We start from the raw sequence: 60,948 nt of genomic DNA on the forward strand, positions 1-60,948 counted from the left end.
GTACGACTCCACTCCGCGCGCAGCCACAGCAAGGGAAGCAAGAGGGGGGCGCCCGGCACTGGAACAATCAATGCCGCCGTCCCCCACCCGCGCCAACCCAGCAAATAGCTACCCGCAGAGTCCAGAGCCCCACACCTACATCAGTCTCTCCCACAATCAAATTACAATATCAATCACCCCACTCACCTTCCAACATCCGTGGAGACAATGGAACAGAACGGTCCATGTGCAACACCACAGGAGCCGTCTCCCACAGTCCAGTCTCAGTGGAGACAATGGAAGGCAGGAAGGCACAGGTGAGACACTGGAGGAGCAAGCTCCTGCAATCCTTCCACAAACCAATTACAACAAAAGCCCAAATCCTTTATTTCTGTTTGGGGGGATCACAACGGCCAAATTTTACAAATGACAAACCACAAGACGCAGGTCTTGGAACCACATTGACGACCGCCAACCGCAAATGCCGGGTCAAGGACTGTTCTTTGCAACTCTTGTAGTCAATTTTATTGCCCTTTTGAACTGGGCAGGTAAGAGTGTTTGCGAGAAGAGTTTGAGCACTTCCTAATGATTCCCCCTAACCAAAGACCATTTATGACAGGGGCTATGCCATTTATTGCCTCCTGTTTCAAAGGAGATTCTCTGGTCTCGGTCGGATCTGGGCTGGGGGAATAGATGTTAAGTCCTGTAGCAAATGGTTCCTTTGATCAGTCAAACAAATGTTGATTAGCCAGGGGAGCGCATAAGTGCCCTTCCAAACACATACACCACTTCCTAATAGCTTCTTTAGTCATTTTTCAATCATCTTCCAATTGTTCACAGCAAAAGTTTGAAAAGCTTGAGAACACATTAATTTAATGGTATGACGCCAAATGTATTAGAGAACCCATATGTCGTAAAGTGTTGTATTTTTACTATCTTTCACCATCTGTCCTACTCACTCCCCCCTTCTGAGGCTTGGCATCGCCCATGCCTCACACCTTGACAAACCTTTTTGGGAGAACGTGTTCTTTACCACATACGAGTCCATCATTTAATGTGACTTTCTTTCCAAAACGCTTCTCAATTTCCCAGTTCACACATCTTCTGCACGTGTTACTGGTTCTCCAGTTTTTTCTCCAGTTAATTATCAATCCAAAAGCAACCTTTATTTTTCTTTTGTTTGTTTTTGTTTTTTTCCCTTTCTTAGCATTTAACTTACTCAAAATCACTCTTCCTTCAAAGTCGCTCAAGTAATTTTCCATAGTAGTCCCCAACAACTTCAACCACTCAACCTGTATTATCCTTTCAGTCAGGCATTCAGTCATCAATGCTCATTTGCATCTGACACACAGGCTCCAAAAAGGAGTCTTTCTATCACATCGGTCCCAATTCATCCAAGCTCACCACACAACATTCACGTACCATTTTCAACTCAAGGTTCCTGATAGAACAATCCATCAATCCAAAAATAACTCAACACAAAAAAAACTGCTGGCAAATTAATCAGAATTTTTTTTCTTTGTTTTTAAATTTGAAGAACTCAATCTCTCAGATTCAGCTCGCGTATAGAAGTTTGTATAATCTTATAACACAACCAGTCAATTATTTCTACTAAATGTCAGTGTCTTAAATTCACAATTTTGATTCTTCCAATTCCTGAAAGCATGTTCTGTCGTTTCTTACTTAACATGCACTAGTGTGGATCAGTTTCTGCTCGCAAACAGATTTCTCTCTTTTCCTCTCATTCTTATCTTTCAAAATTGTTTCTGTTCTGCGGTGCAAATTGGATAGACCACAGTCTAGCAAACTTCTTTATACTAAAAGTTTAGCCAATTTTCATCATTTAACACACATGCACAGCTCTCGCGCGCAAGGTAGATCCCAGCACCAATGATTCGTCACAGGCTGGCCATTTCCTGTGGTCGATCATGAGCTAGTTCCTCCCACGCACGCGAGGACAGCACATTCTAATTTTTGATTTATCTTCTAGAAGCAAGTTGCATTTATTTACCACTTGATTTGCAAATTTTAACTTTAGTGCGCACACAATTTGATTTCTGGTCATTTGTCATTGGGCATACAACAGCATTGTCATACTTCTTGTATGGACAGGAGCTCTAATAATCTAAAAAATGTTCAAATAATCTGACAATGACATGTTCTGCTGTCATATGGATATCTGTTACTTCTTTCTCTGTATGAGCATGAGGGGTCAAAGGAAGCTGGAGGAAGCTTGTCATGCTGTAAATGTGACTTTTCCTCTGCCCCTTCCCCCACCCCTTGATTGGTTTTGTCTTGCAAAACGAGACACTCTTGCAAAGTGATCTCGTCTCCCACAGTTCCAACAGTTGTCAGAATCTGATGGGGGTTTCGAATTATATGGTGGCCGGCGACCTTGTCGGCCTCTACGTCTTCCTCTGGCCCGCTGGGACCCATGGAAGAAGACTGTTGTATCTTCATCTAGGTCATCATCATCATCGTTGCCTAGATGAAATACATCAGAACTTTTGCCTCTTTTGATCACTTTTTCAGCATGTCTGGCCCATTGCATAGTTGTTGTCACACTTGCAACATCTACTTCCACCAAATGTTTCCTCACCCAGTTGCCGATCTCAGGGCGGAAATTAGTAAGGAGCGCATTTTTAAGCTGTTGCTGATCAGCACTCTCAGCTGCATCATTGAATGGGATGCCATTATGCACCCTGAATTCTTTTTCAAACCTTAAGCGAAAATCGTCAGTATCTTCCCCAGGCTTCTGTTTAATTCCTGCCAAATGACCATAATTCGCTCGTCTTCGAAATATAGTTCTCACTCTTTGCACAAGATCATTCCATTGTGCTGCAAACTCCCCTATCAATTGATTTCCCTCAACGGGATAGGGAAAGGGCCCTTGATTATTTCTACCCGTATAATGACCTCTAACCTTTGCCCAGTCTTTTCCCAAAGAAGACATTGCAGCTTCTCCTGCCTCATGCCCATTCAGTCTATAGGAATGTATGATTCAAGCCATGTCTTCTGCCCATTTATCTGGGTCTTCAGCAACAGCGGTAACCCCTTCAACTGCTTTTCTTGCCTCTTGCCTCGTCCATGGCCGAAAAACATACGTATGTGGAGGTTGGCCTTCCCCTACAATAGGGTTTGGCACCTGTATCATTGGGCACACATCAACATTGTCCAAATTTTGGGAAAACCTAGCAGCAGTGGTCAAACTTCTTGTTGTACAGGACTTCTAGTAATGTGACCCTGACTTTTTTTTTCTGTTATATGGGGGAGGGTGCAGGTCTGTTAAACCTGGATACAAGTTTTGCATACGAGCGGAAGATCCCTCTTGCTCCGCTTGAGCTGCATTTCCAGCTGCGGCTGGAGCCGTGGCCGGGACAGTGCGCCTGCGCACTGTGGCCTCATTGTCTTCCGGCCTGACAAACATAGACGCAGCCTCATCACTTTTCAACTTTCTATCTTTTGTCTTTTGGATTTGTTCTCTTCTCTCTTGTGAAGCATTCAGCCACATTCTAGCACAAATCAGTTCTTTCTCTTTACTTTTCTTTTTCAGTCCCTTTGACTTCCTATTCACACTCTCCTCCAAAACATCAACGACTATCTTCCAGACTTCAACTTTCAACTTCCCTTCTACTCCATACTTTTTCTTCCACTTTGGCATGTATTGCATACAATTAAGAAATTTACCTGCCATGTACTTCTCATCTCCTTCAAGAGCTAGGGATTTACCGGTTTTGTTTCCCATCTTAATTTGGTATGTTAGGTTTATACAATTTTTATTTCTTTTTTCTTTTCTTTGAGGATCCTCAATGCAGGTTTAAATTGACCTTCCACCAAATTCTCTTTGCAGTCAATTTATCCTACCAGTCTCACTCTCAACCACACAACTTTCATGCAAACAACTTGGAAAAACGGACCAAAAAAAAAAAAAGGATCTACGCTCTTCTTCAATTAGGAAAAAGAAACTATGTTTTTTTCTTAGTCCGTTCCTTCCACTGGGACTAGAATCCCAGCTGTTTAATAGCTTGGAAAAACCAAAGCCGTATCTCATAGTCCGGACAAACCAAAGCCGTATCTCATAGCGAGGACGAACCAAAGCTGTATCTTCAACCGATTCAACCCATTCCAACTTTCAACTGTTCATCATTTTTCTACCTATTCCACAACTTCCCACTTACCAAAAACTTCACATCTTTTATTTTGAAATTCAACCAAAATTCTCTCAAATTCCGTTTTTGTACTCTAATTTCTACATTTTTCAACCGATTCAACCCATTCCAACTTTCAACTGTTCATCATTTTTCTACCCATTCCACAACTTCCCAAATACTTCACATCTTTTATTTTGAAATTCACACCCAATTCCTTTTTCCCTTCTCATTTCTACATTTTTCAACCGATTCAACCCATTCCAACTTTCAACTGTTCATCATTTTTCTACCTATTCCACAACTTCCCACTTACCAAAAACTTCACATCTTTTATTTTGAAATTCACACCCAATTCCCTTTTCCCTTCTCATTTCTACATTTTTCAACCGATTCAACCCATTCCAACTTTCAACTGTTCATCATTTTTCTACCTATTCCACAACTTCCCACTTAGCAAAAACTTCACATCTTTTATTTTGAAATTCACACTCAATTTCCTTTTCCCTTCTCATTTCTACATTTTTCAACCGATTCAACCCATTCCAACTTTCAACTGTTCATCATTTTTCTACCCATTCCACAACTTCCCACTTACCAAAAACTTCACATCTTTTATTTTGAAATTCACACCCAATTCCCTTTTCCCTTCTCATTTCTACATTTTTCAACCGATTCAACCCATTCCAACTTTCAACTGTTCATCATTTTTCTACCTATTCCACAAATTCCCACTTACCAAAAACTTCACATCTTTTATTTTGAAATTCACACCCAATTCCCTTTTCCCTTCTCATTTCTACATTTTTCAACCGATTCAACCCATTCCAACTTTCAACTGTTCATCATTTTTCTACCTTTTCCACAACTTCCCACTTACCAAAAACTTCACATCTTTTATTTTGAAATTCACACTCAATTCCCTTTTCCCTTCTCCTTTCTACATTTTTCAACCGATTCAACCCATTCCAACTTTCAACTGTTCATCATTTTTGTTAGGGTGGTGTTCACTCTAACTTATTTTGCAAGGACCACACTGGAGACAAGTTAGTCGTTTTAGACACCTGCAGGCGGAGAGTTCACTCGTCGCTGTGCTCTCAGCGATCGTCGAATGAAATCTCTCTCAGGCCTCGTCAGGCGCTTATTTATTGAGAGAAACAAAGTGGGGTTTGCAAGTGGGGGTTTGGGAATACACAGGTTGGGCTGGAGACGCCCCCCCTGCTGATCAAGGCATAGCAGGGGGCCTTTTACGACTTTCTGTAAACAAAGCACCTTTGATTGCTTCCTCTGAGTTTAGTCAATCAGTGGTAAACTAATTTGTCTAGACAGGACAAACTACTTAACTTATTACAGGTTACATTCCAACATAATCATACGATGAAGATATTCTGCAAACCCTAACAATTTTTCTACCTATTCCACAACTTCCCACTTACCAAAAACTTCACATCTTTTATTTTGAAATTCACACCCAATTCCCTTTTCCCTTCTCATTTCTACATTTTTCAACCGATTCAACCCATTCCAACTTTCAACTGTTCATCATTTTTCTACCTATTCCACAACTTCCCACTTACCAAAAACTTCACATCTTTTATTTTGAAATTCACACCCAATTCGCTTTTCCCTTCTCATTTCTACATTTTTCAACCGATTCAACCCATTCCAACTTTCAACTGTTCATCATTTTTCGACCTATTCCACAACTTCCCAAAACCTTCACATCTTTTATTTTGAAATTCACACCCAATTCCTTTTTCCCTTCTCATTTCTACATTTTTCAACCGATTCAACCCATTCCAACTTTCAACTGTTCATCATTTTTCTACCTATTCCACAACTTCCCACTTACCAAAAACTTCACATCTTTTATTTTGAAATTCACCACAAATTCTCCAAATATTCTACATTTCTCAAGTAATTCAACACGTTTCAACATCGTTCGGCAGCATTCCCCGAAGAAGTTATTCATACATTTCGCCTTCACACGCAATTTCTCCAGAAATTGCAAAATTCTAGTTCATAATAACAGTGTCATATTTTATGAGAATCACTGATAGCAGTTTTTTAGTGAATTATTATTTTTTTAATGCTGTTAATAAATGCATTTGTTTTCAAAAAAATTGTTTGGAATATCCATGCTTTACTACCTACTAAAGGCCAAGATCTTTTATGCAATGACCTTTACAGATCGCTTATATGACTTCACACAACGCCTACGTCCATCTGCTCCTTGTCCGGCCCTCCGGTCCAAATTTAGAACCCAGTTCGGCCCGCGAGTCAAAAAGTTTGCCCACCCCTGGTCTAATAGTAACAACATTTAATGATTAATATCCATAAAGACAAAATCTTAATAACCGTCACTAGAATATGCACAAATCTGACTTAAATGTTACCTTATTTTTCACGTCTGTCCTTCTCACTTCTCCAATGGTTGTACACTTTGTCCAGGTTGATGGCTTAGTCTGCTTCTTGCTTTGACTTTATGTGCATCACTTGGTCCAAATGTGTCACTTCAAGACGATTTCTGGATTTTGTTTTGATATGATTCATTAAACTAAATCCTCTTTCACAGTTGGCATCGCTGCATGTTTTGCAGAGTAGACCTTTCTCACTTGAAAAAGAAAAAATCTCACCCAATTTCACCGCTTTTTCTTCAATTTGCACATACTCCGACAGCCATTCCATCTTAGAAGAACTGCATTTCTTTTTTACTGTGGCTTGGTGAGTGGATGTATCGCTGCCTGTTCGTTTCGCTAGGATGCGGTTTGTATTAGCATCAATTAACCTGCTAGCTAACCTGCACGGCGCATATAGGCAGGGCCCAGACGCAAGCACCGTCAATGCCATGATTGGCTTTGTACCGTAGTGAACCGTATCGTACTGAGTGGGAAACAAAAAAAAACAATATTATTGGGCGAATTAATCAGATTAGGTCTAATATTAATATATTATAATTTATATAATATATTATAATAATATATCATAATCTAATATTAACACGTTATGTTGATGTTTATGCGCTGGATAGATTTTCTTGTGCGCTGAGAATGTGCGGGCAGTGCACGATTGCGCACGCGCGCAGCTTAGAGGGAACATCGGTGGAAACCATCTCTCACTTTAATGTAGTCAGGCTGGTGTGCTTCAGTGAGCTTCAAGCCTCTCAAAACGTCATCTGCTTCGTCTCTGATACAGTATATCAAGCAAGGTATTAATCTGATTTTCTTTGGAGCTTGCTGTTAAATTGCTTGCCTGACGGAATCTCTCATATCTCCTTATCCATTTTGTCCACTCGTGCGGCTTGGAAAAATAAAAGGGCTCTGGTGGTTGAATGCTAAATGTAGCGCGGGGTATGTTAGCCATCATTCTAGCTCCTTCCCCATTCCGCTCGTCTTCTCCGTCACTCATTTGTTCTTCCTCACCCGTCCCGTCCTTTTCCTCCGCGGTGGACGTTTCTCCGTGTGGGTTACTGTTTCACAGCACTTCTGACACCATGTTGTGTTTATACGGAGTAGAGATGAACGCTAATGCAACTTCTTTATTCAGCAACGTTTTATTCCCACCCCACTCGTGTCTCACATAGCAGTACCATGCCCCTGGCGCACCACAGTGCCACCAACTGTCAACATTATGCGAGATCTCCAATAACACGCTATACAATATTATAGTTTCAACATACGATAATACCACAAATTGTGTGCAGTAAGTTGGTGGCTATGTGCGTGCAGTGAATGAATTATATATATTAATTGAGAAAAACTGCAGCATAGGCAATTTAAATCGCTTTTAGGGGAGCATGAATTATTCACAAAAATTCACTATTTGTGGTTGGGTTTAATCCCTCATAAACTCCGAAGTCCACTTTAGAAGAGATGTTCGATTTTGTATTATGGTTTTTAAATGACTACTGAGCCTAAGCTAATTGGCATTAATACAGACTTCCGTTTTTCTAAACCACTCTGTTTTATCATATTCTTGCAGCATTTCCAACGGAATTCCTGGCTCTGCCTGACTGTGGCCCGATGTTGATCCCTCATGAAGTCCAGAGTCCACTTTAGAAAAGATGTTCAACAATTTTGAGATGTATTAGTATGGTTTATAAATTACTACTGAGCCTAAGCAAATTGCCATTAATACAGAGGACAGTTTTTTTCTAAATCATTATCTGTTTATCATATTCTTGCAGAATTTCCTCCTGAATTCCTGGCTCTAGCCTCACTATGGCTCGATGTTCTACAAAGCTTCAGCTGTACTTCATGGGTTTAAGATATGCAGTTATTTCCTCTCATTTTCCACAAATTTTACCAAAGTCACGTGCACCTGTTTTAAACTCTTACTCCACTGACATTAAGGTGCGACCCTACTTCCAGTACATTAAACACAAGATTATATCCCCTCCCAGTCCACCATACAACCATGTATGTCAGATAGGGGACCCGGTGTTACGATCAAAAGCTGTAACAATTGACCCTGCAGCTATTAAAGGACCTGAGGTCCAGAAAGTAATAAATACAATGGTCAAAGTTATGCGTAAAGTTGAGTGTGTTGGAATTAGCGCTCCTCAGATCGGTGTGCCACTTAGAATCCTTGCCTTGGAGTACTCTCAGAAGTTGTTGGATGACAGTTCCCCAGTGTCAAGAAAAGTTCGTGGACTCTCTGTCCAGCCATTGAGAATCTTTGTCAACCCCCAAATGAGGGTACTGGATTGGCATATAGTGCTCTTTCAAGAAGCCTGTGAGAGCATTTGTGGCTTTTCTGCCACTGTTCCACGTTATCTGTCTGTGGAAGTATCAGGTACTCTATTTTAGATCTGTATGTTGTCAATCTAAAAAGCAAAAACTGAGAACACGGATTCTTGTGTTTACTTACCACTAGGTCTGAATGAGAAAGGAGAAGATACAACTTGGCAGGTCAGCGGTTGGCCTGCTCGAATCCTCCAGCATGAAATGGACCACTTGGATGGAGTGCTTTACATTGATCACATGGATAGCAAAACCTTCATCAATGTCAACTGGCAGACATACAATCAATAGAAGAGACTTGATCGAGCCACCAAGTGTTTGAGGGTTATTCCGTGCCAAAGCTTATTTTGATTTTAATGCAACTTGGTGTAATTGTTGATAGTCATGGTTCAACACCGAATCTCAAAATTAAGGCGGTTAGAGCAAGGGTTGGGGGGGTTACGACCTGCCGAATTTGGATATTTCTGGCCAAAAGGTGTGTGGTACCCAACCTTTAAACCTGTATTACTTGAGGAAGTACTGGGAAAACTGTCACGAAACAGGTATCATTAGAAAGGGAATTCAAAAAAAGATTCAAAATGTGTGTTTTTCTGCAATTGTTGCGTATTTTAGTAACTTGACCTTTTCATCAATAATTTGACCTTGAAAAGACCTTGTGGATCATGTGAACTTGACGAATCTTTTCATGAAATTTATTATCTTACTTGTTCTCTAAAATGTGAAGTTTCACCATTTAGCAACAATAAGCAATCAAAAGTATCCATCCCTCATCCCTCAATATATTTTAGGTATTTTGTACACGTAAATACTTGTAATATGATCATCAATCCACATCTTTGTTTCATTTTACGTCTGCTTTGATTGAGAGGAAAGTGTATGAAATGTAGAATTGCTCCTCCCATCTGTGGTCTCTTCTTAAGGTTTCTCATTACCCCTAGTAGGAGTTTTGAGTTTTCCCTTGCCCTCCTGGGAGTTTAAGATCAGGGGATCTTTGAGAATATTTGTCAATTTTTGCACATCCTGAGTGTTGTTAGTCACCTAAATGTTGAACAGAGGCTGAGATGTACCGAAGTCAAATTCCTTGTTTGGCATGCTCAAACATGGCCAATGTTAATTCTCAGGTCTCAACTGCTAATCATGTTAACAGGATTAGGCTTTTGACTTCTTGACTCATCTCCTACCACCGAAGGACTGTTGGAATAGACTCTAGCCCGCCCACGAGAATAAGCGGTTCGGAAGATGAATGAATAAATGAATTTACTGTTTTTACTGTCTTTGTAGTGTTTTGTTGCTTCTGCAGCAGTTTGGAAGATTAAAGAATGATTAAATGTATTGGATTGGATTATTTCTGTTAAAAATTACATGTTGGAAACAATGTTTTTGAGAACGTGTGAGATTGCATTTCAAGAAAAAGTCACGTGATTCACAAGATCAATGTCAAGTCACATTACTAATCAAAGGGTCAGCTCAAAAAATCAAGGTTGAATGGTTGGCGGCTTTGCCCCTTTGTGACAAAAAAATTAAAATGGTTGGGCCGAGCTCCCTTCTCCGATTGACTGAGTACTTATTGTCAACTTTGATGCGCATGCAGCAATCTGTCAGGCGCTTGCTGGAGCTTTGCAATAGAAAAGTTCAGATATTTTTCTGGAAACTGAGGTATATCCTCTCTCTCACACACACACATCATATATATATATATATATATATATATATATATATATATATATATATACGTGTATATATATATATATATACATATATATACACACACACACATACACAGATATCTATACAGATATATACAGATATACATACAGTGGAGCCTTGGTTTTCGAACATCCCGGTTCTCGAACAAATCGGTATTCGAACAAAAAATTCGAGGTTTTTTTGCTTCGGATGTCGGACGAAATTCGGTTGTCGAACCTCGCGAGATGAGTCGAAAGGACCCGCATGCCAACTGACTCCGTTCGTTATTACATTCTCGTTACTCTGAGAATTGCATAAACTCTAATCATGCCTCCAAAGGAAGCAAGTGGGAGCAGTAAAGCCATCCTAAAACACAAAGACGCTCCTAAAGCAACGCGACAGTGAGCGCCCGGCGCGATCGGAACAAATTAAGCTTCCTGCGCACTGAGGTCCACTTAAATTTTGGAAAGAACGTCAGGACTTTAAAAATATTTTCTAAATTTCAGCGACGGCTCTGTCACAATAATGTGACCAGCGCGTTTTTTTCCATTATTTGTAATGGGAAAACATGATTCGGAACTCGAACGATTCACTTCTCGATCAGCCTTCTGGAACGGCTTGTGGTCGAAAACTGAGGCTCCACTGTATATATATCTATATCTCTCTATATATAGATAGATATCTATATATACACACACAGAGAGAGACATACGTATATAGACATTACAATAACTTACTAGAATGTGTAGAGCAGTGGTTCCCAAAGTGGGCGGTACCGCCCCCCTGGGGGCGGTGGAAAGATCTGGGGTGGCGGTGAGGAAGAAAGGGGCGGTAGGGGGGCGGCAGTCCGAAGTCAGAAGTTTGAACGTTTGTTTGTTTTTGGTTACAAAAAAAGATCTCTGACTGCTATCAAGTGCTATGGAACAAGGTCAAGATGTACCTTATTGCCTTCCCAACATCATATTTAGTAGAACGGGGCTTCAGTGCAGTCGCCTTGCTTCTTTCCAAGCAAAGAAACCGACTGAAAATTACTGACCGCGGGGATCTACGACTTCTTCTTAGTGGGTTCCAGCCTGATGTTGAGAAGCTTATGTCCCTGCACCAAGCACATCCATCCCATTAATATTAAGTGTGAGACAATGAAGGTTACTGGTGGAATGTTTATTTACCATTCTATGTTGCTGAAACAGTTAAAACTGCTAAAAAATAAAATAAATTGGTTTACTAAATTGGGTTTTATTTGTGAAATACACATTTGTGTTTAACCTTTCTCTTTTCAAATTGCAGCATACCAAATATCAAGAAAGAGGTGTTTGTTTCCATATGTGTCTGTGTGGGGGGGGGGGGCGCTAGGAATTCACTGGGGAGCCAAGGGGGCGCCAGACTGCAAAAGTTTGGGAACCATTGGTGTAGAACAGTGCTTCTCAAATAGTGGGGCACGCCCCCCTTGGGGGGCGCGTGTGACCTTGGGGAACAGACTTTTTTTTGGCAGTACTAGAATAAAGTGTAATTGCGCATTTTCACAGCAGGGGGCAGTGGCGCTCTCATTGTTACTTCTGTGACGTTTGCGACAGTGCAACATTTTACGACTTACAAGACAAGTTAGGATAGTCACGGTGGGGAGGGGGGGGCGCGAATAGTTTTCTTCTTGCTAGGGGGGGGCGTAACAGAAAATAATTGAGGAGCACTGGTGTAGAGCCTGTGGGGTAGACAGTCTTACCAGTGCCGATTTAGAGAATCTATCTACTGCAATTTCACATTAGATTGCTGGTTTGAAATGTAGTTTCATTATTAGTTTTATAAACTTTTATTTTAAAACTTGTCTGGAGTTTGAGTGTTTTATTCCTTGTTTTTACTTTTGCGCATGAAAACTGAAAAATCAAACATTTGTTTAACTGATTTATACGACAAATTCAAAAAAGTTTGTTTCATGTCGATGTATGTCAGTGCTTCTCAAATAGTGGGGCGCGCCCCTTGCTATTCCTGGGGGGGCGCGTGTGACCCTGGGGAACAGGCTTTTTTTTTGGCAGTACTAGAATAAAGTGTAATTGCGCGTTTACTACAGCAGGGGGCAGTGGCGCTCTCATTGTTACTTCTGTCACGTTTGCGACAGTGCAACATTTTACGACTTACAAGACAAGTTAGGATAGTCACGGTGGGGAGGGGGGGCGCGAATAGTTTTCTTCTTGCTAGGGGGGGGCGTAACAGAAAATAATTGAGAAGCACTGATGTATGTAGTGGTTTTCTTAGCAAAAAATATCTCAAGTGAATAAAATATTTTTGAAAGTTTATAACTGTACATTTAACTTACGACATTTAACATATGACATTTAACTGCCTACATTTAAAAAGGAAAACTTATTTTTGACAAGAGGTTATGCCTTATGCATTTACAATTCATATGTGAATTCAAAACTAATGTAAATAATGGCATTGCCTTTGCAGATGTCAGCAGCTCGCTTTCAAAAATCGCCATGGCTAACAAGATCAAAGAGTAAGTATAGATCACAGATTTGAAATTTTCTGATGGCATGGCAAAGATGTAATTTCCCTTTTTACCGATGTTGTAATTTGTGACTCCAGATTTGGCTCAAGGAGTGGCACGTGAAAAGGTAGGATTTTATCTTCTGATGTCATTAAAATGTGCACCTAACTTTGTTTTGCGCTCAACAGGCCTTGGAACTGCAAGGCAAATCACTTCAAAAGGTAAAATTGTGTTGTGTTATGTTATGTTATTAACAGCGGTTAATGGGTGAATTGTCAAATTAGACATCTTCTTTTTCCCTTTCCCTCTTTTTCAGACTCCAAGCCTGGAGTAAGAGGAGCATCCGTATTAAAAACTGACCGGACTCCACAAGGTACAGATTGATTTTTGATTTATTCTTGATTGTAGAAGTAATCACAATCGCCTTGCATTATCTTTGGAAATTGATCTGTTATTGGTGGTTTGTATATGAGTATGCTGAGCTACTGTCGCGCACATGCAAAAAGTGTATGTTGTAATTGCAATCTTCAATATGGAACTTGCATTTATGACATTTATGACATTGACTTTCACACTCCGGAAACCATGGCGGATGTCGAAGTGCAAAATAAAACCCAGATTTACCCTGTACATTTTCATCATTTGGATAACAACTTGTACAACAAGCAATTTTATCAGTACTATTTTAAGATAACGTCATTGGATATGTACAACAGCCAAATTAATTTTCACCACATTCAAAGGCACAGACAGAATGCCACCATTTTTTTTTTTTCAAACAAGGCTGTCATGCTGCCGGGTTTTGTGGATTGTTTTGTTTTGCCCTGTCCTTCGTCTCATCACTTCCTGTTTTATTTTGTACATCACATTTCAGATTGTGGGTCCTTCCTCTGCACGGCCGCCCACTTGACCTCCCTGCTTGCTAACTACGTACACCTGTGTTGTCCGCCCTGATTGTCTGCACCTGTGTCCTCCCCCTTCTGTGTGTGTATTTAGCCTGCGTTTTCCCCTTGTCTTATGCCAGTGCGTCTTGCTTGTCATGATCACCAGCGATTCCGTAGTCACAGATATTCCCTGTGAACGCCCAGATAGGAGAGACTTTTTGCCCAAGCTCTGTGTTTTGTTCGTGAGATTTTGCCTTCGTTTTTTCCCTCAGTTTGAGGCACCTTTTGTTTGCTGTTCTCAGCCTTTTTCCCTCGTGTTGATGCGCTTTTGGTTTTGCCCCTTTTTCCCTCATCTTGAGGCGCTTTTTGTTCCTGCTGCTGTCTTCCGTGGAGGAAATAAATTCCTTTGTTTGAACTCTGCATTCGAGTCCTCTCCCTGCTCTGAGCCTGACAGAACGCACTGGCCAGACATGGACTCGGCAGAGTCGGAGCAGCTGGCCGCCACAGTCCGCTCCCAGGCGTCGCAGCTAGCCCAACACCAGAAGCAGGTAGATGCCCTGGGAGTTGGAGTTCAAGAGATTATGAAGACACAGGAAGACTTCAGAGCGGTGGTGGCCACCCAGGTGGGAACACTGAGCCGGCAAATGCGAGACGTTCTCACGCTTCTGACCGCGGGACCAGCAGCGACGCCCAGTCCACCAGCTGCTTCCCCGGTAGATCGTCCGGCTCCCGCTCCCATGGCGATGGGGGTCAGACTGGCTCCCCCTGAACGATACGCTGGAGAACCCGGGCTCAGCAAAGCCTTCATCACAGAGTGCGAGATGCAGTTTGAGCGGTCCCCAGGCGATTTCCCCACGGAACGCTCCCGGGTGGCGTACATTATCTCGTACCTGACGGGAAGGGCCCGGGCGTGGGCCACGGCGGAATGGGCCAGGGATTCCGCTACCTGTCATTCTCTCTACGCTTTCATCGAGGCCCTGCGCATGGTGTTCGATCCGGTCTCCTTGGACCGAGAGAAGGCGCGTGAGCTGTGCCAGCTGACCCAGGGTCGAGAGTCGGTCAGCGACTACGCGATCCGCTTCCGCACTCTGGCCGCGGAATGCGGGTGGAACTCGACGGCCCTGTATGATGTTTTTCTCAAGGGTCTTTCCGGAACCATCCAGGACCAACTCATTCCCCTCGATCTTCCCGCTGACCTCGACGCTCTCATCGCACTGGCTATCCGCACGGACAACCGCTTGCAGGACTGGAAGAAGCAGCGCGCAAGCCGGAGCGCGACCGCCTTCTCCCCCGTGTCAGGGGTGGAGTCGCCACTCCTCGAGACGCACCGCCAAAGATCGAACACGGCACTGCTACCGCCTGGGACTGAACCAATGCAGTTCGGCCGGGCCAAGTTGAGCGATGAGGAAAAGCAGCGCCGACGCCAGGAAGGCAAATGCTATTATTGCGGTGCGCTGGGACATATCCTCCTCTCCTGCCCGGAGAGAAAGAACCCGAAGGTAAGCGCCTTCTCCGTTAGCCAGCAGAAGGGTCGGACCCTACCCATCGGCACACTTACCTGCCTCGGAAAGGTCACCAAGCTTGGTGTGTTAATTGACTCCGGAGCAGATGAGAGTTTGATTCATTGGGCTTTTGCTCGGAGATTGGGGATAAGAACCGAACTGCTAGACACGACCGTGAAGGCCAAGGCGCTCAATGGAGAGGCGCTCTTTGATATATCCCAGGTAACCGAACCTCTCTCACAAAACATAGGGAATCTTTCGGGAATCATCACGCGAAAGTAAGACTGCATGTGGTAACCTCCCCCATGAATCCGCATATCCTCGGGTATCCGTGGCTAAAACACCACAACCCAACCATGGACTGGGAGTCCGGGGAGATAAGGGGATGGGGACCCCATTGCCAAGGGTCATGTATCGAACCTAACCTCCCGATCAGCCCTACCCGTGGTTCTAACCCCGACTCCGTTCCTCCTGTCTCAGACCCCGAAACCCCGGACCTGACCGGAGTTCCAGTGTGTTACCACCAACTCGCGGAGGTATTTAGCAAAGCCAAGGCTAGCTCTCTACCGCCCCACCGTCCTTACGACTGTGCCATAGATCTCCTGCCCGGCGCTACTATACCCAAGGGGAGACTTTATTCCCTTTCGGGACCCGAGAAGCAGGCTCTAAATGAGTATATTGACGCGTCACTTAAGGCGGGATTGATCAGACCATCGTCCTCCCCTGCAGGGCCGTTTTTTTCTTTTGTGGGCAAAAATGACGGTACCCTACGCCCGTGCATAGACTATATTCTGATTTATAACAATTCATACGCAAAATCAACAAGGTACTGCAAACTCTTTATTTAGGAAATTACAAGAGTATTGTAGTATACAAAGTGCTTATTTTAACACTGAACTTTGATGTCGTGTTTTTTTCTTTAAATATAGATATAGAGATTTGTGGTCCCTGAATATTTGATCACCCCATGGCAGGATTTACAAACTGCACGTGTCTTGTCCGTTGAGCCATCTTTTCTTTGGAATCCAAAGTGCTTCCAAACGAATGACTTGAAGCCTAAAGGGGAGCAGATTTCCTCGTCTTTTTGGACACTAGCCAATCCATAGCACCAGCCCAGGAGCCACGTACTAGTTGTCGACTCCCCTTTCACGTGCCTGCTCTGCTCACAACACAACACGCCGCTCACTGCTCCCGGAAAGAGGAAGCAAGCAACAATGAACTGGATTTCAAAATAAAGTCGCGTCTAATGTCCGAGGTCAAACACGGTGATATAAATCGATGTTTACGTTTAGCATCGATGCCAATAAATCGTAGAGCATTATATCGATTAATCGATGTCTATCGATGAATCGTTACACGCCTAGACTACCGTCCCCTAAACCAGATCACGATTAAAAATCAATATCCCCTTCCACTCATGTCGACCGTATTCGATCAGTTGCAGCAAGCCGGGGTTTTCACCAAGCTAGATTTGCGTAACGCCTACCACCTCGGGCGCATTCGGGAGGGCGATGAAAACGAGATTCAACACTCCCCGAGGACACTTTTTGAATACCTTGTGATGCCGTTTGGTCTCACCAATGCCCCCGCTGTTTTTCAGGCCATGATTAACGATGTTCTGAGAGACTTTATAGATCGTTTTGTTTATGTATATTTGGATGATATCCTAATCTATTCATCGGATATGAAGACCCATGAGTCCCATGTTAAGTCGGTCCTGCAACGCCTCCTGGATCATCAACTTTACGTTAAGGCTGAAAAAAGTGAGTTCCACGCCAAGACTACGTCCTTCCTTGGCTTCATCATAGCCCCCGGTAAGGTACAGATGGACCCGGCAAAAGTAAGCGCGGTGACACAATGGCCTAGATCCGATAGTCGCAAGAAGGTGCAGCAATTTCTTGGCTTTGCTCATTTTTATAGACGATTCATCAGAGGCTTCAGCGCCACAGCGGCTCCACTGAATGCTCTGACTTCCCCAACAGTTCCGTTCTGTTGGACGGCGAAGGCGGACGCCACCTTCCAGGAGTTGAAGAAGGGATTCAGCTCCGCCCCAATCCTCACTCTGCCCGACCCATCTCGTCAGTTCGTGCTGGAGGTGGACGCCTCCAGTCAGGGAATCGGCGCCGTCTTGTCCCAAAGGTCACCGGCAGACAACAAGCTTCATCCGTGCGCCTACCTGTCCCGACGGCTGACACCCGCTGAACAGAACTATGATGTAGGAGATTGAGAATTGTTGGCGGTAAAACAGGCTCTCGAGGAATGGAGACACTGGCTGGAGGGAGCCCAACAACCCTTCTTGGTTTGGACTGATCACAAGAACCTGCAGTACCTCAAGAACGCTAAACGACTGAAGGATGAGGAGGATGGCCGAGCGGAGACGACGGCCGGCGCCCGCCTACCAGCGGGGCCAACGGGTCTGGCTGTCCGCCCGGGACCTTCCTCTCCAGGTGGGCTCCAGGAAGCTGGCCCCCCGTTTTGTGGGACCGTTCCCCATTTCCAAGGTCGCGAATCCGGCCGGTGTACGACTTCGCCTGCCCCGGTCCCCTGCCGTGCATCCCACCTTCCACGTCGGGAAGATCAAGCCAGTCAGGGAGAGTGAGATGGTGCTGGCTCCCGTGCCACCTCCGTCTCCGCGGACTGTGGGGGGTGGGCCTGCGTACACGGTCAAGGAGCTGCTGGACGTGCGCAGGAAGGGAAGGGGCTGGCAGTACCTGGTCGACTGGGAGGGTTATGGGCCAGAAGAGCGGCAATGGGTGCCGCACACTTACATCCTGGATCCCGGTCTGCTGGATGACTTCTACGCTGCTCACCCCGACGCTCCTGGTCCGTCTGGGATACGGCCCTAGAGGGGGGGGTTATGTCATGCTGCCGGGTTTTGTGGATTGTTTTGTTTTGCCCTGTCCTTCGTCTCATCACTTCCTGTTTTATTTTGTACATCACATTTCAGATCGTGGGTCCTTCCTCTGCACGGCCGTCCTCTTGACCTCCCTGCTTGCTAACTACGTACACCTGTGTCGTCCGCCCTGATTGTCTGCACCTGTGTCCTCCCCCTTCTGTGTGTTTATTTAGCCTGCATTTTCCCCTTGTCTTGTGCCAGTGCGTCTTGCTTGTTTGTCATGATCACCAGCGATTCCGTAGTCACAGATATTCCCCATGAACGCCTAGCTCTGTGTTTTGTTCGTGAGATTTTGCCTTCGTTTTTTCCCTCAGTTTGAGGCGCCTTTTGTTTGCTGTTCTCAGCCTTTTTCCCTCGTGTTGAGGCGCTTTTGTTTTTGCCCCTTTTTTCCCTCATCTTGAGGCGCTTTTTGTTCCTGGTGCTGTCTTCCGTGGAGGAAATAAATTCCTTTGTTTGAACTCTGCATTTGAGTCCTCTCCCTGCTCTGAGCCTGACAAAGGCAAAGTTTATCATTAGAGAAGGGTTCATTTTAATCTTGCAGCTAACATTTGCTTCATTCTTCAACAGCTAGGAAGTGAGTGTGAAACACCCATGACAGGGAAAAGTAAGAGGGTTTTTTTTGTAGGCATTAGTCATTTACAAAGAGGTCATAGCTGCAGTAATTTAAGTGAGTACCATAATTTTCGGACTATAAGTCGCGTTATTTTTCATAGTTTGGGTGGGGGGGCAACTTATAATAAGGAGCGACTTGTATGGGTTTTTTTTTCCGAAATTTTCCCCCCCCCAAAAAAGTGAAACCCCGATGTAGCAAGGGATTACTGTAATTTGAATTTCAACTGACGTCAGCATCGCGGCGCAGCGTGGCGCGGCGGTTGTTTACATAAAGCACAAAGATTGATCACGGGATGACGAAGATGACGAAGGACCCCACGTACTACCGGCATAATTAGCGGCTTTGTTTCTAAGTGACACAGCGGACAAAGAGTTTGAAGGATTTAAGGATTTGGAGTGACACAGAAGGTTTGAAAATCTATTGTGGCTTTTACGCACGCCCGGTCCTATTCTATGGAGCTCTCTTTCACCTCCGTGGATGGAAGTCGGGGGCCAGCGCTCGGCCGGATGGCTGTCCGGGGACGGTGGATAGGGCTCGGTCATGGCTTTTACGCACGCCCGGTCCTATTCTATGGAGCTCTCTTCCACTTCCGTGGCTGGAAGTCCACGCCGCCACACGCCTGGAAGTTTGTTTTGTTAAATAAAGAGCCGTTTACCAAACCCACGTCTTTCTTTGAACTTTGTTAACGCTACAATACAGTTATATAGTAGATCTGTGGAATAACGACAAGGCTGACGTCAGGGCGCACACGCGGCGTTGTTGACATAGGACGAGGAATTTGATTGATGGATTTAATGATTTAGAGTGCACAGATGGTTTGATAATACTATTGCTTATATAATAGTTATTTGATATCTAATTTATATATTGTTATATGGGCCTGTGGAATATTTTGAAGTGCAAGCGTCGTCAGCGGCGCGCACGCATTGTTGACAAAGGACGATCGATGGATTTAATGAATTGGAGTGACAGATGGTTTTATTAACGTGTTATTTATGTAATAGTTTTTTGAATAACTCTGAATTTTACGTCAGGGCCGTTCTCAGCTCTTCGTTTGTGTTTGTCACGTTAGCATACCTATCGTTTAGCCTGTTGTTGCTCGTTCATGACTCTTCTTGGTGTTGGATTTTGTCGAATAAATTGCCCTCCAAAATGCGACTTATACTCCGGAGCGACTTATATGTTTTTTTTCACTATTTTGGGCATTTTATGGCTGATGCGACTTGTACTCCGGAGCGACTTATAGTCCAAAAATTACGGTATTTTATTTCTATTTCTCTTTATTCTCAGAGTTTTTGAAGGTCATTGTGGAGCCCCTTCTGGCAATCCCTGGGCTGAGGAGCCTCAACTGTCATTCAGAATGTGACGAGGAGAGTGGACGGTGCCTATGACTGATCTGGAGACCTTTGACATGATGTCCAAGGAAATAAATGACAAACAGGATGCAAGACTGAATGACAGAATGATTAAGCTTGGAATTGGTTAATCAAAAATTTGGATCCCCCCCCCCCTCACTCTTGATAGCTTACAAATGGAACCATCTAGTTCTGTTTGGTTTAATTGCTGTACTCTCAAAGTTACTTTTCAGTTATTTTTTGCTTGATTTACAAGAAAAAAAGTCCTCAATTCAATTTTGTCTCCCGGTAATTCCATTCTTCTGAGACACTGTTCATAATTCCTTGTATACAGATTGCAAAGCAGTCTTGTGTTAGGAGGCCGCTGATTTGAAGACCTGCATGTCTCCAAGATGATGTATGATAAGTTTGACATCTGTACTGTAGATCAAAAAACGATAACAGTGAAGGCTTACGATGTGGTGGCTACGCTCAATGTTGACATTTTTTTTCTGTTGTAGATTACACAAATGACAATGACAACATTCAATATGCGTGCTTGTGTGACTCGTGCAGAGGGCCCTCAGGAAGACTGCTCTGATAGAACTGGTAAATAAATTAAAAAATCGGTCTGCTCGTTCCTGTGCAATTGCTTCATGCTCGAAATGTGCGACTGACATGAGATGCATCAAGGAAAAACTATTTTACAGATAGTCGTGTTTTTTCCCATATTCATATTTCTTTTACAGAGTAATCCCAAGGTCTACAATGGGTGGTGCCTGATGTACATTGAGTTCATCTTTGTCGACGCTGTTGGCGAAACGCACAGAGGCCACAGATGATGAAACAAGGACCGCAATGACTTTAAAATTAAAACGGGCTATCAAAAGCCCACAAGAGAGTGATGTTCATATTGTTTCCCCCTTGTGTTTCACCGAGCTGGTTGTTTTGTTTGATATGTCCTACATAAAATATTAGGGGTGTAAATCGCGGGTTTTGTCACGATACAATATCATATCGATACAAAGAACTACGATACGATATTTGCCGATATCTTAAACCCTGCTGCGATTCATTTTCAGTTTTCAAGTCTGTTAAATATTTTTCCATGGTGTCCCAATGCACTTTTTATCGCCTGCTCTGTGCTGTGTGTGCTCTACACTGTAGAGCGAATACTCCTTGCGCACACTCTTACAGTGATACCGCCACTTCCACCTACTGCAGTATTAATTACCTACTAATTAGCCTTTAATCTAGTACAGCCAAAAGAAAAGCATGTTCCCTGGTGTCACACGCGCATCCTTTGGTAATGCACCGTGCCCCCCCAGGGGGGTGCGCCCCACTATTTGAGAAGGACTGGGTTAATGTATTGGAGAACCTCAATGTTGAATCGATGTCTAGATATTCAAATGATCACTACTAGCTATTAGCGTGATTACCGCTAATCTACTTGTACAGACACCAGTAGTACGCCATTAAAACAACAAAAACGTGATAAGGGATGGCCTAGCGCTGGCTTCACTGCATATCCTTCATCGTCCATGAAGCCAAGCATGCCTGATGCCTACAGAAGTGAACCTTCGGTATCAAACACACGTGCATCACGGGTTGTTACTAGAGCAATGAATGCAAAAAGAGATGATGACCAAAACAGGCATTTCCAAGCCCCGTTAGTGGAAGCCACTGATAGGACGGGCAGAATAATCTCTAGACAATTGTCAAGTGGTACAAGATGGTGTAAAATTGGGTATCGAATATGGCCCAGGCACGTTGGCTATCCCAAAACATGTAGTAGTTCCAAAATTTCACCAGGAGATGGTGTTAAAGCTTGACATAGGGGTGACCTGATGGAAACTAACAAATCTAATGAATTAAATTGTTAGCAATTGAGAGGACACGACCTGTTCAAACACGTAGCAACACACAATTTTGGAATATGAGTTTGCTGTGCCATAAGTTTAAGATGTAATAGCTTGAGCAATATCAATATAAATGTTAAAGTTAGAAGAACCCATTATTAGGTTCATAGCTGTTAGCCATAGCTAAGTATGATTATGTGTGAAGATTGATCTTTACTAGACAAGATATATGATTTTAATGTTGCAATGTTTTACCTGTATTTAACATTGTTGTTCCATTGATACATGAATGTATTACCGTTTTTTTCCGTGTATAGTGCGCAATATTTTACTAATTTATTGTCCTAAAATCTGGGGTGCGTATTATACATGGGTACAAAGAAAAAAAAAATATTTTTTTTTTTTTTAATTTTTTTTTTTTTATTTATTTTTTTTTAAATAAAGTCATGGTACAACAAAACCAACAACAGGACTGACCGACAAAGTCGTGGAACAAAAAGACAGGGTGACATTACCAAAGACAGGAACAGAATGACAGTAACACATGCAATGATCCAACGGTGAGCGAGGGGCAGACAGGACTTAAATACAAAACACGTTACATCGATTGAGGTGACACAGGAAGAGCGGGGTGATACGAACAGAAACTATGGCAACCTAGACACATAGCAAAACTGGGGACGAGACATGACAAATCTCCCCCGAAATAAAACTCACCTTTCTTCTTGTTTGTTGTCAATCGCGCATCGCATTCAGCCATCCTGCCCAACACACTTAGTAAAATTCATAATTGACGACACATCGTTTGATGCGATGGTGCAATCCTCGATGGTGTGTTATTGTCAAATATTGTTTGTTTTTTAATCTCCATCGCGGACCGGACGTCATACGGAGACCGCCATTACAGATGCGCAGAACGGTTGCGCAAGACACGTCAGCTATATAAAGAGCGAGAGTTCAGTTCTCCACCTATTAGTTTCAATTCACAGTTTAATTAGCAGTTTCAATCAGCAAATAACAAAATGCGTATTACAGGTAATATTTTATTTCACAACACTTTGCCTTGTTCCTTTCGTCTCTGCTGTTCATTTCAAACACGCTCCATACGACCGCAATGCTCTTGTATCAGACGCTCGCTCGATCACCTGCTAGTTTGCCGTCTGTCACAATGTACCCTACACAAATCCGAAACATTTGTTGCGGCTCCGAGTCACGACGAGGGGCAAGTTTTGGTTTCCAAGGGTGTTTTTATTCCTCTTCAACGTCTCTCCCATACAGAGCCGCCGTGTGCGCACGGAGCGCGGTGGTGCGTTTAGGGGCAGTCGGAGAAATCAACGCCAACAAAAAAAATGACATCCAGCCTAGTTAAGACCATACCAAAGACTTTAAAAATGGGACCCATTGCCTCCCTGCGTGTGTGACGATCTTTGGGACTTAAAAAAAAAAAAAAAAAAAAAAAAATTAAAATTTTTTTTTAAAAAAATTCATAAAAATTGGGTGCGTATTATACATGGGTACAAGCTTTTTTCCAGCATCAGCATGCCATTGTTAAGGTGCGTACTATACATGGGGGCACACTATACACGGAAAAAAACGGTAAGTTGTGGGGAGACAAAAGAGGTTGTTTGTTACACTATTGGAATCGACCAGATATTCAACTAGATATTTTTATGACCTGGTGCAGGAATTCTGACCTTTCACCTAGATATTACTATGACCTGGTGCTGGGATTCTGAACTTTCACCTAGATATTCTTATGACCTGGTGCAGGGATTCTGACCTTTCACCTACATATACATAGATGAGGTAATGCCAGAAGCCTATAAATATGATGTCCTGACACAGAGCAAGGCGGTTCTTCCTAGTCAGGGCGATGGCCGTGACGCTGCCCGGAGTAAAGAACGCCGTTTAGACGAAGATGGATCTTTCATTCTTTTTGAGATTGAACCAAAATCTACTAAAATGAATTTCTAGAGTCTTCGAATTGGACTTTGTCAAATTTTAAGCTTCGAGGAAGGCAGAGGAGACAGACGCTTCAGGCAGAAAGGGAAAGACGCCAATGTTACGGCGTTGGCTAATCTCCTCATGGCCAGACCTTTCCTTCTATTTCAAACAGAATTTGGATTTTGGAAAAAAAGGAGAGCTGATCACTCGACTTGTTCAACCAAATAGGATTTTAGACCTTTTGTTTCCTCTTTTGTTCTGAGAAGGGTGAGTGTTGTTTTTTTTCGATTTGTAATTCTTTTTCCTTGCTTATTCATTAAATCTCTACTTAATCCTTAATTCGGTTATCAATTATTTCATATGAACTATGTTGAGCATGGTTTTATATGCAGTAATTAGAACTTTAAAATTTCTTTATTTCCCTGTCATAGTCATTCTTTAAATCCGTTCAATTCTTTTTAAAGTGAAGACAGCTTGAATCCTTAACATCAGGAATTGTCAGATCTGGTTCGAAGGAGTTATCTTGAGCTCAGCTAGGCCGAGTGCGCTCTAGTAAATCAAGGAATCCCTTCGGTCTTACCAAAGACAGATAAATTTATCCGAGCGATAACAAATGCTTCAAATAAAAAATGGGGAAGGAGCCACTGGTAAAAAGGGCACGGTCATCTTGATTCCGGGCCTCAAGTGGTTACTCTGCACCGGTTTCAGAGTGACTTTAAAGGGATTGGCGTCCTAAAAAGAATAAATTAATTCTGTCCGAATTGATATCTTAGAGGCGGTTAGACTCAGACGAATTTTTCCCCACCCCGACATGGAAACTCTCGTCTCCCTATGAGGGCTGCGTTACTTTAAACGGAGGGTCGGGTCACTTACAGTCGATAAGTGCGGATTTGACACAAAATAATCCTCTTTCGTTGACTGAAGCTAATATTTTGCGTAGCCAATTGCCCTCTCCTTCGGAAGGAGGAACAAAATGGGCTGCGGCTTTTTGTAAACTGGTTCTGCCTACAAACGCTGCACTGGGAGATGTACGTATATGTCTTTTAGCACATTTGGCACTGGGAGATTTGCAGGTTCTTGAGAGGCAGGCTAACACTGCAGATTTGAGGGACAGTCACCCTTTCTCCCCCATTTCTCAACGTGTGTGGAATGCAATTTACTTGATGTACCCTTCCAGGCCCTCTACCAAGGCTATGGGTGAAGTAGGGCGTGAGAAGGGGGAAAACCCTGCCAAGTATTTCGAACGTGTTTGGCTCAGACGGGTGACTATCCATTGTCGGGCACACTGATGAAGCAGGCAATTAACAAATCCCAACCAAAAAAGATACAGGATGCATTATATGGCATTGTGGAACCAGACTCATTGTCTCAGAATAGCTGGGGAAAGCATTTGTGCCATTTTTTAAATTGCTGTGATGAGAGGCAGGAGGAGGAATATAAACAGGATGAGAACCTTGATCGAGAAAAAAAAAACATGCAGCTGCGAGTGTTGAAGGAACAACTTGAGTAAAAAGAGAAGGATGGTTCAAGATTGCAATTGACACAAACTGAGGATCGGCAAAGTAACTCTTAACTATAATGGCCAGGGGAGCCATGTGCAGGGCCGTGGGAAAGGCAGAGGTAAAATTTCAAACAACAGGAATCAATTTTATGAATATTACAGTCCATATCAAAACTACCAATGTTGTGTGTAATCAGAATGGACACATAGCTCGAAGCTAGGCTAGTTCACTGCCATTATTTCAACAGACAACCACTGCCCCCACCAAAACCACTACCAGCATTGACATATGGGGAACCCCAAAATAATCCAGGTCCTACATACACCCTATCAGCATATCAGCCACCGAACCCACATTTTTTGCCTTCAGCGCAGAATCATCAACCATAAATGAATCGAGTTGAATATCCCTAATAGGGATGCTGGGACTCCACTGAGGAGGGTGAACCATCCATTTAAACCTTTAAAGAATTGAAACTTATGAGCTATAACCACATTGAAATTGCATAGTCTGCATTTTTATCTTCTGTTCATGTGAAAGTCATGGACAATAATAGGTAAAGTAACAACTGTTAGAGGTAACTAAAGATTGTATTCAGGGATGAGAACGGCAAATGAAAAAAACACTGAAAAGTAGCTGGGGTCTGGGGGCCCCAGTGGGGGCCGCAGAGGGCCAGGGTCAACGCCCCGGAGGGGGCTCAGGGGGAAAAGCTCTCTGGAAACTCCTGGATTTTGGCAGTGTAGCAACCCGAAAACCATTAATTTCATCACTCAATTTCAACAGTTTTGTTAAAAAAATATACCTGCTTGGTGGGCTACCGAGGTGAATATAATATAGTCAAGCGTCGTTTTTCGACCACAATCCGTTCCAGAAGGCGGTTCGAGAAGCGAATCGGTCGAATTCCGAATCTATTTTTCCCATTACAAATAATGGAATTTTTTTTAATCCGTTCCAAGACTTTAAGCATTTTTTCATTTACGCATTTTTGTCCGATCGCACAACTGCAGCGCACCACCGAACGTGCAACCGTAGCGGGTCGCCAACCGTTGCATTATTGTGACAGAGCCGTCCCTGAAATTTAGAAAATATTTTTAAACTCCTGATGTACTTTCCAAAATTTAAGTGGACCTAAGAACGCAGGGTGATTAATTTTGTCTGATCACGCAACTGCAGCGAACCGCCATATGTGCAAACGTAGCGCGGCGCCGACCGCGCAACTGCACCGCGCTGATCGCATTATTGTGACAGAGCCGTCGCTGAAATTTAGAAAATATTTTTAAAGTCCCGGTGTACTTTCCAAAATTTAAGTGGACCTTGGTGCGTAGGGAGCTTAATTTAGTCCGATCGCGCAACCGTAGCGCGCCGGGCGCTCACTGTCGCATTGCTTTAAGAGCGTCTTTGTGTTAATGTTAAAAAGTCCCAATGATCGTCACACACACATCTGGGTGTGGTGAAATTTTTTCTCTGCATTTAACCCATCCCCATGTGATTTTGATCCATCCCCTGAGAAGGGAGCAGTGAGCAGCAGCGGTGCCGCGCTCGGGAATCATAACTCTCCAATTCCAACACTTAATGCTGAGTGCAAAGCAGGGAGGCAATGGGTCCCATTTTTATAGTCTTTGGTATGACCCGGCCAGGGTTTGAACCCACAACCTTCCAGTCTCAGGGCGGACACTCTACCACTAGGCCACTGAGCTGGTGTTCCGAGTTGTAAGATGACGATGCTCTCGAGCCATGCCCATCCGAAGCAGTTCCTGATCCCGTTCGACTTGCCCCCCCATATAAAAAATATTTTCTCAACGGATCTACACGATTCACAAAAATGATACTCCCGACGGATAAAAACACGGAAATCCGCGGATCCACGGAAGATTCTCATCCCTGTGTATTGTTATTTTTGTCTTAAATTGCATAGGGTTGAATTAAATAAATCCTACTTCTTCCCACTCCTTTATAGACAAGTAAACTCTGCCCACTTTGTGCAGTATATTGTATACAGCAGTGGTCCCCAACCTTTTTTGCGCTACGGACCGGTTACATGTCAGAAATATTTTCGCGGACTGGCATTTATATAAATAAATGATACATTTATGTAAATAAATACGATGAAATAAAATGATACGACTGACATAAAAACAAGTACAAATGACAAAAATAAAACTCACCATTACGTTGAATTAGTGGGAGCACTGAGTTTGTTTCTCAGAAACAAGCCGGCCCCATCTAGACGTTATCGGAGACAATGTTACCCGAAGTTATTAAGGTTTGTCTTTTATTGCAGGATGCTTGGTCTCCATGTGTTGAAGCCGTTTTGAATGCTTCATTGCCTGGTTAGTTAGCCTGTCGCCACATATTAGCTTTGCGGGCTCGACTGGGGAAACATGTCACGTGACCGGGAGGAGTGTCTTGACCTGAATTAATTGATCGTCGATAATTTTTTTTTTTTTGTCTGTGCGGCTTGGCAGCCCGGTACCAAGTGACCCACGGACCGGTACCGGTCCGCGGCCCGGTGGTTGGGGACCACTGGTATACAGCATTTCTACAAAGTCATAGTTACCTTATTTTTAATTTTTCATTTGATTGATTGATGTATAATTTACATGTTTGAAACAAACATTCATTCATTCCCCTCCCCTTTCACACACCCTCCAACTAACTGTGCTTCACTCTGTTTTCTTTCAGCCGATACGTATGGCTGGTTTGTTTTGTCTACAAGTTGTATTTTATTTTATTTCCTTTGGCTGTTGGTATTTTATTTGAATAACATTTTGTTTGTTATGATTCCATTGGTCACAATAAAGGTCAATAAAGGAGATTATTAACCCCATAAGAAATCAATGAACCTGGACTGAGTCAAATCTTTTGCGGAACTGATGAGTGATCAGTTAATTAAGGACTTTCTAGTGACATAAGCACTGCCCACTGATATACTATATCTCCTAATAAGACCTGACAAATTTTAATATTAATTTGTCCTATTAAAACCAATATACATACAGTTGCTATACAGGGTCCATATTATCTAATACTACTCAAAAGTATTCAAAGCATTTTTATTTTTCTTCTCTCTCGTTCATTCATTCGCATATTTCAATTTATTTTACCAACCCCCCCGCTTCACTAATCTCCACCTTATATATTTCTCTCCTGATGACTAAGTAAAAGCAAATTTGGCCATTGTGATTTGAAACTTTTGGTGGACATAAGAATTGGGATGACAACAAACTGTGGCTTAGTAGATATTAAGTTTTTGCTCAATTATAAAGCTGCGATGAGTAGCTTCAATGGGTGACTGCTAGAAAGGGAAATTACAGGAGCTTGGTTGCATTAGGGAAAAGGTGCTCTAATATAGGGCATTGTTGGGCGGAATAAACAAATGGTGACTTTTTAACGCATGATATTCTATTTGTAATACGTTAAACGTTGAAAAGTGTTGTAATATTTTTGAATATGCTGACCTGATATGTAAAGGAGGTTATGGGATTATTTTATTTTGTAATTTGTTGTGCTTGGACAAGGACATGATATGCAAAGAGTTGAAGTGGTGCTAATTTATTCACCATACATACCGTTTTTTTCCGTGTATAGTGCGCAAAATTTAAATAATTTATTGTCCTAAAATCTGGGGTGCGCATTATACATGGGTACACATTTTTTATTTTTTATTCTTTTTAAAGAAAATCATGGTACAACAAAACCAACAACCGGACTGACCGACAAAGTCGTAGAACAAAAAGACAGGGTGACATTACCAAAGACAGGAACAGAAACCACATCATGACAGTAACACATGCAATGATCCGACGGTGAGCGAGGGGCAGACAGGACTTAAATACAAAACACGTTACATCGATTGAGGTGACACAGGAAGAGAGGGGCGACGCGAACAGAAACTATGGCAACCTAGACACATAGCAAAACTGGGGACGAGACATGACAAATCTCCCCCGAAATAAAACTCACCTTTCTTCTTGTTTGTTGTCAATCGCGCATCGCATTCAGCCATCCTGCCCAACACACTTAGTCAAAAAAATCCATAATTGACGACACATCGTTTGATGCGATGGTGCAATTCTTGATGGTGTGTTATTGTCAAATATTGTTTGTTTTTAATCTCCATCGCGGACCGGACGTCATACGGAGGCCGCCATTACAGATGCGCAGAACGTATGCGCAAGACACGTCAGCTATATTAAGAGCGAGATATGTTTTCTTCCTATTAGTTTCAATTCACAGTTTAATTAGCAGTTTCAATCAGCAAATAACAAAATGCGTATTACAGGTAATATTTTATTTCACAACACTTTGCCTTGTTCCTTTCGTCTCTGCTGTTCACTTCAAACACACTCCATACGACCGCAATGCTCTTGTATCAGACGCAAGCTCGATCACCTGCTAGTTTGCTGTCTGTCACAATGTACCCTACACAAATCCGAAACATTTGTTGCGGCTCCGAGTCACGACGAGGGGCAAGTTTTGGTTTCCAAGGGTGTTTTTATTCCTCTTCAACGTCTCTCCCATACAGAGCCGCCTCTTTCCCGTGCGCGCACGGAGCGCGGTGGTGCGTTTACGGGCAGTCGGAGAAATCAACGCCAACAAAAAAAAATTACATCCAGCCTAGTTAAGACCATACCAAAGACTATAAAAATGGGACCCATTGCCTCCCTGCGTGTGTGACGATCATTGGGACTTAAAAAAAAAATAAAAAATTTAAAAAAAATCATAAAAATTGGGTGCGTATTATACATGGGTACAAGCTTTTTTCCAGCATCAGCATGCCATTCTTAGGGTGCGTACTATACATGGGGGCTCACTATACACGGAAAAAAACGGTATTTTTTATCAAATGCTCAAGTTTAGTTGAGTGACCTGTAAGGTCACTCAAACAGGGGGATTGTTAGAATAGGCCTCTTTGGCACATGTGATTAGCTAGGTAGCTTGAGCTATGCCGTTTTATCGCTGTAACCCTTCTCTTGCTTCATTAGCTTTCTCTTCTCAATGACACTCTTTGCACATATGTAGAAGTCGCTCTCAGTTAAGACTACAAGGTCACACATTATCACAAAGGCTAGGCAGAGTCGCCTCCTTGCAGGAAGTCGGCCCAGAGTAGTATAAGAGCAGGAACCTTGGCGCTGGGAGTTAGACCCTCTTACGCATCTCGCAGAAAGGGCTCCACAGCTGTGCATCGATCATTCTGGCATATCCTTTCCTTTGGCATCCGTCTGTCTCGAGACACAATGGTAGCGCCATGGGCATGGAATCACTGGAGTAAAGTATAGCGTCTTGAGTGGCTCAGCAGTCCGATTCTGGCATGACAGTCTCTCCCACAAGCCGGACATACGAATTGAGTTGGTTGCTCTTGGGCCTGAGCTTCCTGTCTCTGTTTCCTGCGTTCACGCTTGCTTTCCAAATGCTGGATTTTTTTTCCTCGCCTTGCCTGACTCCTTCATGAATGGCTTGGCACCAGGACTTACGATCCATCGCTTGAAGTTCCCAATTCTTCGTGTCGATACCTGTAAGAACCATGTCTCTTTTACACGCATCCTTAAAGCGCAGCATTGGACGACGCATCGGGCAATGTCCTGAAGCGAGCTCAACGTAGAGTAAATCTTTTGGGATCCTTCCATCATTCATGCGGCGCACATGTCCAAGCCATCTCATTCGACGTTGACAAAGCAGGAGTTGCATACTGAGGGAACCAGCCTTTTCCAGCACCGAAGTGTTCGTGCCGCGCTCTTGCTAAGTGATGTCCAGAATCCGACGTAGACACCGGATGTGAAACTTTTCCAGTCTGTCCTCTTGGCGAGCATAGGTGGTCCATGACTCACTACCGTACAGCAATGTTCCGAGGATGCGAGCCTGGTACACTTTGAGCTTGGTGTTCACTGTGAGTTTTTGGTTACCCCATACTCGCTTGTGAAGCTTAGCCATAACGGCGGAGGCTTTGCCTATGCGCTTTGAGATTTCAACATCCAGTGACAAATTGCTGGCGACTGTTGAGCCCAGGTAGACATATTCATCCACAACTTCAAGCTGATTGTTTTCGACACTGATTGACGCTGGTACCTGTATGTTCTGCTTTACAAGCATTAGGAAAACTGTCCATCAATTGTTGAAGATCACTCTCTGTGTGTGCGACTAAGGGTGCATGCATCGTCTGCAAACAACAGTTCCCGTACCAAAAAGGTGCGGACCTTGGATTTACACTTTAGGCGAGATAGGTTGAACAACTTTCCGTCGCTCCTAGTATGAAGATAGACGCCTTCTTCAGAATGACTGAATGCCAACTTGAGCATTTGTGAAAAGAATATTCCAAATAATGTTAGAGCCAAAGTACAACCCTGTTTCACCCCATTCTTTGTGATGAATGGTTCCGATGATGTGCCGTCGAAGTTAACGGTGCACTGCGTATTTTCATGCAACTGCGGATGACAGCCAATCTTCTTCAGCATTTGGAATAAACCACTTCGGCTCACCGAATCAAAAGCTTTGGTAAAATCAATGAATGCAATATGAAGTGGAGTTCGTTGTTCTCGACATTTTTTCTGTAGCTGGCGCAATGAGAAGATCATGTCGACTGTAGATCTTGCTTTTCTGAATCCACACTGCGACTCCAGATACACACGGTCAGCTAGGACCTGTAGGCGGGCAAGGATAACACGGGCAAAGACCTTGCCAACTACGTTCAGTAGAGAGATACCACGGTAACTATCACAACTACTACCATCTCCCTTGTTCTTGTACAGTGTAACAATCTTGGCGTCCTTCATATCCTGTGGTACTTTGCCGTCTCTCCAACACCAACACAGGAGTTCGTGGAGTGGTTTCAGAAGTGCTGGTTTCCGCACTTGATTAGCTCGGGAGGTATTCCATCCGCACCATAAGACTTCCGACATGCTAGAGCAGGGGTGGCCAACCAGTCAGAGACTAAGAGCCACATTTTTTACTGTGTCATCGCAAAGAGGCACATCATACACATGAGCAGATATGAACATCCTCCCCCCACTCACACACACGCACACACACACATGCACACTCACTCGCACACACACAAACGTGCGCACACACACACACACAAACACATGCACACTCACGCGCACACACACAAACGCGCGCACACACACACACACACCTCTGCTCAGCCAAATTTATTGTGTGACATTATCATGTCACGCAGAAACATGATAATGACAGAAATGGACTCCTCACCAGAAAAGCATCAAGTGAGCTGAAGTGGCGCTGAAGATTTGACGCGTTATGTTTTTGTCTTCATATTTTTGTTTAGCTGTGTATTTTCTCCCTACCATTTTGAGAGCAAAATTGACACTATTTGTTTCCTCGAATGGGTTTGCCCCTCCTCCTTTGCTGGATTTCACCTCATGTGCATGCGCGTTTGACGAAAATACCCTATTGAACTCAAGCGAAGCGAACACGCAGCGTTTGACGAAAATACCATATTGGACTCAAGCGACGCGAACACGCACAAAAACAAACAAACAAACAAATAAACCCACAAATGTTGATATGAATGTAAAGGAGCCGCATGAAACCCGGCAAGGAGCCGCATGTTAGGGTGGTGCTCACTCTAACTTATTTTGCAAGGACCACACTGGAGACAAGTTAGTCGTTTTAGACACCTGCAGGCGGAGAGTTCACTCGTCGCTGTGCTTACAGCGATGGTCGAATGAAGTCTGACTCAGGCCTTTTCAGGTGCATATTTATTGAGAAACAGAGTGGGGTTGAAAGTAGGGGTGTGGGAACACACAGGATAGGGTGACGCCGCTCCCCTGCTGATCAAAGCATCGCAGGGGGCCTTTTACGACTTTCTGTAAACAAAGCAACTTTGATTGCTTCCTCTGCGTCTAGTCAATCAGTTGAAAAGATCTTAGCACTTTGGTCTACTACTTTTGTTAAGACAGGACAAGCTGGTTAAATTATTACAGGTTACATTCCAACATAATCATACAATGAAGATATTCTGCAAACCCTAACACCGCATGCGGCTCGCGAGCCGAGGGTTGGCCACCCCTGTGCTACAGCATCAATGGCCTTGCTGAGCTCATCTAAGGTTGGTACATAGTCTAACTCGTCCATCACAGGAAAGTCTTCTAACATACTGATTGCGTCTTGCGAAACTGGCGATGGATTGGGATACAAGTCGAGGTAGTATGCTACCCATCTCGCTAGCTGTTTGCTTTTGTCAATGATGACTTCACCAGTCTTGGATTTTATGGCCGCATATTTCTTCACTAATTTTCCAGTAGCTTGTTTGATGCTTTTTTGTACATTGCCCTGAAGTTGCCATTAGTTCAGGCATGTTGAATGCCTTCTGACAGCTGGAGCCAGTAGGCGTTCGCGCAGCGGCAGGCTGTTCTCTGGACGTTACCCCGTGCAGACTTCAGTTCCTGCAAGTTTTTTGTAGATGGGTGCTGCTTGTACTTGCAGAATGCTTTGCGTTTGACATCAACGGACAATCAGGACTGCAGAAAAGATCATTGGAATCAACCTCCCATCTATCCAAGACTCTGATGAACTCACACCACTCTTAGAGTCTCAGAGTCATTACTGAGCAATAACATCCTGCTCTTCACACCTTTTTTGATTTTGTCTACACTGTTTTTGCCATTTTTCACATGTCCTGAGTGTTGTTAGTCACCTAAATGTTGAACAGAGGGTGTGTTTTACCAAAGTCAAATTCCTTGTTTGGCACGCTCAAACATGGCGAATAAAAAACTCTTGAATCTTGAATCAAGGACTGACTCCATTTCGGCAATGTTCGCCTCAATCCAGTCTGTTATTGCATTCCTTCTTACCGTAGGTCAGAGTTGCTTCTGTCTGAATGGTAGTGCGGATAAACTTCCACCTGTCTTCAGCACACTCTCGACTATCATTTGACAGCGTGCTTTCCAGTCTTGCAATAAACTCGGCGTTCTTGTTTACACAGCTTGTCTTGCCGATATTGATGTGTGGCTGACACTTCGACTTCGAATGATAAAACCTCTTGAGCTTAAGATTCAATTTGCTCACAATCAATGAGTGGTCAGTGTCGCAGTCGGCGCTGTGGTAAGCTCTCGTGTTGCAGACGCTATTGAAAGAGTTACGTCGAGTGACTACAAGGTCAAGTTGATGCCAGTGTTTTGATCTCGGATGTCTCCAAGACACTTTGCGACATGCCTTGTTTTGAAAGTAGATGTTGGTCACGCACAAGTTGCGAACAGAGCATAGTTCTAGAAGTCTTTGACAATTTTCATTCATCTTTCCAACGCCGTGAGATCCTAATACTTCCGGCCATGACACCTGGTCCGCACCCACCCTCGCATTGAAGTCACCTTGGACATAAAGGTGCTCAGATACAGGGTTTGCACTCAGGATGGAATCTAAAGATTCATAGAAACTGTCTTTTGTTTCTGCTGCAGCGTGTCGCGTTGGGGCGTAAACACAGATGATGTTAGCTGGACCTTTGGTTGTAAAGACGCATTTTGAGAGTTCTTTCTGTGCCATTGGTAGGAGGTTTGATCATTTCGATTAAGTGATTCTTCACGGCGAAGCCCACTCCATGTTCCTTTGGTTGATCATCATTTTTTCCTTGCCAGAAAAAGGTATAGTGCTTTTCTTTCAATGATCCACTTCCAGACAGTCGTGTTTCCTGTAAAGCAGCGATGTCTATATTCAGCCTGTACAGTTCGCGATCAATCACCGCCGTCTTTCGAGTGTCTTTTACTGCTTGAAGATCTTCAGTCAGACCGGGTTTCATAGTCCGTACATTCCAGGTACCCAGCTTGAGAGCTGGTAAGATCCTGTTTTTATCTTGTTCGCAGGTACAAAGTTAACGATCTACTTGTCGAGCCTTAACTGTTAGCTCCAGGTACCCTCTGAAGCAGGTAGACCGTGATGAGTCAGCACCTTACTGACCGGGGGCTGCCCGGCTTTAGGCGGGCGATAGCTGACCAGTGAGACTTCGATGGTCTCTCCCACCGTCGAGGACAACCCGTAGCGTCCGACTCTGCATTAACTGAGCATGGACTTCTAACTCGTAAACTGCTGTCCTCCGTGTTGTGCTCTCACCAGACGGCGAGGCTGGAGTATCCTCTCCAGGGCGCTAGACAGGGCAGAACTTTTGAAGATCATGCGTTGCCCATTAAACATGACTCCACTCTCGGCTGCACCAACTTGATCCAAGGGAACGCTATGCATTACATTTGGAGCTGGTTTAGCTGCAGGAGCTGCCGGAGAGATGTCGACGTCGACTATCCAACCGTCTTCGGGGCTCCACTCCGAATTCTGGCATACATTAAATAGTTAAACTGTGAAGGCTGCCTCTTGGTAATTACTGTTAGCATAGCGAGCATTAAAGATAAAGAACTGGGAACAAATCTAACACTTGGGATGATAGGAGTCTTTGATGAGGCACTTTACTTTAAACATATGGCACATGATTACTCTTTTTTATTTTACTGGACTGGCCGTGAAATTTGCTCTGGGTTTTCTCTTAAAGAGAAAGCTATGAATATGGGTGTGAGAGATGTGTATTAATCCTGTAAAATGGACACAGCATTTTAATCCTGTAACATGGACAGCATGTATGAGTCAAGGTCAGATCTAGTCTGGAATAGACAGGAATCAACAAAATGCTGCTTTTGTGATGTGTAACTACAGTGCAGGGGTGTCCAGATCAATCTTTGATCTTGCAAGATTACGATAGACCCCTCAGGCTAGGTTAGATTAGGCCTAGAAGATATCTGTAGTGTCGTCCAAGGTTGAGCATCTGGGGAAACAGAAAAACAACAAATACATTTTGGAGCATTGCTACTACAATACATAAAGTTAGTCATCACATTATCTCTCTATCTAGTCAAGTCAAGTCAAGTTTATTTGTATAGCCCTAAATCACAAGCAGTCTCAAAGGGCTTCACATAGACAGAAATTGACAATTATTCTGTTTGTTATTGTTATCTAACCCCCCATCCCACTTTGTTTCCCTTTCAAATGTAGAAAACGCAGAGGCACACGTAACTGAGGAAAATGACGAAGACAAGAGCACAGGGAACATACAGTATCAAAGAAAATACAAGCACTTCTGTGAAACACCTACCTTGTACAGACGTGTGTGTGTGTGTGTTTGGACTGTCTGAACACTGTTAATAATACATGGTAATGTTGTTATTGTGTTACAAATACAAATGTTTTCTACCACTATGCTCTTCTCTTTGATCTTACCCACAACATGCTTGTGAAACAGCCAACAAGAATGTGAAAGAATTATTATTAGCATTGGGTTAGGGTTGTTTGACTAACGTTTATGTGAGATTACAATCTGTGAAAGACGGTAATGCAAAACCAGTTACTGTAGCTACTCTCTGTAACGTAAATTACTCATGTGTAATCTCTGAAGCCCAAATTGACTGCATATAAACTGCTGATGACTCCTAACATGCTATCACATTTTAGGGCTTTTCATACTGCACGTTCTTAGCCTCGGTGCTATCCTTAGCCATTGTCAATATGAATTTATATTAAATAAGAACTTACCAAGTGCAAACAAACTCCATTGTTGTATATAGATCCGTGGCAATATTTACTTCCTAGTTCCTGAGTTGGAGGAATGCCATTGGGAGACATCAAGTCACGTGACGTTACAAGTTTTGATTGGTTCTGCAGCAAAGGACCCCTTTGCAGCAGTGCCTTTTGCGTTTCGCAATCAAACATTGATTTTCATAAAACGATGACCAAAAAACAGCTCCCAACAATCAGAGATGTGGTAGTATAAAATATATGTAGGTCATATTAAAATATCACATCCTCCCTAGAACTAGATCAATCATTTCACTAACGAAAGCCTCTAGCGAGCTTCGGCCCGCAACCTAACACTCATCCGTTGGCAACAGTCTCTCACCCGCTCGTGAACGGGAAGTTGCGTCACTGACTCGTTCGTGAACGGCAAATTACGTCACTGACTCGTAAAGTCCCTTTTCCATCTATCGCTCGCTGGCGCTGCTGATTGGTTGTTCGCGAAGATTCACGAGTGAGTGACAGACAGCATTGTCGGTAAACCATTGCCAGCCGACACACTTTATGCCGACATTGATGTTTTGATTTTGGATTTGTTGGCTTGTCGTTGATGATGTTATTATATTAAATGTGTTTGGGTTTGAATCAAAGGTTGAAAAAAAAAATGTTATGCCGACATTTGTTAATTTTGGGGACACCAACTCATATAACAACACATATACATATTGTCATATAAAGTCAAGTCAAAGTCAAAGTCTGCTTTATTTTCAATCCCTTCATATGTCAAGACCAGGGCTCTGGACTTGGTTCGGACTCGGGGACTCGGACTCGGTCGGACTCGGTCATTTTTGCCGGACTCGGACTCAGTGCTGATTTTGACCGAGTCCACCGAGTCCGACAATAGAAAAAAAGAGGCAAGATGCAGCCAGAGAGTGTCAGGTTACAGTCAGCGCGGTAGGAGTTGGAAGAAGCAGTAAAAACTCCACCAAACCCGTCGTAATGACCCGTGATATATGTTATATCCTTACTATTTTCCAGGTTCTTAGATAGCAAGAATAGGTCGGACAACGACGTGAATGATAACTGCTTTATTCCTTACTCACAGTGCGTTCACAGGGCGTACCACAACAACACAGAATGCGCCCATCCCACTTCCCCCCGGAAGTTTTTCTACTACGGAATTTGAGTTAGCCCAAAATACACAACATCTCTTCCCCTCTTACAATGAACGTGCTATATGCACCTATAACTTGACATCTTCAAGATCTATCAATAACTACCATTAAACAATTATCATATATGGTCCAGACAATTATGACAATAATATTCCCATGAAACCTTAACTTTGGGTGAGTGTGGACTACCTCGAATTATACCGAATTATAGCGAAAAACCGATGTCGTACGGCGTCGTACGGCGTCAGCACTATGTTGTTTTCAATAAAAACATGAAGAACTCACGTTTGCGTCAGTCAATTTTAATTTTTATAAAGGATTATTCTCATTTGATGTCTTTAAATTCATCCGCGTTCTGCCACTGAAGCGGGGTGCATTCAAAAAACAGTCGTACAGACGGAAACGTTTTGTGATCAAATCTTTCATAACGAGAATGATTTGAGTGAATTGATTTGAATGAATAATTGAGACGAAATTTCAGTTCTGAAGGCTCCTTTTGTCCCAAGCAAAGTGCCAGATGGTGGGGAGGGGGGATAAAAATTGTAAAATCAATTCACTCAAGTCATTCTCGTTATGAAAGTGTTAGGGAGGGTAATACGCACAATGTTGGGGAGGATAATACGCTAGATCTTGGGTGTATATAGTGTACAAGATGGTGTATCGGTCAGAATACAGGAGGCCGCAAAGGACGCTGGACACAGGGAATGGCCAAAAGGTAGATGGATGGACGGACAGGTTTATTGGGTTGCAGGATTGAAGGTCATAATAGAATTGGAAATTGTAGATTGATAGAATTGCAGAGTCTGCAATAACAAATAATAAGAATAAAGGTAGAAACAATCCCAAACTAAATATTTCAAATATGGCGCAAACATGCTTTAAATGACCCTAAAGGAAATACAGTATAATAAAGTCGTTGCCAACGTACATAGTTGAATTCTAACGCTACAAGTGGCCGCATTATGCTTATCTCAATGACACTCATCGTAATGTGGGCAATCGGATGGTCTGGGGAGACCTCTAGTGATAGAAATGAGGAACAGGAATGGCGGCAACAGGAAAGTGTCTCTCGTCCGCGAATCCGCTCAGAGTGCCATACAAGGACCCGAACTGACACGATGGCAACAAATACAAACAAATATACTTATTATACGACAACAAAGATCTAGGGCTTACCTTTTGGTCATGAACTCGGCTTTACTTGCTTCAACTATAACTAGAGAACTTCTACACCACCATACCGCGAACTGCTCTCTTCCGGAGTGCCCTGCTCATGCGCAGAGAACGCCGCGTCACCCCATGTAATCACGTGACATGCGGAGCGGGAACACAAGGCAGAGCCGCTGCCAACACGAACATGCACACAGAACAACACAACATGCAAACGATGTTACAGCCTTTTGTACAGAAAGATTTGATCACAAAACGTGTGTGGCTTTTTCTTAAATGAACAAATCTAACACTTGGGATGATAGGAGTCTTTGATGAGGCACTTTACTTTAAACATATGGCACATGATTACTCTTTTTTATTTTACTGGACTGGCCGTGAAATTTGCTCTGGGTTTTCTCTTAAAGAGAAAGCTATGAATATGGGTGTGAGAGATGTGTATTAATCCTGTAAAATGGACACAGCATTTTAATCCTGTAACATGGACAGCATGTATGAGTCAAGGTCAGATCTAGTCTGGAATAGACAGGAATCAACAAAATGCTGCTTTTGTGATGTGTAACTACAGTGCAGGGGTGTCCAGATCAATCTTTGATCTTGCAAGATTACGATAGACCCCTCAGGCTAGGTTAGATTAGGCCTAGAAGATATCTGTAGTGTCGTCCAAGGTTGAGCATCTGGGGAAACAGAAAAACAACAAATACATTTTGGAGCATTGCTACTACAATACATAAAGTTAGTCATCACATTATCTCTCTATCTAACCCCCCATCCCACTTTGTTTCCCTTTCAAATGTAGAAAACGCAGAGGCACACGTAACTGAGGAAAATGACGAAGACAAGAGCACAGGGAACATACAGTATCAAAGAAAATACAAGCACTTCTGTGAAACACCTACCTTGTACAGACGTGTGTGTGTGTGTGTTTGGACTGTCTGAACACTGTTAATAATACATGGTAATGTTGTTATTGTGTTACAAATACAAATGTTTTCTACCACTATGCTCTTCTCTTTGATCTTACCCACAACATGCTTGTGAAACAGCCAACAAGAATGTGAAAGAATTATTATTAGCATTGGGTTAGGGTTGTTTGACTAACGTTTATGTGAGATTACAATCTGTGAAAGACGGTAATGCAAAACCAGTTACTGTAGCTACTCTCTGTAACGTAAATTACTCATGTGTAATCTCTGAAGCCCAAATTGACTGCATATAAACTGCTGATGACTCCTAACATGCTATCACATTTTAGGGCTTTTCATACTGCACGTTCTTAGCCTCGGTGCTATCCTTAGCCATTGTCAATATGAATTTATATTAAATAAGAACTTACCAAGTGCAAACAAACTCCATTGTTGTATATAGATCCGTGGCAATATTTACTTCCTAGTTCCTGAGTTGGAGGAATGCCATTGGGAGACATCAAGTCACGTGACGTTACAAGTTTTGATTGGTTCTGCAGCAAAGGACCCCTTTGCAGCAGTGCCTTTTGCGTTTCGCAATCAAACATTGATTTTCATAAAACGATGACCAAAAAACAGCTCCCAACAATCAGAGATGTGGTAGTATAAAATATATGTAGGTCATATTAAAATATCACATCCTCCCTAGAACTAGATCAATCATTTCACTAACGAAAGCCTCTAGCGAGCTTCGGCCCGCAACCTAACACTCATCCGTTGGCAACAGTCTCTCACCCGCTCGTGAACGGGAAGTTGCGTCACTGACTCGTTCGTGAACGGCAAATTACGTCACTGACTCGTAAAGTCCCTTTTCCATCTATCGCTCGCTGGCGCTGCTGATTGGTTGTTCGCGAAGATTCACGAGTGAGTGACAGACAGCATTGTCGGTAAACCATTGCCAGCCGACACACTTTATGCCGACATTGATGTTTTGATTTTGGATTTGTTGGCTTGTCGTTGATGATGTTATTATATTAAATGTGTTTGTGTTTGAATCAAAGGTTGAAAAAAAAAATGTTATGCCGACATTTGTTAATTTTGGGGACACCAACTCATATAACAACACATATACATATTGTCATATAAAGTCAAGTCAAAGTCAAAGTCTGCTTTATTTTCAATCCCTTCATATGTCAAGACCAGGGCTCTGGACTTGGTTCGGACTCGGGGACTCGGACTCGGTCGGACTCGGTCATTTTTGCCGGACTCGGACTCAGTGCTGATTTTGACCGAGTCCACCGAGTCCGACAATAGAAAAAAAGAGGCAAGATGCAGCCAGAGAGTGTCAGGTTACAGTCAGCGCGGTAGGAGTTGGAAGAAGCAGTAAAAACTCCACCAAACCCGTCGTAATGACCCGTGATATATGTTATATCCTTACTATTTTCCAGGTTCTTAGATAGCAAGAATAGGTCGGACAACGACGTGAATGATAACTGCTTTATTCCTTACTCACAGTGCGTTCACAGGGCGTACCACAACAACACAGAATGCGCCCATCCCACTTCCCCCCGGAAGTTTTTCTACTACGGAATTTGAGTTAGCCCAAAATACACAACATCTCTTCCCCTCTTACAATGAACGTGCTATATGCACCTATAACTTGACATCTTCAAGATCTATCAATAACTACCATTAAACAATTATCATATATGGTCCAGACAATTATGACAATAATATTCCCATGAAACCTTAACTTTGGGTGAGTGTGGACTACCTCGAATTATACCGAATTATAGCGAAAAACCGATGTCGTACGGCGTCGTACGGCGTCAGCACTATGTTGTTTTCAATAAAAACATGAAGAACTCACGTTTGCGTCAGTCAATTTTAATTTTTATAAAGGATTATTCTCATTTGATGTCTTTAAATTCATCCGCGTTCTGCCACTGAAGCGGGGTGCATTCAATACGTACCCCAGGGTCGACTCAAACGGGTTGGACTTATCTTGGGCTAGCCACAGGTCTAGACTGGTGGATCTGAGCTCTGAAGGTAGGTGGCTGAGAACATTTGGGTCGTTGCAAGCCCACTGTCGCAATTCGAAGCCGCCCGAGGCGAGGAGCTCCCTGAGCCGGTCCACCCGACCCTTTGCTTCGCTGGGTGTAGCCACACTCTGCAGGTAGTTATCGACATAGAAACAGTGCTCCACGGAGAACCTCATGTCATCGTTTGACTTACTGGGATCCTTGACATGGCTTTGCAGGGCGTATGTCGCACAACATGGGCTACAGGTGGTCCCAAAGGGGAGGACCTGCCATTCAAAGATCTTGGGTGGTTGTTCTACCTTTAGGTCTCTCCATAAGAATCTCAGAAGGGGGCGATCCTCAGGGAGGAGACGGACCTGGTGGAACATCCCTTTAATGTCCCCACTAACTGCAATGGGACCTTCTCGGAACCTCAATAGGACCGCTAGCAGTGAGGCACCTAGAGTTGGGCCTGGTAGGAGGAACTGATTAAGGGACTGGCCCAAAAATTGGTGAGAACAGTTAAAGACGAGGCGGTTCTTCCCGTTATGGGTCACGAGGTGATGGGGGATAAACCAGCTCTCCGTTGATGAGGTGTCCTCGCTAACTTCCTGCACTGCGCCTGACTCGATGAGTTTCCGCATCTCTGCTTGGTATGCTTGTCCCTGCTCAGGGTTCTTAAGGAGGCGTCTTTCAGTGCTGCGCAGCAGGGCCATAACTGATTCTTTAGGTGCTTGCAATAGGGGCATAGCCGCATGGCGTAACAGGGGAGTAGCGTATCTAAGGATGCCACTCACCTCGGTACGTACTGTCTTCGTCTCCAGCAGGGCTATGGCTTGCTGATCCTGCTTGGATCGTGTCACTTCCCTCTCTGGCCTGTAGGGGACTGTATCCACTTGCCAGAGCCTCTCCACATGCCTGTAGAGATCATCCATGGGTGATGGAACAGAGATGAACAGGCATTGAGCTGGGTGAGCTGGCCGCCCCGTCGACTGACACGGGCCCTGCAAGGTCCACCCCAGTCTAGTCTGGACAGCTGCTGGGCTACCATGAGGACCAAGCCTGACAGGCTCGATGGGGGTTACGAGGTGGGGCTGGTCTGAACCTATGAGAAGCAAGGGCTTTACTTCTCGGAAGGTAGGAATAGGGATTCCACGCAGGTGCTTGAACTTCCTCTGTAGGTGGCTAACTGGGTAGCTATGTGGGGCTAGATTAAGATGGCTGGCTGTAAAGGCATCAGTGATCTCAAACATAATATTAGGGTTGGTGGGAGAGGAGACCCGGAATGACACTGTATGGCCATGCAAGACTTGGATGTCCGAGCGCACTGTGCGCAGTGGGAGGTCTTCGGGAGCGCCGTTAAGGGCTAGTGCCTTAGCGGCGGTGGGGAGCAGCATGGTCCTCTCAGACCCATCATCCAGTATAGCAAAGGTGTCTAACTTCTGACTACCATAGTGCACGTGTACTCGCATCACCTTCCGCATGACTCGGTTCCCCACATGTGGTCGGTCAAGGTAGAAGGACTCGGAGGCACAGGTAGTCAGGCAGCTTTCAGCCTTTGGAGGTGAGTCATCCTTAACTTTCTCAGGTCTTATGTTAATCTCGTGGAGAGCGAGAAGGTGCTTGCCTTGACAAAGGTTACAGGGTTTCTTGAGGTTGCACTGGGCGGCGAAGTGTTGACGGGCACAGCGCCAACACCGCTTGTGCTCCTGGATCCACGCTTTCAGCTCGTCTTTGGTGAGCTGGGCTACACCACTACACTGGCTGAGGTAGTGGTCTGTACTCTCACAATAGGCACAGTATACCTTAGACTTGTCTTTCCCTTTGACAGGTTTCTCTTTAACTAGTTTCACTGAGGGCTCCTGGCTACTATGCAGGACTGCTGTTTGCTTAGCCACAGGACGATTGTTCCCTTTAGTGCTCTGCTTCTCCTTGGAGCTCCGGCTACTGGTAGAATTGTCAAAGTCTTGACACCATGACTCGTGGCGAAGCCACTCTGACAGGTCCCTCAAGGTGGATGTGGCTCCAGATCGAGTGGGCTGGGAACGGCGAAAATCGGCCCGCTGTTCAGGAGGAAGCTTACTCAGTAGGCGAGCTACGTGAGAGCCACAACTTAGTTCAATTTCTCCTTCGTGGCCCAAGGTCTGGAGGAGACCCACCAGTGATTGAACTTGAAGGGCAAATTTCTGGAACGCCATTGGATCACCCCGCCTGACCTCTGGGCCATCCAGGACGCTGGATATCTTCTTTAGGGCAAGTTGATGAGGTTGACCATATTTGTCATAGAGAGCTGTCATGGTGTTCGTGTAGGGGGTTGGGGAGTTTAGATAGGCGTCAGATATCAGTTTGGCCTCTTCTAACTTAAGATGGTCTACTAGTACCTGATACTTGAAGAGTTCTGTAGCATTGGAGGGGAGGAGGTTCTCTAATGCTATACGTAGCCGGGCGAACTCACTAGGGTCCGGGAAAGTGAACTTGGGAATGGTCGGTTGGGGTCCTCTGTACACTGGCTCTGGGTATGGAGGTTGCATGTAAGGGGTGGTTCTGTGAGAATGTGGCACTTGAAGATGTGATTGACCAGTTGGGGATGCTCCTAGAGGTAAGGGTAAGTTACATGGCGGTACAGGAGGAACATGGGAGGACTCACGGCTAGAAGGAATGAACTGTGGATGACGGAATTGGGCTGGTTGTGGCTGAGGCCTGTAGTGTAGAGGCTTGGTCTTCGGTGGAGTCGGGTAAGGAGGTAGCTGATGAGCTCCCAGATTCAAGGCACAGAGGTTGGCGTTTAGGGCTTCCTCGGGTTCAGGCCATGGCGGAGGATCAGGCCAATCCTCCTCTTCCTCTGACTCAGTGAATGTCGAGCTGTTGCTCGTGGTGACGGCCCCATCAGGTGGTTTGGGACTGGAACATGCTGGTAGAGGGATGTTCACTTGACTCGTGCTGGTCCTTAGAGAGTGGGCCACGTCAATCAGCTGCTGCAGGTCACTACGGGCTTTATTTAGCTCCTTCAGTCCGGCATGGATGGCTTCGTGAGTCTCACGCAGAACCGCATTCTCATCTTGTACGGTTTGGCGGTTCGGGTGGTACATCAGGTCCTGGGTTGGCTGTTGTTGGTATGACTGGACAGGTGCAGATAAGGTTCTATCATCCGCATTCCTCCTCCGGGTGAAGCTTGAGGCTAGCTGAGGGGCTCTATACTGAGCAGCATCCTCGAAGCTCTCCGGGTGAAGTTGAGGTGCATGCGAGGAGATCGTCTGGACTAGTCCCTTCTGTGGATATGACGGTCTGCCTGTTGGGGTCGGTGTAAACGAGTCCCACCGTGATTGGCCGCTGTGCTCATATCCCACGTAGTCCATCTCAAAGTCCTGCATCCAAGCTGGGGGCTGCGTCCGACGTTTTGGCCTCACATCCAGGTGTCTTTCTTGATCTTGCTCCATCCTGAACACTATATCCGGCTCGAAGGACCACAATGTTAGGGAGGGTAATACGCACAATGTTGGGGCGGATAATACGCTAGATCTTGGGTGTATATAGTGTACAAGATGGTGTATCGGTCAGAATACAGGAGGCCGCAAAGGACGCTGGACACAGGGAATGGCCAAAAGGTAGATGGATGGACGGACAGGTTTATTGGGTTGCAGGATTGAAGGTCATAATAGAATTGGAAATTGTAGATTGATAGAATTGCAGAGTCTGCAATAACAAATAATAAGAATAAAGGTAGAAACAATCCCAAACTAAATATTTCAAATATGGCGCAAACATGCTTTAAATGACCCTAAAGGAAATACAGTATAATAAAGTCGTTGCCAACGTACATAGTTGAATTCTAACGCTACAAGTGGCCGCATTATGCTTATCTCAATGACACTCATCGTAATGTGGGCAATCGGATGGTCTGGGGAGACCTCTAGTGATCGAAATGAGGAACAGGAATGGCGGCAACAGGAAAGTGTCTCTCGTCCGCGAATCCGCTCAGAGTGCCATACAAGGACCCGAACTGACACGATGGCAACAAATACAAACAAATATACTTATTATACGACAACAAAGATCTAGGGCTTACCTTTTGGTCATGAACTCGGCTTTACTTGCTTCAACTATAACTAGAGAACTTCTACACCACCATACCGCGAACTGCTCTCTTCCGGAGTGCCCTGCTCATGCGCAGAGAACGCCGCGTCACCCCATGTAATCACGTGACATGCGGAGCGGGAACACAAGGCAGAGCCGCTGCCAACACGAACATGCACACAGAACAACACAACATGCAAACGATGTTACAGCCTTTTGTACAGAAAGATTTGATCACAAAACGTGTGTGGCTTTTTCTTAAATGAACACGTTTGACATTGCTATCGTGTCAGCTTTTAATTATATTGCGCTGTCATGTTAAAGCAAATTAATAAATGCAACAATATTAATTTGCTTTGAAAATACCTGAGTAATAAAATAAAATGGATGGACGGATGAATGATGATCACAATTAAGTATAAAGTCTCCTTTGTAATATATACTCCTTGTAGCCTGTACCCAAAAAGAGGAGTTTCTTTGCGTCGAGGTTTATGCAAAGAGCTCACGTAATTATATTGTTGCGTTTTGGTGAATTGAATGAGTGTTCCGACTGTACGACTGGTCTTTGAATGCACCCCGCTTCAATGGCAGAACGTGGATGGCATCAAATGAGAATAATCCTTTATAAAAATTAAAATTGACTGACGCAAACGTGAGGTCTTCATGTTTTTATTGAAAACAACATAGTGCTGACGCCGTACGACATGGGTTTTTCGCTTTCCAAATAAGGGGTCGTCACTAATTATTTGTGTTTAGATAAATGTCTGAGCTATAATGGTGTAATTAATGATTAAAACTTGAAAGTATCTGTTTATTGTATTTGTTTATATGTTTAATAAAGACAAAGCCATCACAAAACTGTTGTAATTATTTAGATTTTGATCTAAATTAGCCTTGAATAAAGACTAAGCAGTCACATGAATTAACAGAAAAAATGGACAGCCGGACTCGGACTCATAGCCAAGAGGCCGGACTCGGACTCGGTGCAAAGATTCGACCGAGTCCACAGCCCTGGTCAAGACACACAAAGAAACCGAAATACCGTTTCCTCTATCCCACGGTAACAGGACATAGCACACGATAGACATACAAGTAAACGACACAAAATAAAAACAAGAAGGCACAAACAATAATAATAAATAATAAATAAATAATAGGAGTGATGAATAAATAATAAACAAATAACCCAATAAATAAGAGGAGCAAAACTGAGCCAGAGTGCATACAGCAGAGAGTAAGCATAGCGCAAAGTACAGGACGCTACGCAGGAGGGGGGAGCGAGTTCAGGATCCTAACAGCCTGGAGTATGAAGCTGTTGGTGAGCCTGGTGGTGCGAGAGCGCAGGCTTCTGTACCTCTTCCCAGAGGGCAGAAGATCAAACAAAGAGTGAGCGGGGTGACTCACATCACTCACAATCGTGGTCGCCTTGCGGGTGAGATGGGAGGTGTAAATGTCCTTCAAGGAGGGGTGAAGCACCAATAATCTTACCAGCCGTGTTCACTACGCGCTGCAGGGCCTTCAAGTTGTAGTCAGTGCAGCTGCCACCCCAAACAGCAATACAGCTGGAGAGGACGCTCTCAATGGTGCCGCGGTAAAATGTAGTCATGACGGCCGGAGGAGCGCTCGCTCGCCTAAGTTTCCGCAGGAAGTACAGGCGGCGCTGGGCCTTCTTTGCCAGTGATGCGGTGTTGGTGGACCAGGAGAGATCCTCACTGATGTGCATCCCCAGGAACCTGGCGCTGCTCACTCTCTCCACCACAGCACCGTCGATGGTCAGCGGCAGGTGTTGGGTGTTACCCTTCCGGAAGTCAACAACAATCTCCTTGGTCTCGTCGACGTTCAGCAGGAGGTTGTTGTCCATGCACCACGTGGTCAGAAGGCCAACCTCCAGCCTGTATTGAGTCTCGTCTCCCTTGGTGATGAGACCCACCAGAGTCGTGTCGTCAGCAAACTTCACTATGCGGTTGTCGCTGTAGTTTGCAGTGCAGTCATGCGTCAGGAGGGTGAAGAGCAGCGGACTGAGCACGCAGCCTTGGGGGGCCCCTGTGCTCAGCGTGATGCTGGCGAAGATTTTGTCGCCAACACGTACCACCTGTGGCCTCTGACAGAGGAAGTCCAGTAGCCAGTTGCAGAGGTAGGTACTGAGGCCCAGCTTGTCAAGTTTGCTGATGCGACGTTGTGGCACAATGGTGTTGAAGGCAGAACTGAAGTCCACAAACAGCAATCTCACATACGAGTCCCTTCTCTCCAGGTGGGTGAGGGCCGAGTGGAGGGCAGAGCAGATGGCATCCTCAGAGGACCGCTTGGCACGGTATGCAAACTGGAAGGGGTCAATGGTGGGGGGAGAACGGATCGGATGTGCTCCATGACAAGCCGCTCAAAGCACTTCATAATGATGGGCGTAAGTGCCACGGGGTGGTAGTCATTGAAGCAGGACGGAGCAGGTTTCTTCGGCACAGGTACGATGGTGGCAGCTTTGAAACACGACGGGACGATGGCCTGCTGCAGGGAAGTGTTAAAGATGTCCATGAAGACACCTGTCAGCTCACCAGCGCAGTCCTTCAGCGGTCGACCCGGGATGTTGTCAGGGCCCGCCGCCTTACGGATGTTGATAGCGGCAAGCGCCCTCCTCACGCTGTCGGTGGAGAGGCACAGGGGCAGCTCGTGTGAAGGGGGAATGGCCTTCAGCGGGCAAGTGCTGTTCTGAGCGTCGAAGCGAGCAAAAAAGCGGTTAAGGTCATTGAGCAGACGGACGTAGCTTGTAGTCCGTGATGGTCTGAATACCCTGCCAAAGGCTCCGTGCGTCCCTGCTGTCATTGAAGTGGGCGGTAATTTTTCCGGAGAACGCCCTCTTTGCTTCTTTGATGCCCCGGGACAGGTCGGCCCTCGCAGTCCTCAAGCCAGCCTCATCCCCCGCTCTAAAGGCTCTGTCCCCTCAGCAGCCTGAAGACAGCCCCTGTCAGCCATGGCTTCTGGTTAGCTCGAGTGACGATGGATTTTGAGTGAGTCACATCATCAATGCACTACCTGATGTAGGAGGAAACAGAGTCAGTATACTCCTCAATGTCTGTCCGATCATCACAAGTGGCAGCCCTCCTAAACATGTCCCAGTCAGTATAGCCAAAGCAGTCACGAAGCGCATCAGAGGCACCCTCAGGCCACACCCGTACCTGCTTGTGAACCGGTCTGGATGCTTTCACCATTTGTCTGTATGCGGGCAAAAGCATAACAGTGATATGGTCAGAAAGTCCAAGATGGGGGAGGGGGGCGGCTTTGAAAACTCCTTTATGCGAAGAGTAGACCAGGTCCAGGAAGCTGTCGCCACGCGTAGGAAAATTAACATGCTGGTGAAGCCTCGGAAAAACAGACTTCAGGTTAGCATGATTAAAATCCCCAGCGAAGATGGTGAAACCGTCAGGGTGCGCTGTCTGTTGTTCACTGACAGCCTGGTACAGTTCACTAAGAGCCGCGATCCTGTCGCCTTCGATGTTGGAGGGCGGGATGTAAACCGCGACTAGCAGAATCGCGGCAAATTCCCTTGGCAGGTAAAAAGGACGGCACTTAATGATCACAAACTCCGCCAGTGGCGAGCAGTGCTTGCATACCACTACAGAGTCCCGGCACCATTCGTCACGGATGTAGACGCGTATGCCACCTCCACGAGATTTCCCCCCTTGTACAATGGCCCGGTCCGCCCGATATAAAGTAGTTAACCAAATGTCTGATTTTTATGTTTTGATTGGCGAATATAAAAACAAGGAAAAAAACACCAGACAAGTTAAAACATAAATGTTTATTAAGGTCAAAAGTCAAAGTCTGCTTTATTGTCAATTTCTTCATGTCAAGACACACAAAGATATCGAAATTACGTTTCCCACTATCCCACGGTGACAAGACATAGTACACAATATACACACAAGTGAACAACATACAAAAAAGTAAAAACAAGAAGGCACAAACAATGAATAAATAAGAGCGATGAATAAATAAATAATGAATAAACAAGTAACATAATAAATAAGAGGAGCAAAAATGGAGCAAGTGTGCATACAGCAGACGGTCAGAATAATATAATAATAATAATAATAATAATAATAATAATAATAATAATAATAATAATAATAATAATAATAATAATAATAATAATAATAATAATAATAATAATAATAGTAATCTCAAACCAGTAATCTAATGTGAAACTGCAGTCAATATATTGGATAACAATATTTAGGCATAAATATGCATACACGTTATTTAAAACCTACTATAAGTAAATCGTAAACCTACATTCTGGCTTACATAGTTCACACCAGGAGACGCAACATATTCACTGACTGATCCGTTGATGCACAGAAAGGCAGTTTACTCATTGACTCGTTCGCGAACGCGAAAGCCAGGATTCGTTCCCTCACTGATCTGTTCTCGCGATGAACTGGAAATGCGAATCACTCACTGAGTGATTCGTTCACTCTCAAATTCGTTCGTTGGTGAACAGGAAATTTAATTCACGACTCGTTCGTGAACAGGAAGTTACATTATTAAATTCTTCGTTTTGTTTTAGGGCGAAGTGGCACCAGCTTCAATGGGCATTACCGAAACCTACTGGTTGAAGTTATATGAACGGAAAAAAAGAACGAATCACTTTAGGAAGTGATTCGTTTACTCTCGTTCACTGCAAACTGCGTTCTTTAAGAACGAATCGATCACTCACGAGCCAACACTAGCCGAGACGGCTGGTTAGCATATAGACGTCTAATAGACGTCTAATAGATGGGATAGACGTCTATCCTCACGGGGCAGCTGTGAGGATTTGTTCCCCCCCCCTGTAATTTGGCCTAGGAATGAGGGAACCTGTTCAAATTTGCCACACAACCTGAACAGACCCCCAGGAAGACAGAAAAAAAAAAACAGCTGGAGTCTAGCACTCACCGTTCTCAATATAAAGGGGGGGGGGGGGGGGACATATCCTCACGGCTTGACAATTTTTAATAGAGTTCTTGTTACAATTTTTATTTGGTTGGGACAAAAGGAGCCTTCAGAACTGAAATTTCTTCTCAATTATTCATTCAGTTCACTCAAATCATTCTCGTTATGAAAGATTTGATCACAAAACGCGTGTGGCTTTTCCTTAAATGAACACGTTTGACATTGCTATAGTGTCACCTCTTAATTATATTCATGTTAAAGCAAATTAATAAATGCAACTATATTAATTTGCTTTGAAAATACCTGAGTAATAAAATGGATGGATGCATGGATGGATGATCACAATTATGTAGAAAGTCTCCTTTGTAATATATACTTCTTGTAGCCTGTACCCAAAAAGAGGAGTTTCTTTGCATCAAGGTTTATGCAAAGAGCTCACGTAATTATATTGTTATATTGTTGCTTTTTGGTGAAGTGAATGAGTGTTCGGTCTGTACAACTGGTCTTTGAATGCACCCCACTTCAATGGCAGAACGCGGATGATTTTAAACACATCAAATGAGAATAATCCTTTATAAAAATTAAAATTGACTGACGCAAACGTGAGTTCATGTTTTTATTGAAAACAACGTAGTGCTGACGCCGTACGACGCCATACGACGCCGTACGACATCGGTTTTTCGCTTTCCAAATAAGGTGTGCGCGCTCCCGCGGCAGTGGAAACAAAGTTTCACGGGGGAACCAAATCAAGCACAACACCTGTATGTTTACTGTGCCTGAAAATGTTGGCAGCGGACAGTATGAAGCCAAAAATATTAAGGCGGCGCTTAGACATTGCACCCCAATCATGCAGATAAGATTCTTGAGTTTTTTTCAGCGAAAACGGACTGAATATTACCAATAATAATCCCGCTTTGTGAACGCTACTTCACTGTTAGCAGCATATAAAGTAGCGCAGCGGTCCCCAACCACCGGGCCGCGGACCTGTACCGGTCCGTGGGTCACTTGGTACCGGGCCGCCAAGCCGCACAGAATTTTTTTTTTTTATCGACGATCAATTACCGTATTTTCCGCCCTTTTAGGCGCACCGGGGTATAAGGCGCACGTTCAATGAAAGGCCCATTTTAAAACTTTGTCCATATATAAGGCGCACCGGACTATAAGGCGCATAAAATAGCTTTACTGCAACAAACTGAGGTTGACTAGGGTTGCGGTATGCACCAACTAGCCAGCTCAGTGGCCTAGTGGAAGAGTGTCCGCCCTGAGACTGGAAGGTTGTGGGTTCAAACCCCGGCCGGGTCATACCAAAGACTGTAAAAATGGGACCCATTGCCTCCCTGGCTTGGCACTCAGCATTAAGGGTTGGAATTGGGGGGTTAGATCACCAACTGATTGCCGAGCGCGGCACCGCTGCTGCTCACTGCTCCCCTCTCCCCCAGGGGATGGATTAAAATCACACGGGGATGGGTTAAATGCAGAGGACAAATTTCACCACACCCAGGTGTGTGTGTGACGATCATTGGGACTTTAATCTTTAATCTTTAATCTTTAATAACCAACGAGCCCTCTGTAAACAATCGCGTTTCTCAAACGATCTCCTATAAAATGATTGGAACTGACTAAAGTTCAATCTAACACATTGGTACTACTTACCTATGTTTCCCTTCCATATCGATCCGTAGATTTACTCGAAACATTAACAGAGCAGCCTATTTTGACATGAAATAGCCTCGCGCGTATAGCAGCTATCGTTATAGCATTAGCCATCCGCAATTTCCTATGAGCCTCAGCTCGCAATCTCCCATGAGCCTCAGCAAAGTGTAAACAATCGCGTTTCTCAAACAAGCTACTATAAAATGATCAGAACTGACTAAAGTTCGATCTAACACATTGGTACTACTTACCTATGTTTCCCTTCCATATCGATCCGTAGATTTACTCGAAACATGAACAGAGCAGCCTATTTTGACATTAAATAGCCTCGCGCGTATAGCAGCTATTGTTATAGTGTGGTGAATTTTTATTCTGGCATCATGCAATGTTTATCTCACTAGTAAGCCTAATTGTGACCGGGTCATGTTCGGGTCAGGTTCGTGTGGGATTGTTTGGGGCTTTGTCCAGGAAGGTAGACTCATTGGCGCCAGACACATCTGGCTTCCATTAACAACTGCTAAGATACACACGATGTAGAGATAGGGAGACAGGCTGTGGGGTCATAGGTCAGCCAACAGCCCCATGTGCGCGCTCCCGCGTGGAGGGAAGCCCAAGAGTATAAGGTTTAGGGCGAGAGGAGACAAAGGGACTCGACATCTTGGCTAGGGCGCGAGACACTTCTCTCTGACATCGGTTGAGTAAAATCAGCCGTGTGTGACTGAAGTTTTCCTTCCCCAGCCAGCCACTTTTTCACCATTTTGTTTGGAAGACCAGCTGACCATCGAAGAGAATTCACCACAATTTTTGGCGTCACGAACAGTTCTCTTGTCCTTCGGGTGTGAGCATCGAGCGTCCGGCCGGCAGGCTGAGTTTGAGGTGAGAAGCTTCACTCACAATATCGCAATGTGCTCGTGCCTGGTGTGGGGGGGGATGGAGTGGCTTCTAAGCGGGACAGTTAACGGGCCTGGTGTGCCAGTGGCTGGCAAAAAGGGGGGGGGATTTGTCTCCCCTAGCTGAATGTTGACGAGATGTGGATTTTGAAAGGGGGGAGTAGCCACAATAGAAAAATGAAAATGTTCAATAAAAATAGAAAAAAGAAAAAAGGCAAATAAAAATGGAAAAATGACATAAAACTTAATGGGGAATGTGCACAACAGTGTGAGTGACATGTCTGGTGTGAATGATGAATGAGAAAGAAAAATGCCCGGAGAGAGAGGGCACGTGTAACAGGACAGGATGTCTGGGACATTGCTGATCGGCTGTCACGAGAGAAGAATAATAGAAAGTCCCATAAAACGTGGACTTTATTTTGGCGACAGATCCGATGGAGGATGGAAATTTTAGCTGTGTGATTGAGGCGAAAACACAGGTACGATTGAACACTGTTTGCGACAAGAGACGTGCACCACCAAGCCACCGGAGGCACAATTCCCGGGGTCGTGCTGGGACGTTGAGATCACACCCAATGTGGTCGTTGAGATGTTCGGTAGGGGCATTTGTCTCTATAAAGGTCGCACGAAAAAGGGAGGCTTGCTGCAGACCGCGATTGGCAGAGCGGAGGAGTGCGCAGCCTTGGCATCCGTAGCTGTGTTACCGGCTGGGTCTGGGACCAGGGTGCCGAAGAGAATGATGCGCGCAGACCACGTTATTTGAGCACTGATCAGATTAGGAGTTTGTGCGGGTTGCGAGGTTCCCCCGGCTGACTGCTGGCGCGTTAGCCTATTAGAGAGATACTCTTCGGGCAACTTACCGGGGCGAACTGGTGCGCTGCGGTCGTACCCAAGTCGTCACGGTTCGATTCCGATTGGCGAGGCGCACTGTAATAGCACACACTCCTGTCAAAGTCTGATAAAATTTACGGCTTGCAGCAGACCGCAATTGGCAGAGCGGAGGAGTGCGCAGCCGATAGAAATTGGAAAACGTGGAAAAAGAGGCCTCAGGGGGGTTAATTTTGGTATACTATGTAAGCAAAGTAATTGGTGTGGACGCTGAAGTTAAAGATCTGCAGTACAAGGGGAAATGCAAAGTCAAAGTCAAAGTCAAAGTCAGCTTTATTGTCAATCTCTCCACATGTCACAACACACAAAGAGACCGAAATTACGTTTTTCTCTATCCCTCGGTGACGAGACACATAACACGATAGACATACAAGTACGCGACACAATATAAAAACAAGAAGGCAAAAATTCAAACAATCAATAGTAAGAGTGATGAATAAATAATAAATAAACAGAAAACACAATAAATAAGAGGAGCAAAACGGAGCCAGCAAGCATAGCGCAAAAGTAAAAAACATCATAAACAAAAAGGCACAAACAATAAATAATAAGAGTAATAATAAATAATAAATAAACAGATAACACAACAAATAAGAGCCAGTGTGCACACAGACAGTACAGACAGTAAAAGTACAGGACGCTACGCAGAACGGGGGAGCGAGTTCAGGATCCTAACAGCCTGGAGTATGAAGCTGTTTGAGAGTCTGGTGGTGCGGGAGCGCAGGCTTCTGTACCTCTTCCCAGAGGGCAGAAGCTCGAACAAAGAGTGAGCGGGGTGACTCGCATCACTCACAATCGTGGTCGCCTTGCGGGTGAGATGGGAGGTGTAAATGTCCTTCAAGGAGGGGAGCGAAGCACCAGCAATCTTACCAGCAGTGTTCACTATGCGCTGCAGGGCCTTCAAGTTGTAGTCAGTGCAGCCGCCACCCCAAACAGCAATACAGCTGGAGAGGACGCTCTCAATGGTGCCGCGGTAAAATGCAGTCATGACGGCCGGAGGAGCGCTCGCTCGCCTGAGTTTCCGCAGGAAGTACAGGCGGCGCTGGGCTTTCTTTGCCAGTGATGCGGTGTTGGTGGACCAGGAGAGATCCTCATTGATGTGCACCCCCAGGAACTTGGCGCTGCTCACTCTCTCCACCACAGCACCGTCGATGGTCAGGTGTTGGGTGTGACCCTTCCGGAAGTCCACAAAGCGCTTTTAGGGGAAACGAAGACAAGAAGTGCAAAGGGCATGTTTGTAAGTGCACCTGCACACGGTAAGAAGCCACAGAATGACCAAACCGCATGGAAGCGGTTAGTGAGAAGCTACATGAGAGATGGATTTGAATCCCTTTGTCTGTGTTCTATGTTCGTGCGTAATCTCTGTAAAGTTTCTGTCAGTTGTCGTCGTTCGTCTGAGCTGTGTGCGCGCTTGGTGTATGGGGTGCGCGTGCGTGCTTTTGCGTGTGGGTGTATGAGATCTGCGTGTGCGCTTTGTGTATTGAGCGGGCGTGCGCGCGGATGGGTGTGTCCATGTGCGGTTGTGTGCACGCTCGGTGTGTGTGCGTTTATGTGCACACGCATGGGGGAAGGAAGACGGCATGAATCAGAGAATGTCCAAGAAAGGGTTAGGGTTAGGGTTAGGGTTAGGGTTAACCCTAAGCGTTAAGCGCGGAATGACGCTATACCGGCAGGTGTGGGGGCCGGCGAGACGCGCGGGCCTGGCCAGACTGCAGCGTCATCATTGATACGCTAACCCCCCCCTCCCTTGTCCGGGGGCGCTGTGCCGAGGAGCCTGCAAAGGCGGGGCTGGGTCTCCCCGGTAGAGGTCAATGTCGATGAGAACTGAGACAAAACGGGGGGAGATCAAATGTTGATGAGCAAAGGGTGCATGATTAACAGCGAACCTGCATGATCGAAACTGAAACATCACTGACACTAATGTTTAACAGTTTGCAAATAGGCAAGAGAGAGACATGCTTGCAATAGTCATTAAAATACGAATGTATGTGTACCTGTGTGTCTTAAGAAAAGAGTTGGGCCGTGGCAGCAGTGATTTATGGCAGGACGCCACACATTCGGCCCAACACCGATAGGAGAAAGTGAAGAAAAGGGGGGTTCGCTCGTAAATTAAGAGGGAGCCTGTTGAGGGCGGCCAGCGCCCCTAGTCCATCTGACAACTAATGAGAAAGTGAGTGATTACGTTAACTTGAATTTCTATTTCTCCTGTTTGCATAACAAATACGAGACGGTGGACGCGCACGTCTCCTCCCAGAGGACAAAGAGACACGGACAGAACTCCCAGGTCGTCTGAGGAAAAGCTTCGTAGAGCACTGCCCCCAAATTCTTCACTAATTTACGGCAGGACGCCACAAATGCGGCCAGAGACAGATAGAAAGAGGGAGTGAGAGAAGAAAGGGGGGCTAACTCGTAAATAATGAGGAGATATTGGGAGTAATTTGTTGGTCCTTTCTTTAAGACCCTTTAAATCATTTCCTGGAGTAGATAGGTTAGCAACACGAGAGATTTAGAGGTTCAACAGAAAGAGAGTTAAAAGAAAATAACATTTTTGAGTTGGACAATTGCAGGCTAACAGGAGCATGAGAAAGGAGAGCTAAGAAGCGGGATCCACTTTGATTGGGGAGATTGGAAATTTACAGCACCATACTGTAAGTCACATTTTTGAGCAAGCATGACACAGGTACTAAGGTTTGAGAGATCAAGACGTAGATCAGGGCTAGATGTGGAACGCAGACCTCTGAGTTAATTTTGACACAATGTCCCATTAAATTGGAACTATAACCAAAACGTAGCTCGACAATAGGATGAGTTGCAGGACTTACAATATAAAGACGACATTGCTGTTACTAGGAGAATTTGACTTTTGGTAAACAAACGTTACTAGTGAATAGATGGCAGCAGTTACATTTGGAGATAGTCTTACAAGTTTGTCCCAGTCTGTCACTCTCAGTGCCAGGATCCCTGAAAACTCGATCCCGAGACTCCGCCTGCAGCCGTGGACGACTACAAAACGGTGCCTGGCTTTGAGGCACCTTTGACCTTTGGCAAGGACAAAGAAAGACTGTTGTTGTGCTTGGAGGGGGCAAGTACACTCCGGAGGAAAGACGACATCCTCGGGGACGAGAGAAGACAGTGAGTAGCGGAGGAACTCACAATGATGAAAATGGACTCATTTGAACAATGGACTCATTCGAGAGTTATGGATGGGTTGGCTCTGAAGCAACAACAAAAGAACACCATCTTGAGAGGGTGAGGTGCGGCGAAAGATATGGACTTGAAGTATCCGACGGCCAAATCGCACTCCTTGCTGTGGCGTTGCTAAACTTGGTAGGGCTTGGGTTAAAGTGGACAGGATCTTCATTGTGCACTGGGTTTGACAGAACTGAGGAGATTTGATAAAAAATTGAATAATGCGTAGAGCTACAGAGAGAAGCATCATGGTCAGAGATTGAACAGATCTGAATGGGACAAATAGGCCAAAGCGGTGAGAAACAAGAGCGAGATCTGATGTTTTGGCTCATCAGGCATAAGAAGTAGAAATCGAGTTAGATACATTTTAGTTAAAGTTAAGTTAAGTTAAAGTCCCAATGATCGTCACACACACATCTGGGTGTGGTGAAATTTGTCCTCTGCATTTAACCCATCCCCGTGTGATTTTAATCCATCCCCTGGGGGAGAGGGGAGCAGTGAGCAGCAGCGGTGCCGCGCTCAGGAATCAGTTGGTGATCTAACCCCCCAATTCCAACCCTTAATGCTGAGTGCCAAGCAGGGGGGCAATGGGTCCCATTTTTATAATCTTTGGTATGACCCGGCCGGGGTTTGAACCCACAACCTTCCAGTCTCAGGGGGGACACTCTACCACTCGGCCACGGAATGGGACATCTGGACTAAAGTGGATTCAGTCAAGAGGAAGCTAGGACGCTCAGTGTACCTACTCAATACGATAGAGGTTTGTTGCGCCATAGTGGAGGTTGGGTAGTCAGAAAGTTGGATCTTTCACACAATCATGGATAGGAGTCGCACAAGGCCACAAGTAACAAGATAATGACTGAGATAGGGCTCAATTTCAACTGCACGACATGGCAAAGTAGAAGCAAGATAGCGGAGTAAGGGATTATATGCTAAACAGTCCGCTGTAGGGTTACCAATAGGAGATTCTGTCAAAAGAACTACTAAGAGGTGGAGGAGAAGATAACAGGAGGGCATAGATATTCGAAGGTTTGATAAGGGCAAACTCCATTGTCAAAGATCGGATTAGAGCAAGTAGGAACGGGGGTATTTTGGCATTTTAACAGGGATGGACAGCAAGGGAGATTGAGGATAGAAGATCTGGACAGCAATGACGTAAATTACATTACAAACTGCTCATTCGAGGGAAAAGGCTTGGCGCTCCCTGTATGGAGCTGCAGCTTTGCAGAAGGGGGGCAGACCGCGTGAGTGAGTGGATGAAAGGAGTGGAAATAGGCGACGACTTAAGGAAGTAGGGAGAGGTGCTGGATAGTGTGACAGGCAGGATTTGTAGGAAGAAAAAAAAAAGGGGGAGTGAGACTCGCCAAGAGGGGCAATAAAGAGAAGCAGACTGAGAAACAGTTTTGAGCAAGACAACGGGAAAAAAGGGGGAGAGCCAAATGATGACGTAAAAAGCCAGAAAGAATAGTCTGACCCATCTTTATTGAATTTAATTAGGATAAGTAATAGAGATCGAGTTTGTAGGAGCAATATGAGGGTATGGAGGCTTCCTCAAAACGCGGGTCCCACAGTTAGCCCCTCAGATAGACACATATGACAATTTACGATGAATCTGATGGGCGAGTTTATGGAAAATTGAATAGGAGATTTTACAATAGGTCATGTGTACGAGTATGTCAGAATGTGAAGAGTCAGTATTAGGAGTCAATGTTTGCCTGCACACTAACATACTAACTTTGCTTGGTTTGGAGGGAGAGCTGAGTGATAGAGACGGATGAGTGTGTCTGTGAGTGTGTGGATGGATGAGCGCGCGTGTGATCGTCTATGACTGTGTGTGCGCAGTATGATTGGCCAGAGAGGTCTGAAGTTGGGGTGATGTGTTTGCAATTGAGGATAAAATTCCTCTCACCTGAAGGGGTGGTACAGATCGGAGGGACTGGAACTGGTAAGTGATGAGTTCTGACCGGAACCATGGTTCAATGATCAATCAGGGGCACCATCGACAACAAAATGGTGCGATGGAGAAGGCCCATTTCAGTGATATGGTCAGACAAGACAGGACTAGTATCGAACATCAAGACTTTGGACGATTTGACGCGTGACGACTTTGAGCTCACCCGACGGGGTGATGAACTAGGTGGACAGTGACCAAATGTTTGATGGTTGAGCTTGCTTGCGACATGAGCGAGCTCTGCTTTGTTTTTCTGTGTGGCTTGATTTTTTTTTTTGCAGCAGCAGCAGCATCAGCCATCAGCCAAGGAGCGGATTGCGCGTTGCTTGCATAACTTGTTTTCAATATTGCAGGTTGTCGATTGCGTTCGTGGAACGTTTGTGTTGAATTTACAAGAATATGTTAACCCTTGCCCTTTTGGTTTTTATGATGAACTTGTTGATGACATGGTTTTCAGGACAGGATCCGCGGGCGCCAGGATTCATTTTATGACTGTTTTTATTTTAATACTTGATGTCTGTTTTTGTGTGTACAAATGTCCGCTGTCAGCAGGGCTATAAGATCACTGACCATCGAAGAGAATTCACCACAATAGCATTAGCCATCCGCAAAAACCCATGACCTTCAGCTCGCAATCTCCCATGAGCCTCAGCAAAGTGTAAACAATCGCGTTTCTCAAACGAGCTCCTATAAAATGATCAGAACTGACTAAAGTTCGATCTAACGCATTGGTACTACTTACCTATGTTTCCCTTCCATATCGATCCGTAGATTTACTCGAAACATGAACAGAGCAGCCTATTTTGACATTAAATAGCCTCGCGCGTATAGCAGCTATCGTTATGGCATTAGCCATCCGCAAAAACCCATGACCCTCAGCTCGCAATCTCCCATGAGCCTCAGCAAAGTGTAAACAATCGCGTTTCTCAAACGAGCTCCTATAAAATGATCAGAACTTACTAAAGTTCGATGTAACGCATTGGTACTACTTACCTATGTTTCCCTTCCATATCGATCCGTAGAT

General features: G+C 44.5%; 2 protein-coding genes across 3 annotated transcripts; one reads left to right on the plus strand and one right to left on the minus strand.

Annotated features, from left to right (window-relative positions):
• The first annotated feature begins 7,182 nt into the window (after nucleotides 1–7,182).
• pdf (peptide deformylase, mitochondrial) lies at nucleotides 7,183–10,201 on the plus strand. Of its 2 annotated transcripts, none has more exons than XM_061282811.1 (4): nucleotides 7,183–7,335; nucleotides 8,109–8,216; nucleotides 8,314–8,921; nucleotides 9,003–10,201. In XM_061282811.1, exons 3-4 carry the CDS (start codon nucleotides 8,348–8,350, stop codon nucleotides 9,158–9,160), a joined length of 732 nt encoding a protein of 243 aa, XP_061138795.1. In that variant the 5' UTR covers nucleotides 7,183–7,335; nucleotides 8,109–8,216; nucleotides 8,314–8,347; the 3' UTR covers nucleotides 9,161–10,201. The 2 variants fall into 2 exon arrangements, with proteins under 2 accessions (XP_061138795.1, XP_061138794.1); XM_061282810.1 differs by having other exon boundaries at nucleotides 8,109–8,210.
• Nucleotides 10,202–23,157: 12,956 nt separating this feature from the next.
• Nucleotides 23,158–44,650, minus strand: LOC133156684 (uncharacterized). The gene is made up of 3 exons (XM_061282588.1): nucleotides 40,764–44,650; nucleotides 37,104–40,104; nucleotides 23,158–36,339 (listed from the first exon to the last, which is right to left on the minus strand). Exon 1 carries the CDS (start codon nucleotides 44,648–44,650, stop codon nucleotides 42,227–42,229), a length of 2,424 nt encoding a protein of 807 aa, XP_061138572.1. The 3' UTR covers nucleotides 23,158–36,339; nucleotides 37,104–40,104; nucleotides 40,764–42,226.
• Nucleotides 44,651–60,948: the final 16,298 nt, after the last annotated feature.

Source organism: Syngnathus typhle, linkage group LG7, assembly GCF_033458585.1.
Source record: "Syngnathus typhle isolate RoL2023-S1 ecotype Sweden linkage group LG7, RoL_Styp_1.0, whole genome shotgun sequence".
NCBI lineage: Eukaryota > Metazoa > Chordata > Actinopteri > Syngnathiformes > Syngnathidae > Syngnathus > Syngnathus typhle.

Coding starts and splice junctions, on each gene's coding strand:
- pdf (XM_061282811.1), top strand. CDS start 8,348: ATGGCTCGATGTTCTACAAAGCTTCAGCTGTACTTCATGGGTTTAAGA. Junction 8,922..9,002: donor TCTGTCTGTGGAAGTATCAG/GTACTCTATTTT, acceptor ACTTACCACTAG/GTCTGAATGAGAAAGGAGAA.
- LOC133156684 (XM_061282588.1), bottom strand. CDS start 44,650: ATGACAGCTCTCTATGACAAATATGGTCAACCTCATCAACTTGCCCTA.